General features: G+C 40.1%; 3 protein-coding genes and 1 pseudogene across 3 annotated transcripts; 2 read left to right on the top strand and 2 right to left on the bottom strand.

The window, feature by feature from the left end:
- Nucleotides 1-35,886: 35,886 nt before the first annotated feature.
- On the top strand, nucleotides 35,887-39,195 carry LOC142609993 (non-structural maintenance of chromosomes element 4 homolog A-like). Its single transcript, XM_075781714.1, has 7 exons — nucleotides 35,887-36,204; nucleotides 36,332-36,412; nucleotides 37,095-37,347; nucleotides 37,443-37,533; nucleotides 38,221-38,437; nucleotides 38,522-38,613; nucleotides 38,780-39,195. Exons 1-7 carry the CDS (start codon nucleotides 36,039-36,041, stop codon nucleotides 39,056-39,058), a joined length of 1,179 nt encoding a protein of 392 aa, XP_075637829.1. The 5' UTR covers nucleotides 35,887-36,038; the 3' UTR covers nucleotides 39,059-39,195.
- A 3,060-nt stretch (nucleotides 39,196-42,255) lies between these two features.
- LOC142609485 (enoyl-[acyl-carrier-protein] reductase [NADH] 1, chloroplastic-like) lies at nucleotides 42,256-48,633 on the bottom strand. The gene is made up of 13 exons (XM_075781077.1): nucleotides 48,460-48,633; nucleotides 47,447-47,764; nucleotides 46,416-46,525; nucleotides 46,266-46,321; nucleotides 46,078-46,162; nucleotides 45,942-45,989; nucleotides 45,127-45,201; nucleotides 44,914-45,025; nucleotides 44,243-44,294; nucleotides 44,110-44,161; nucleotides 43,944-44,001; nucleotides 42,933-43,031; nucleotides 42,256-42,627 (listed from the first exon to the last, which is right to left on the bottom strand). Exons 2-13 carry the CDS (start codon nucleotides 47,721-47,723, stop codon nucleotides 42,476-42,478), a joined length of 1,176 nt encoding a protein of 391 aa, XP_075637192.1. The 5' UTR covers nucleotides 47,724-47,764; nucleotides 48,460-48,633; the 3' UTR covers nucleotides 42,256-42,475.
- Nucleotides 48,634-49,751: 1,118 nt separating this feature from the next.
- On the bottom strand, nucleotides 49,752-55,062 carry LOC142609444 (cyclin-L1-1-like; annotated as a pseudogene).
- Nucleotides 55,063-67,255: 12,193 nt separating this feature from the next.
- On the top strand, nucleotides 67,256-68,316 carry LOC142608959 (uncharacterized). The gene is made up of 2 exons (XM_075780609.1): nucleotides 67,256-67,585; nucleotides 67,693-68,316. The coding sequence occupies exons 1-2, from the start codon at nucleotides 67,256-67,258 to the stop codon at nucleotides 68,314-68,316; spliced, it is 954 nt and encodes a 317-aa protein (XP_075636724.1).
- Nucleotides 68,317-72,089: the final 3,773 nt, after the last annotated feature.

Below are 72,089 nucleotides of genomic sequence, written 5' to 3'. Positions count from 1 at the left end.
TTCTTAGACGAGTGGGCCTTGGCCTTTCTCTCTTGCTTTATCCTTTTTAAAGGAAAGCATTGGACGAGAAGGCCTTGGCATTTTTTTTTTTTTTTTTTTTTTTTTTCTTTACCTTATCCTTATTTAAAGGAAAGTTTTGGACGAGAAGGCCTTAGCCTTTTTTCCTTTTACCTTATCCTTATTTAAAGGAAAGTTTTGGACGAGAAGGCCTTAGCATTTTTTTTCTTTGCCTTATCCTTATTTAAAGGAAAGTTTTGGACGAGAAGGCCTTAGCCTTTTTTCCTTTTACCTTATCCTTATTTAAAGGAAAGTTTTGGACGAGAAGGCCTTAGCATTTTTTTTCTTTGCCTTATCCTTATTTAAAGGAAATCTTTGGACGAGAAGGCCTTAGCATTTTTTTTTTCTTTGCCTTATCCTTATTTAAAGGAAAGTTTTGGACGAGAAGGCCTTAGCCTTTTTTCCTTTTACCTTATCCTTATTTAAAGGAAAGTTTTGGACGAGAAGGCCTTAGCATTTTTTTTCTTTGCCTTATCCTTATTTAAAGGAAATCTTTGGACGAGAAGGCCTTAGCATTTTTTTTTTTTACCTTATCCTTATTTAAAGGAAAGTTTTGGACGAGAAGGCCTTAGCATTTTTTTTCTTTGCCTTATCCTTATTTAAAGGAAATCTTTGGACGAGAAGGCCTTAGCATTTTTTTTTTCTTTGCCTTATCCTTATTTAAAGGAAAGTTTTGGACGAGAAGGCCTTAGCCTTTTTTCCTTTTACCTTATCCTTATTTAAAGGAAAGTTTTGGACGAGAAGGCCTTAGCATTTTTTTTCTTTGCCTTATCCTTATTTAAAGGAAATCTTTGGACGAGAAGGCCTTAGCATTTTTTTTTTCTTTGCCTTATCCTTTCTCTCGTCTACCCGAACTTTCTTCGGACGAGGTCCTTGGTCCTGGTAGCGATGGTGGCCCCCTTCCGAGCGCTCTGCCCTTTTTCTTTTCTTGGCTATGATGGCATCTTCAGCATTCATAAAATTCTGGGCCGAATGGACAAGCTCGGCCATAGTCTGTGGTTCCTGCTCGTAGAGCTTATGGATAAACAAGTCAGAATTGACCCCATTGTGGAAAGCGGCTAGCAATAGCTTGTCATCCATCTCGTCCACCGTTAAGGCTTCTCTGTTAAAACGGGTGATAAAAGATCGCAAACTCTCATTGTCCCCTTGCTCTATGGTCAGCAGGCTAGAGGAGGAACGCTTGTGACGCTGTCCTCCAATGAAGTTGTTGACAAACAGCTTACTCAGTTCTTCAAATGATCCCACTGAGTTTGGGGGAATCTTGCTGAACCACACTCGTGCTGATCCCTTGAGTGTGGTGGGAAAAGCTCTGCACATGATCTCGTCTGGGACCCTCTGCAGATGCATGGTCGTCTTGAAAGTTGCAATGTGATCGCAGGGGTCGCGATTTCCATCGTACGAGTCTAGAGAAGGCATTTTGAACTTCGGGGGTAGAGGGTGACCGCTGATGGAGGCTGTGAAAGGGGAGTCTGTTCGGTGGACCATATCATCTACTGGGTTTGTTCGCCTCATGTTTTCCCTCATTTCATCCATGGCTTTTCTCATCTGGTCCATTTCTTTTTCTAAGTGCGGCACCCTTCTTGAAGCGGTACCCCTTGTTTGATCTTCAGACTCTACATTCTCCCCTCCTCCTTCCTGACTTGGGGCCCTTCCCTCCATGTGTACTTGACGCTGCCTCCTGAAGTTGATCTCCTTATTCAATTCCTGGTTCTGACGCGTCAGTTCTGCCATAGCAGCCGCCATGGATTGTATGTGTTGCATAGAAGGCGGTTGCACTACAGGTACTGATCTACTCTCCTGGTGGCCTGGGCTGGTAGCCCTTGATCTTGTTCGAACCATTCAACCTTTTGTCTGGGATAGAACAACAAGTTTATTCGTTCCCACAGACGGCGCCAACTGATGATGCCAAGAAAATCAGTAGGTTGGATGCTTCGGACTTGAAGGGACTACTGGTTCAGGGTTTCCCCCTTTAACCATTAGTCTTTCCAGAGTTATGCCTTGACTTTCATAATGAAGCTCTGAGTTCTCTGGAATCTGTCCGAGGAGAAGCTCGCCCTTGGCTACACCCTCGGACCCTCGGCGCATGGACCGATTCGCAGTACTAACAGATTCTTAGCTTAAGAGCAGGTTGGCCCTCCTTGCTACAGCCCAAAGGCCCATATGCCCACTTGGGTCTTTTTACTCCCCACAATAGCCCCTCAAAACTCTATTTTTCAGCATCCGAGGAGAAAAATAGGGTTTTGATCCAACGAGAACTTACCCCACACGTTTGGTGAATAAGTGCACGTGTGGAGACCGTTTCGCGTTCCAGAAGATGCCACTTGGTGGCTTTATTTTAAAAAACGCGCGCATTTATTACCGTAAGTTACACCTTGTCCCCCACGTTCAACGGTGAGATGAGCATCCAACAGCCCTTGTTACTCCATGAAAATTTGGGCGGGACAAATGTAATTTCGAGGCCGCTTCCCGCACGTCGTGACGCTTCGGGAACTTGTGCCTTCATTTATTTCTTCAGAGGCTAATCCCATCAAAACATCAGTAATCACCTTTTGTCTGCACAAATCCGTGGAAATTCATACAACTTCAAATTTGTAAGTGATTGCTCCTTTTTCTTAACCCACTCTCCTCGGATCCTGTCCTCGGCTCCCCTTCTAACTGTTCCCCCTCTTAGAACTTAGTCTTTCGTTCCTTTCTGATGGGAAAGTTTATGTGTCTAGTTGATACCGCCGCTGGGATGGAAGGTTTTAGGGCCAAGTATCGCATTCCCAGTGACGTAGGTTTAAAATATTGCCCGGCGGAAGCCGTGGCCGGTTCTAGGAAAACTGGAGAGGTCATCATCCCAATGGTCGCCTTCGTAGAAGGTGGGATGACCCTCCTAATGAAACCCGTAACCAGGGAGTACCTCCGCAACCACCGGTTGTGTCCCGATCAGTGCGCTCCCAACGTTTTTAGAGTTTTGGGTAGCGTCGACGCTCTAAACGAGCAAATGGGTCTCAACCTTACCTGGCACGACGTTGTTTTCATGTACGAGTGCCATAAACTTACCAATGTAGGTTATTACATCAAATCCCGTTCCAGCGTAGTTAGGTTAATCTCCTGTTTGCCTAAGTCTAATAAAGGCATGAAGGATGACTACCTCATCGTCTCAGGCAACTGGCACGACAGCCCCCATTGCCCAGTTGAGTGGGGAGATCCAGGTGTGACACCTTAGGATTTAACTTCCCACCCTATAACTTCCTCTATCATTTAGGAATGTACATTTGCATTTACTTGAGCGTCTAACTTTGATTTATTACATGTTCTACGAATCTGACCATGTTTGTTTATTTGGATGTCTTTCTTTGCAGATAAGAAAAACGTGCGCCCCCGCTTAAGCCACTGCAACGTTGCAGATTTGAATCGAGTGCTACGCTCCGAAGTGTTCGTCAGCGAAGACTTACAACTTAGGGCGTCTCATTTGATTCTAGGGTACAAACCTATCTCCTCGGACTTCCAGGAGATCGAGAACGCAATAATTGCGGGTGACCGGAGCCGAAGAAGGATTCACGTAGCCAGGCCGCACTTCTTAGCCGACCACGACCTTCCCGACGACCCCAACACCATTCTATACAGCCGTCCTATTGCGGCGATCCCCCTCTCAACACACTCCCAAGCAATTGCTATCCCGGAGGAGCAGGTGTCCTCTTCACACACACTAGACGACGAAATAGATAACTTTCAGCTCGAGGACGTTGAAAGACCCCGAGGAAACCAATTTGTCGTACTTTCTGACGAGGAAGAAGAGCTAACCGAGGCCTCCGGAATTGCAGGGTTCATTGTTGCCCACCCCGAAGACAACTCCGAGGAGGACATGGCCAGACTTCACGGCCTTCTGACCAAGAGAGGCGAAAAAGTCGCCCAGAAGAAGGCAGGAGGGTCCCAAGCTCTTCCATCCTTGCCACCTCCCCCTCCTCCAACTGAACCCAAGCTTCCAGTTAAGGATCCGAAAAAGAAAAGAAAGGGGGAGGCCGAGGAAACTGCTGGCGAAAAATAAAAAAGGCCACGACAAAAGCCGCAGCCAGCTCAGCAGGAGAAGCTAGACAAAGGCAAAGGTAGGGCTCGTTCAATCGAGAATGGGGAGATCAGAGATGTGGCCGAAGTGCGCCGAGCACCGGCCACCTGGTCTCCTGACCTAAGACTGGACGGTGCACCAATTTCTTGCTAGTCTAGTATCAGGGCAATCCAACAAGGCCACGCCCACCACCTGGCCGATGCGTTGGAGCGCCCTCTTCTGCTGCCCAAGGACATGGAAACCTTGGAGAGAATGAGCCAACCTTAACTATTCCTGTCTTTAAAAAGGGAATTAGCCCTGGTAAGTTTAATTTTTTATGAATATTCCCTTCTTCATAATACTGGATTATTAATGAGTGTCCTGCTATATCTAATTCTCTAACACTTTATGTAGGCCGTTCAAGAAGTATTTGTAGCCGAGAAGTTTATAGAGGACTCTCGGAAGAAGGCCAGACTAGAGCTTGACATTCGAATGGAGACTGAGAAGTCCCTAGGCCAAGCCCTCGCAGAAAATGAGAAACTCGTCTCTCAGGTGGCTGATCTCAAAAGAGAAAAAGACGGTGTCGAGGCCAGCCTGAAGACTATGAAGACTCAAATAGAAGGGCAGCGCAAGCTTCTCCGTGAAAAAGATGACGAGCTGGCCCAAGCCCAAAGGGAGCGCTCGGATTTGGAGAAGGAGCTTGCGCGAATGAAGGAGGAAGCTGGTGCATTCAAATGCTCTCTAGAGGCTGCCAAGCAGGCGAGTTATGAGGAAGGGGTAGCTGCAACAGAGGAGCAGCTGACAGAGGCTTTCGCGGCCTTGTGTCGGGAGTACTGTCAGCAAGTCTGGGGGGAAGCTCTAAATGTAGCAGGGGTTCCTTCAGCCTCGGAGCTGAGGAAGTCCGAGAACGTTTGGCTTCCCCTGGACATACAGGAGATAGAAGAGACTCCTGCTGCTGCTCCTGCCCCTGAGACAACTCCTCCTGCTCTTCCTCCTATGGTCCCAAAGCTCGTTCCAGATCCTACAGAACCTTCAAGTTCCAATAAAGAGAAGGAAGGGGGTGGGGATGCCGAGAAGGGCTTGAGCCAGAGTGCGGAGCCCATTGTCCCTCCAACAACTACAGCAAACAAAGGGAAGCAAGTTCTGTCTCCCTTTGAGTTGGAGCTAAGAAACACCGAGGCAACCAGCACTTCTCAGCAAGACCCCCCTCCAAGAGCTTAGGACCAAGCCTAGGACTTCTCTTTCTTTGTACTCAAAACTTAGCATGTAATGTATGTCCGAATAATCAATGAAAGACAATTTTGTTTGATTTTCACTCATGTTGTATTTGTTTTACTTGTCGTAAAAGTTCTCATTAGTACATAGTTAAAGGAAGGTCAGAACAAACAAATCTAACTCCAGGGACTGCACAATTATAACCTCCACACAGCCATGTGCATATTTTCTTCGCAAAGTAGAATACTTAAGAACCTGACAGAGAGTAACTTAGTTTGGATATTAAACAATGCCTTAGTTAAACAATGCCTTAGTTAAACAATGCCTTGTAATCTGTGGTATTGCTTTTAGTAGGATGTAAGGTCCGAGGACCATTCCTTACAAAAATTTGCTTAACACCTAAAGACATAGAACTTAAGATCCGAATTAATGAATGGTAAGATACTGATTTCCACAAAACGTGTAATAGGAATAAAAACAGTGACAAGATATTAAGAATAGTAACTTTAACTGTTAATTTTCCCAAAGTAGGAGGTCCGAGGACCCGGCATACCTAAGGTTCTGTTTAACAAATGACAAGATATCAATTTCCACAAGGTTTGTGGTCCGAGGACAACACTTAACCAAGTTTCTGTTTGACTCTTACGAATAGTAACTTCAAATGTTAATTTTCCCAAAGTAGGAGGTCTGAGGACCCGGCATAACTAAGGTTCTGTTTAACAAATGATAAGATATCAATTTCCACAAGGTTTGTGGTCCGAGGACTACACTTAACCAAGTTTCTGTTTGACTCTTACGAATAGTAACTTCAAATGTTAATTTTCCCAAAGTAGGAGGTCTGAGGACCCGACATAACTAAGGTTCTGTTCAACAAATGACCAGATATCAATTTCCACAAGGTTTGTGGTCCGAGGACTACACTTAACCTAGTTTCTATTTGACTCTTACGAATAGTAACTTCAAATGTTAATTTTCCCAAAGTAGGAGGTCCGAGGACCCGACATAACTAAGGTTCTGTTTAACAAATAACCAGATATCAATTTCCACAAGGTTTGTGGTCCGAGGACTACACTTAACCAAGTTTCTGTTTGACTCTTACGAATAGTAACTTCAAATGTTAATTTTCCCAAAGTAGGAGGTCCGAGGACCCGGCATAACTAAGGTTCTGTTTAACAAATGACAAGATATCAATTTTCACAAGGTTTGTGGTCCGAGGACTACACTTAACCAAGTTTCTGTTTGACTCTTACGAATAGTAACTTCAAATGTTAATTTTCCCAAAGTAGGAGGTCCGAGGACCCGACATAACTAAGGTTCTGTTCAACAAATGACCAGATATCAATTTCCACAAGGTTTGTGGTCCGAGGACTACACTTAACCTAGTTTCTGTTTGACTCTTACGAATAGTAACTTCAAATGTTAATTTTTCCAAAGTAGGAGGTCCGAGGACCCGACATAACTAAGGTTCTGTTTAACAAATGACAAGATATCAATTTCCACAAGGTTTGTGGTCCGAGGACTACACTTAACCAAGTTTCTGTTTGACTCTTAAGAATAGTAACTGCAAGCCCCAGAGGTACTTATAACTTTGAAATGTTAACTAACAAAAGCACATTTTATTAATAATAATACCTTCTAAGGTTATTTACATTCCATGGGCGTGGTACAATTCTTTCATCTAGGTCAGCTAGCCGATATGACCCTATGCCAGCTATTGAAATAATGCGATAGGGGCCTTCCCAATTTGGTCCTAGCTTACCCCAAGCTGGGTTCTGAGAAGTGCCCACAACTTTTCTTAGTACAAGATCACCAGGTGCAAGTGGCCTTAGCTTCACGTGGGCATCATATCCCCGTTTTAGCTTCTGTTGATAATAAGCCATTTGGACCATAGCTGCCTCACGTCGTTCCTCAAGTAAATCAAGACCTTTCTCCAAGAGTCCATTGTTATTCTCCGAGCTAAAAGAACTCGTCTTCAGGGTGGGAAAACCAGATTCCAGAGGTATAACCGCCTCGGCTCCATAATTCATAGAGAACGGTGTTTCTCCCGTGAACCTGCGCGGTGTAGTCCGATACGTCCACATAACATGTGGGAGTTCTTCTACCCATCTGCCTTTCGCATCGTCCAACCTTTTCTTGAGCCCACTAACTATGACCTTGTTAACGGCCTCGGCTTGCCCATTTCCCTGAGGATAAGCTGGGGTGGAGTATCTATTTATGATGCCCATATCACCACAATATTTCCTAAAAGCCTTACTATCAAATTGAACGCCATTGTCTGATATAAGTGTATGTGGTATTCTGAACCTAGTGACGATATTTTTCCAAACAAACTTTTTGGAATCAACATCTCTGATATTTGCTAAGGGCTCAGCCTCGACCCATTTAGTGAAGTAGTCCGTCCCTACGAGCAGCCATCTTTTGTTACCTGCTGCTCTCGGAAATGGCCCCACTATGTCCAATCCCCATTGTGCGAAAGGCCAAGGACTGGAGAGAGGATTAAGAACCCCTCCAGGTTGATGAATATTAGGGGCGAACCTCTGGCATTGATCACATTTTCTGGCATAGTCCTGAGCCTCCCTCTGCATATTAGGCCACCAATGACCCTGAGTCAGGGCTCTATGGGCTAAGGACCTTCCCCTAGTGTGGCTTCCACAAATCCCTTCATGCAATTCTTCCAAAAGCGTTTCCGTTGATTCCGGGTGTACACACAACAAGTACGGTCCCGAGAAGGATCGTTTGTACAGTTTCTGATCCTCGGACAACCAGAAACGTGGAGCCTTTCGACGTACCTTATCCACTTCAGACTTGTCCTTAGGAAGGATGTCGTTCTTAAGAAAAGATACGACCGGGTCCATCCAACTAGGTCCAGGCCTTATTAGATGGATGCGAGCCGCATTGACAGCGGTAAGAGTTGGCTCTAGCAAATCCTCCACAAGGATAATCCTAGGCAAACCCTGAGCCGAAGACGTTGCTAACGTAGCCAAAGAATCGGCATGGGTGTTTCAACTCCTAGAAATGTGAGCTAAGACGAAGGAGTCAAATTTAGCCTGCTGACGCTTGACCTGAGCCAAATATTCCTGCATTCTTGGGTCCCTAGCCTCCATGGTCCCCGTGACCTGGCCGACCACTAACTGAGAGTCCGAGAACGCATGGACTTCCTTTCCACCCATCCTATGTACCATGTTCATGCCCACCAAGACTGCTTCGTACTCGGCTTCATTATTAGTAGCCGAGAATGACAACCTTAGAGATTTTTCGAAGACAATTCCCTCAGGGGATATCAGGACCAGTCCGACACCAGACTCTCTCTGATTAGCTGCCCCATCCACATACATTTTCCAAGTTGAAGGCACTGCGGGTGTGATCACACCAACTGATTTTTCATCCATGTGTGCCTCTTTCAGAGTTTCTTCTAGCAATGGTTCGGTAAACTCCGCCACTAAGTCAGCGAGGACCTGGCCCTTGACCGAGGTGCGGGGCTTGTATTTAACATCAAAGGCTCCCAAAATGGTTCCCCATTTTGCCACCCTGCCAGAGTAATCGGCACTGCATAACACCGCCTTAAGAGGCAATTAGGTCAGAACCACCACAGTGTGAGACTGGAAATAATGAGGAAGCTTGCGCGTGGCGTGAACTATGGCCAGAAGCGCTTTCTCCAAGAGCATATAGCGCACCTCGGCCTCATTCAAAGACTTACTAACGTAGTAGACCGGTCTTTGCACCCCACTTTCGTCCCTTATGAGGACCAGGCTGACCGCGTGGACAGCCACTGCCAGATAAGCAAACAAAACCTTGTCCGCCTCGGGGCGAGATAGAATGGGTGGCCGAGAAAGATATTGCTTAAGCTGTTGGAAAGCTAACACGCAATCCTCGGTCCATTGAAACCCTTTCCACTTGTTCAACAACTGGAAGAAAGGACGACACCGGTCAGCTGACCGAGATATAAATCTGTTCAATGCGGCAATCATTTCGGTCAATTTTTGGATCTCTTTTGGGTTCCGAGGCGACTGCAAATCCTAAATAGCCTTGACCTGCGCTAGGTTCACCTCTATGCCTCTGTGAGTAATCATATACCCCAGGAACTTTTCAGATCCCACGCCAAAAGAGCACTTTGAGGCGTTAAGGTGCAACTTGTACTTTCTTAGCACCTGGAAGGTGTCAGCTAGATCTTTGATGTGTGAAGGTATTGTTTTGCTCTTCACCACCATATCATCTACATATACCTCAATGGTCTTCCCTAGTTGCTGTTCAAACATTCTGGTCATCATTCTTTGGTAGGTAGCCCCAGCATTCTTCAACCCAAACGGCATGACCTTATAGTGGTAGTTCCCTGTTGGAGTAATGAAGGCAATCTTCTCTTGATCCTCCAATGCTAATGGAATCTGATGGTAACCCTGGAAGGCATCCAAAAAACTCATCCGAGGATGTCCGACAGTGGCATTCACCAGTTGATCAATACGCGGCATTGGGAACGAATCCTTGGGGCAGGCTTTGTTCAAATCTGTGAAGTCCACACATACTCTCCACGTTCCATTCTTCTTTTTAACCACAACCGTATGCGCCAACCATTCGGGGTAGAAAACTTCTTTAATAGCCCCAGCCCTCTTGAGTTTGAGCACCTCCTCCTTGACGGCCTTGGAATGCTCTTTGGAAGAACGCTGAGGTGGCTGTCTTCTCGGAACAATAGCAGGGTTGACGTTTAAATGATGACAAATGAAGCTCGGGTCCACGCCGGGAGCCTCATAAGGGTCCCACGCAAAAATATCAATATTGTCCTTGAGGAATTCCAATAACTCCATCTTCTCCTGGTGTGGCAAACGTATGCTAACTTGGAAGAACCTCTCTAGGTCATCCGCTATCAAAAACTTCTCTAACTCCTCACAAACAGCCTCCTCTCCTGTCAGCGCTCCAGGTGCATCCGGAGCTGTTAATTGCTATGACTCTTGGATGGGCAAAGCTGATGAATCGGCTTCTATCTGATGAAGCACTGCGGCCGATATACATTGCCTGGCCACTGATTGACTGCCGAGGATTTTCTCAACATATTCCCCAGAGGGGAATTTAACCTTAACATGCAAGGTAGAGGAGACGGCTCCCAGAGCGTGCAGCCACGGCCTGGCAAGGATGGCTGTATATAGGGAGTACGCGTCAACCACAATGAAATCCACCTCAACCGTTTCTGAACCAGATTGAACGGGTAGGCGAATCTGTCCCTTCGGCACAACGGCTCTTCCTTCAAAACTTATGAGTGGTGAATCATAAGGAGTGAGATCCTCCAACTCCAACCTTAGCCCCTTAAATAAATCAGGGTACATGATATCTGCACCGCTGCCCTGATCAATCATCACCCTCCTTACATCATAATTCTCTATCCTAAGAGTAACTACAAGAGCATCGTCATGGGGTTGGATAGTCCCCAACTTATCCTCCTCGAAAAATCCCAAGACGGGTAAATTCAGCTTCAACCTCTTCGGCCTGCAGCCTGACTCCTCGGCCTGAGGATGTGAAACTGCCATCACCCTGGTGGGACCCGAGCCCCCGGATTGACTGCCCTGCCGATTGGGTTGACACAAGTGCTGCTTCAGTTTTCCTTCACTGACAAGTTGCTCTAAGTGGTTCTAAAGGGTCCGACAGTTCTCGGTAGTGTGGCCCACATCCTGATGGTACTGGCAAAAGAGGTTCTGATTCCTCTTCGCAGGGTCTCCTGCCATCTTACTAGGCCACTTGAAGAAGGGCTCCTTACGAACTTTCTCCAGCAATTGGTGTACTGGTTCTCGGAACACAGTGTTCACGGCCTGAGATGCTGCCGAGCCAGATCGACCGATGTAATCTATCCTCAGCTTGTTGTTGTGGTATCTATCCGACCTGAAATCCCTTCTCTCCTGCAGGATAACCTTCTCCTTACCCTTTCCTTGCTGCTGGTCTTCCTCTACTCTTTTGTACTCGTCAATACGATCCATGAGGCGACGTACGCTACGGACGGGCTTTTTGGTCAAAGACTTTCTCAAGTCGTGATCAGTAGGAAGACCTACCTTAAAGGTATTGAGCGCCACCTCATCAAAGTCACCATCTATTTCATTAAACATTTCCCAGTACCGGTCGGAATATGCTTTCAACGTCTCCCCTTCCCTCATGGTCATGGATAGCAGCGAGTCCAATGGCCGAGGTACTCTGCTACACGTAATGAACCGCGAAGTAAATGCTCTAGTGAGCTCCCCAAACGAACCTATAGACCCCGATTTAAGGCCGTTGAACCACCTCATAGCAACAGGTCCCAAGCTAGAGGGGAAAACTTTACACATCAGAGTCTCGTTATGAGAGTGCACCTCCATCCTCTGGTTAAAGTGACTCACGTGCTCCACCGGATCAATCCGGCCATTGTAGATGGTGAAGGTAGGCTGGGTGAATCTCCTAAGAAGCTTCCCTTTCTCAATCCTCCGTGAAAATGGAGATTTGGAGAGTTGGTGCAACGCCCGACTCATAGCATCGTTCCCTAAGCCCCTAGAAGGAAGCTTCTTGCGTCTGCGAGCTGGCTGGTCGTCCTCCTCACAAGAGGACATTGCGCTGGGGGGTGAGCATGACCTTGAGCTGTAACTACCTCCCCGGACTTCCTCTGAAGAAGGATTAGATGAGGACGGTGAAGACTTACGTCTGGCGCGGCGCAACTTTCTTTTCAAACGACCAATCTCCTTCTGCATGGCTTTAGCACCATCCTCGTGGGTGGTGCTACCCCCGCCCTGAGTATGGCTAGCCCTGGGGTATTCTGTATGGACACTTCCCTCACGATCCCTTTGACGCTCAAGACGCTTGAAATGATCCTCCGGTTGTGATCCCTATGATTTTGCATGGTGAGAACCTAGGCCTGCCATCGTATCCCAGCTCCTTTTTTACTAGATCCCCACAGACGACGCCAATTGTAAGTGCACAATTGCACCTGGACCCAAAGACAATCACGGGCTCAGGCCCAATGAGCCTTAAACAATGAAATTTGTAGAGTGTGGGCTTGAAATCTAGATTAGAAGTACTGAGAACTTGATAACAGGCTAAAAGTTACAAACACTTGTAAATAATAAACGATAATTGCAAATAGACCTCCTCGGACGTGAGCCGAGGACTACTTCTGTATTATTTCTCTTTCTTTCTTAAAGGTTACAATTCTTCTTCTTTTTCTTTGTTTCTTGGACCCCCCCCCCTTTCTTTGGCGTTCATCCCCCTTAAATACTTCTTTTCCTGATGCTTTATCCACGTGTTGCTCCAACCCCCTCCCTCCTAGATATTTCTTTTCTTAGTGCCTTTGAATAGTGACCAGAAGTTTCAGTTCTACTGTTCAGGGGTCACTTCCCCATTAATGCGGCCAGGGAGGTAGGTGCAGAGTCTTTAATGTGGAGGTGGCAGCCTTTGCTTTGGGTATTTTTTCTAACACCGGTGTACCTCGAAGGTTCAGGGTTTCCCCCTTTAACCATTAGTCTTTCCAGAGTTGTGCCTTGACTTTCATAATGAAGCTCTGAGTTCTCTAGAATCTGTCCGAGGAGAAGCTCGCCCTTGGCTGCATCCTCGGACCCTCGGCGCATGGACCGATTCGCAGTACTAACAGATTCTTAGCTTAAGAGCAGGTCGGCCCTCCTTGCTACAGCCCAAAGGCCCATATGCCCACTTGGGTCTTTTTACTCCCCACGCCAACGTTGATGGTTTCTTTTTTTTTTTTGGCTTGAAGTTGCAAACAAAAAAAATTAAACCAACGTTGATGGGTTTTTTTTTTTTTTTGCTTGAAGTTGCAAAAAAAAAGGAAACCAACATTGATGGTTTTTTTTTTTTTTTTTTTGCTTGAAGTTGCAAAAAAATAGGAAACCAACAATGATGGAGCTTAAAGGAAATCAAGGTTGATGGATTTTATTTTTCTTTTCATTTATTTGGACGGTTTGATGGGTATTTAAATATCTATCTATACTATTATTTAAGGAGCTTCCCCTGTTTGGATTCCTCAATTTTGATGCCCAAAATATCCTCAAATTTACCAGTTTGTAAAGCTTAAATAGTAGGGTTAGACATGTAAATTTTCAATTTAAAAAGTCCTAAATTTTAGATAAATTTGAAAAAAAATTACCTACAAAATAGGAACACTCCTACTAACCCACTTATTCTAACACACGTTTCTAATATTATATTCTTAAAAAAACTTCACGTTGAGTAAAAAAAAAACAACTAAATAGTAAAATTTTTAATATTTTACTCTTAGAAAAAACCTCACATTCAGTAAAAAAAAAAAAAAAACTAATGAAATACCCTTATTTTTTTTTTTAAAACGAATGAAAAACCCTTAATTTAATAAACTTATCTTTATCTCTAAATCATAAGAAATGGTTTAAAATCTTAAATTGAAAAAAATTGAAAACAAAAAACCTAATGAAAAAAGCCACGTTGTATCAAAAAAATTATCTACCACGTTTCTATTTTGAAAAAAAAAATCCTACGTTTTGTAAAAAAAAAACCCAAACCGACCCTTTTTTTTCAAATTCAAAAAAAAAAAAAAAAAACCTTAACACGTTTGAATTTCACTCCCACATTTTACTTCTAACAAATTGCTTAAATTCCACTCTCCCATGTTTTACTCCTAAGAAACTGCTTTACTATCAGATTTAAAAAATTTAACTCCTCTTTAACTTCTTTTGCTTATCCAGTTTTTATTTTATTTTATTTAAGTTTCATGTTATATCCTCCTTCCTTTTCATCTTCTTCTTCTTTTGGAAATATATAAATAAATAAATAAATAAAACCGAATACAATATTACTGCACTGGAATAACAAAAGACTTGATTACTTGACTTCCAAGATTATCCGGATAAGTATATAAGCAAATATTCTTCTTTTACTTATCCTTTTTTTTTAGTTTTCTATTTCTTACATTCAATTGCTGCTTTAAAATATTGTATTTGTTTTGCTCCCAACGTGTCTTCTTTTGACTTCCATTCATTGTTATCCAATTTTTAATGCCCCGGGTTGCAACCATTGTCATATAGAATCTAAGGTGAGTAGGATTGCTTTTTATGTATGCTGTAATAAATTTATTTTAGAATTTTTTCGAACAAAAATTTAAATGGATTTAATCTCAATTGCAAGCCAGGCAAGTCCACGTGTGGTGCTGTTAGCAAACCGTGGAACCCAATATGCAGAGCATTCCTCAAAATCCCATTAATTCTTTGATTTCGTAAGAAAATCAATGGAACTTAATGGATGGTTGTGCCACTCGATCATTCCTTTGCTTGCACAATTTATTTGGATTTATTTCGGATTGAACATTTGCATCTTTAGCCTCTACTCTACAACACCATTTTGTGCTTTGTGTGAGCCCATTGGTCTTACCATTTTTTATGATAATGCTAAATCGAAACATATATATGTACTTCAGCTCCTTTAAGCACCATGTCCAAAATTATATCTGAGTTAATGTGATTCAATAAAAATAGTAGCTAGAGAACAAAATTTATGACAACTTTATTTTGAGACTATGAACATAATAACAGGGACATTATATTTTGCATCCATAACCATATAGTATAAAACCCGAAAAACATACTATACTAGGTGCAACGACAACTTAATCCCGCAATTAATATTCCTCAGCATAGAGTGAATCCCAACCACTATGATCAAGCGAGAAATATTCTCATTATTAATGCTATCATGGTAACTCTTACCAAACAAGAATAATTTGCCGCTTTTCCTTTAGCCTCTAAGTAATAATAGTAAGAACTCAGCATAGAGGATACTATCAAACTTAGTCTAGTGTATACCATTGTCTAGAATCATGTGCAGCCACATTTCATCCCTTTAACAGGCTTATTGTGTAGTGTCATGATACAAAACACCCTCCGCATGGAATGCAAAGCTCGAGGCTAAGACAAAGTGTTTGATCAAACTACTATAAACCAAGAAATTCAATCTTGTAGTACCATGAAATAAATACTCTCCGCATAGAATGCTAAGCTCGAAGTAAAGACAAAGTATATATTTCATACTACTATGAACCAACAATGGAGGCTGTGAAATCCAACCCTTGTATCTCTCTCCCACTAGAAATTTTAAAACAAGTGGATTGTTTTGAAATCATTGTGATCTAATCACAATTTTAACCCTACACATCAAATGTGTTAAATCGTTTAAATTCAATGTGATGTAACTAAGTCACATCACAATAGCGTAACGAACATTCGCGCAATCACAAAGAAGTTTAACCTTGTAATCCGTGAAGTAAATACCCTCCGCATGGAATGCAAGACTCGAAGTCAAGACAAGGTATCTATTCACATTACAATAAACTTTAACAAAAGGGTCATTTCAACACTCCCACTCGTTATTTGGGTTTTTCTTAAATAATTGTGATCCCTCACAACTAATAACCTTACACTTGTTGAATACTCTAATCTCATTAGAATCACTAACTAAAATGGAAGTCCTAAACTATTTAGGATTCCTTAAACCCTAATGGATCAAAAATTAGTTATAAAGAACTCTATCTTTAATTTACTAGATAAAGTATTCTAATCTCATTAGAAACTATATAACTTTAATTAGAATTTTAATCTCATTAAAAACCTCTAATTAAAATAAATTAAGGACTTCTAATCATAAAACAATTTAAGATTAAGAGTTCTATTTAACTAACATCTTTGATCTCATTAGATCTTTTAGTTAGATAATGATTAATAAATATCCTTAACTTTTAAGGACTATAAAATTAATCATATAGCTTTGCTTTTTATCAAAGTTTTGACATTTAGTCAAAAACAAGTGAAAATTCAAAATTCAGTGCCTTCAATCGATCGAAAGGAATTCTTGATTGATCAATACTCGTAAAACTGAATTTTTTCAGAATTTTCAGGAAACTGTTTTTGGCATCTTCATTGTCCTTCCATCAAAAACACTTTTAATTTTATCAACGAAGATTTACAGATCAAACTTTAAGGTTTTCAAGATCATTATCAAGAACCCTAATAATGCTAGAAAACTTTGAAAACATAATCCTAATCTTATTAGGAATAAATTTCATAATCCTATCATTAATATATATAAATATATATAATGTAATAAAAACTCTTATTACATATAAAAATCCATATTGTATTATATATAATATAATATACAAATTAATATATGTAATATATAATTATTACATTATATATATAATATAAAACTCACGGCCATCAAGAACCATATGAAGGAAAAATTCTAGTTTTGCATCTCATGCAAAACCCACAGCGGAAGCAACAAACAAGGATCTATTTCATTCATGATTGATAACGTGCACTATGTAAATTTCAGAATTTAAGAACAAGATAGCGTACCTTGGTGTGGAGAAATTCAAAACAAAGATTAGAAGCACTTGGGAACACTTTTAATCTTCACTCCAATTCCACTTTACGCCCAAGATGTGTGGTTTCTCAATCAGTTTTTCAAATGGAGAATGAAAGTGTGTCTCACACTCTCTCACACACCGTTTCTTTTTCTTTTCTAATCTCTTCTAATAAAAATTCTGTATATTTCTCCCTTTATAACTAAATGATTATCTAATTGGGCTGGCCTATTGGGCCTTTCCAATTGGGCTTTAGTGTGTGGCTTGGAGTGGGACCAAAAGGGATCAATAAGACACTAGCTCCAATGGGCCTTGGGCTTTTCCGTCAACTCTTGACAAGTCCAAAGTTACCATTAATTATATTTAATACCACTATATAAATATAATTGCACTCTAGGCCTTATTAATAAATTATATCCCAAGACTTTATTATACACGTAACCCCTTCATAAAATATTCGTAGTAACACAAAGTCATAAATGTAGACTGCCACTTTGTAAATTACCACATCTTATCCTTGAGTACCCGGTTTAATTCTTTAAAGTTATTCATTATATATTTATAAAATCCAATTTCATAAATATATACTTTAGTAATTTCTTACTAAAGTGGTTAGGCCTAACTCTCTGAATAACTAAAACCATTAAACTTATCTCAAGGGAATATTTTATATCTCTATTAAGAGACTATGAATTCCATCTTGAGAATATATGTTCCATCAACACTAAATGTGGCTGCCCAACATACTGAGGTTTTGACCGTCACTTCAGGTCTCACTCCTAATATATCAAAGCAACCTACACTTCATGATCAGGTCCATTATTCTCTCAGGATTAAGAGTTCATGCAAATAGAAGTCGTGAGATTTATTATTCATTTGACAGTCATTAGGAGAATAATAAATCTCACAGCGGTCCTGTTCAATATGTCTTAACTCTTAAAACATATCAACATATCAACTAGAAGTCTCCACTTCCATGATCAAGACAAATCATCTTAGTTGACACGTTATAATCTTCGCAGATGAAATGCCCAATTTCATCACTGACTACGAACTATAAATTCTGAGTTTACAAAGAACTTGTGATTTACATCTTCTGTGACTTTTCACATAAATCACATACAATGCATCTCATGGACTATATGATAATGTCCCATATTCATGTTACCATTATTTTAGATAATAATAAAATAACTTTATCAATTACAATATTAAGTCATACATCATGTCATACATAATGTCATACATAGCATCATACAATAGGATTTAAGGGCACTAATCCTAACAATCTCCCACTTGCCCTAAAGACTATTGTGCACTAATCTAACTCTCATTCCCTCCAAATGTGACTCAAAAGTCCTTTGAGGTAAGGCTTTGGTAAAAGGATCTGCTAGATTATTTGCACTTTCAATCTTTGCTACCACAACATCTCCACGAGCAACAATGTCTCGAATGATGTGGTACTTCCTCTCAATGTGCTTTCCTTTCTTGTGATTCCTTGGATCTTTGGATTGTGCAACCGCTCCACTATTGTCGCAAAACAATGTGATGGGAAGTTGCTCCATTCTTACAACACCAAGATCAGAAAGGAATTTCTTGAACCAAACAGCCTCCTTTGCTGCTTCACAAGCAGCAACGTACTCGGCTTCCATGGTGGAGTCCGCAATACAAGATTGCTTAACACTCCTCCAACTTATGGCTCCACCTCCCAAGGTGAAAACACATCCTGAAGTGGATTTTCTGAAATCTAGATCTGACTGAAAGTCTGAATCTGTATAACCAATGAGAATCAAATCCTCACTATGGTAAACAAGCATATAATCTCTCGTTCTTCTAAGATACTTGAGAATATACTTTACAGCTTGCCAATGTTTTGGTCCTGAATTTGATTGATATCGGCTGACCATGCCAACTGAATAACAAATATCTAGTCTAGTACAAAGCATGGCATACATGAGACTTCCCACTGCAGAAGCATAAGGAACTTGTCTCATCATATTTTCTTCCTCTTGAGTCTTAGGCCTTTGGTCATCAGACAAAGGAACTCCATGTCTAAAAGGAAGCAATCCTTTCTTGGAGTTTTGCATGCTAAACCGTTCTAGAACCTTATCTATATATCTAGCTTGTGATAAGCCTAACATCTTATTCTTGCGATCTCGCCAAAGCTTGATCCCTAGAATAAAGTTAGCCTCACCCAAGTCCTTCATATCAAATTGGCTTGACAACCAAACTTTAACCGATGACATTACCCCTACATCATTCCCAATGAGTAGGATATCATCAACATAAAGCACTAGGAACATTACTACTTTGTCTCGATGTCTTTTGTACACACATGGTTCCTCAAGATTTTGTTCAAAACCAAATGACTTGATTGCTTGATCAAATCTGATGTTCCATGACCTAGATGCTTGTTTAAGTCCATAAATGGACCTATTCAACTTGCATACCATATGGTCTTGGTTCTTTGCTATGAAACCTTCTGGTTGCAACATGTATATTTCTTCTTCAAGATTGCCATTGAGAAATGCAGTCTTAACATCCATTTGTCAAATCTCATAATCATAATGAGTAGCAATGGATAAGAGAATTTTGATAGATTTAAGCATGGCTACTGGCGAAAAAGTTTCATCATAATCAATACCTTCTTTTTGTGTATACCCTTTCGCCACTAGTCTTGCTTTAAAGGTTTCAACCTTTCCATCAATCCCTCTCTTCCTCTTGTAAACCCATTTGCAACCAACAGGTTTAATGCCGTTAGGTGCCTTTACAAGATCCCATACATGATTGGAATCCATAGAATCCAATTCAGATCTCATAGCTTGGACCCAATGATGTGCATCTATATCATTCATTGCTTCATCATAAGTGTAAGGATCCGATTCAGCCTCTTCTGAGATAGTCTCATAAGTTTCTCCCAAACCTATGAATCTTATAGGAGGCCGAATAATTCTCCCACTACGACGAGGCACCTGTGTACTAGACATCTCATGAGTAGTATCTTGTGGTGTATCTAATACAGTCACATCATCCCTAGTTTCATCCATTGGTTGTTCAACTACAGGTTCATTCATTTCAGCCAAGACAACTCTACTTCTCGGAGTAAAATTATTCATATATTCATTTTCCAAGAATTTGGCATTTGTGCTAACAAACACTTTATTATCCTTATGACTATAGAATAAACCTCCAACTGTTCCTTTGGATACCCTACAAAAAATACCACTTCTGTTTTAGACTGTAACTTGTCAGACTTTCCTTTCAACACATGTGCTGGACAACCCCAAATGTGGAGATGTCTCATACTAGGCTTACGCCCATTCCACAACTCTACAGGTGTTTTAGGAATAGACTTCGAAGGTACTAAATTCAGAAGATACATTGCAGTATTTAAGGCATATCCCCAAAAAGAAATTGGTACAGTCGAATAACGCAACATGGACCTAACCATATCTAAAAGAGTCCTATTCCTTCTTTCTGCTACACCATTTTGTTGTGGAGTTCCAGGTGCAGTCAATTGGGATATAATCCTATTTTCAGTCAAGTAATCCTTAAAATCACCAAGAAGGTATTCGCCACCTCGATCAGATCGAATGGCCTTTATGTGTTTACCCAATTGATTCTCAACTTCAGCCCTAAACTCTTTGAACTTTTCAAAGGCTTCAGACTTCCGTTTCATTAGGTACACATAACCAAATCTAGAGTAATCATCAGTGAAAGTAATGAAATACTCATAGTCACCTCTTGCTTGAATTGACATAGGACCACATACATCTGAATGTACTAGTTCTAGCAAATCTTGGGCTTTTCTACCCTTTGCATTAAAAGGTCGTTTGGTCATCTTACCTTCCAAACAAGATTCGCAAACTGGAAAACCATCAAAGTCCATGGGCTGTAAAAGTCCATCTTTGATTAGTCTTTGAATCCTACTTGAATTAATATGACCTAAACGCAAGTGCCATAGATATGCATCACTAGTAGAAGGAAACTTTCTCTTTAATGATTTCACATGAGAGCTACTATCTAATTCAGAATTGTATAATTCATGCTTATCAAGAGTTAAAATATAAAGACCATCCACAATATTGCCAGAACAGATAAACACTTTATCCTTCTTTATTACAACATTGTCTTTCAGGATAATACAATATCCATGTTTACCTAAGTAAGTTGCAGAAATTAAATTCCTACGAACATTAGGTACATACAAACAGTCTTCCAATATTAAAACTCTAGACTTAAAACACAAATTAAACACTCCAACAGCTTCAACCGGAATCTTGCTCCCATCAGCCAAAGTAAGAAATAGTTCTCCCTCATTCAACTTTCTGGTCTCCTGGAACCCCTGCAAAGAATTGCAGATATGATTAGTACAACCTGAATCCACACACCAGGAATCTGTTGGATTCTGTACCGAACATATTTCAAGAAGAAATGAACTTTTCATACCTTTATTCTTGGCAGCCTTGAATGTTGGACAATTCCTCTTCCAATGCCCTTTCTCACCACAATGGAAACACTTTCCTTTGGTTTTCTTTCCTTTGTTGGCAACCCCTAAGGCAATTTGTTTACCATCTTTCTTAGTGAAGTCCTTCTTCTTCTTCTTCTTACCCTTGCCTTTCGACTTAGGTTGAGAAGTAAAAGCTTCACCCACATTGGCTTCAATACTAGAAGTACCAAGGATGCCTTCCACCGCCACTAACTCATTCATTAATTTAGACAAAGAATAAATCTTTTTGTTCATATTATAATTGAGTCTGAATTCCTTGAATGATTCTGGTAGTGACTGGAGTATCATATCCACTTGGGATTCTCCATCAATGTCGGCACCGCTCACCAAACATCTCCTTCAGACTATGCATTATGTCCGAAGCAAGTTCTACATCCTGCATTTGATGTTGTAGAACATTTGAGATAGATGCTAGGATGTAGCACTTAGCCATCTCATTAGATTTCTGCCAACGATCATATCGTTGTTTTTCCTCAAGAGGAGCATCTAATGAAGGAAAGGTGGGACATGGTTAAGTAAGCACATATTTGTGCTCTTCAGCAGTAAGAACAATGTCCAAATTTCTTTTCCAATCAACATAGTTGGATCCAGTCAGTTTGTTTTGGTTAAGAATAGAAACAAGTGGGCTAAATGATGCCATGACAAAATCTGAAAATAATAAACATGAATATAATAAGTAAATTGGACATTATCAATTTAGCATAAAAGCATATAATATGGAACCTTAATAAAACCATAAAATAAAATATGCAACGACAACCCAATCTCATATTCAATATCCCTCAGCATAGAGTGAACATAAAATACTATGATTGATTAAGAACTATTCTCATTATTAGTGCTATCATGATAACTCTTATCAAACACTAATAATATGTCGTTTTACATTTAGCCTCTAAGTAATAATAGTTAGAACTCAGCCTAGAGGATACTATAATACTTAGTCTAGTGTATACCATTGTCTAGAATTATGTGTAACCACATTTCATCCCTTTAACAGGCTTATTTTGTAGTACCATGATAAAACACCCTCCGCATGGAATGCAAAACTCGAAGCTAAGACAATGTGTTTATCAAACCACTATAAACCAGGAAATTCAATTTTGTAGGACCATGAAATAAATACTCTCCGCATGGAATGCTAAGCTCGAGGCAAAGACAAAGTATATATTTCACACTACTATGAACCAACAATGGAGGCCGTGAGATCCAACCCTTGAATCTCTCTCCCACTAGATATTTTAAAATAAAGGTTTTTAAGATCAAAAACTATAATAATGCTAGACACGTGAACAAATATAATCCTAATCTCATTAGGAATAAATTTCATTAAACTAGCATTAATATATATAAATATATATAACGTAATAAAAATCTTTATTATATATAAAAATCTATATTATTTTATATATAATATAATATACAAATTAATATATATAATATATATTTAATTACATTACGTTATATATATGTATTAAATATATTATAATATATATATATATATATATAGTTGTCAGAAGATGTGAATCCACACGGATTCACTTTCTTCAAAACAATGCATGAAATAACGTCCATGAAATAACAATCCACATGCAATCCATATGCAATCCACACAGAAAAACAATCCACATGCAATCCACACGGACAAACCATGCAATAACAATCCATGAAATAACGTCCAAGCCATGCAAACCATGCATGATATCCAAGCAGTGCATTGACGAATCACAAATATGGTAGTTACAAAGCAGTTATTTGAACAATCAATAACCACCATAAAAACAATGCAATCCGTGTGGATTCATGGCAATCTATCAATGGCCATCACGAAGACACGGTACAATATTCAATCTCACTTGCAATATATATTACAAACTAAGTTTTCCATTAATGGTTATTGAATCAATGACCAATCCGTGCACATGTAAAACAATATATCACATATATTTATCAATGCACACAAGATTTATGGAACAATATCTCTATGCAGAAATATGAAAAACACAAAGATAACAGTTTTCTTAAATTCTAAAATTCAATCACACGCTATACAATCATGATATGAAAACCTGGCTCTGATACCAATTGAAGGAAAAATTCTGGTTTTGCATCTCATGCAAAACCCACAGCGGAAGCAACAAACAAGGATCTATTTCATTCATGATTGATAACGTGCACTATGTAAATTTCAGAATTTAAGAACAAGATAGCATACCTTGGTGTGGAGAAATTCAAAACAAAGATTAGAAGCACTTGGGAACACTTTTAATCTTCACTCCAATTCCACTTTACGCCCAAGATGTGTGGTCTCTCAATCAGTTTTTCAAAGGGAGAATGAAAGTGTGTCTCACACTCTCTCACACACCGTTTCTTTTTCTTTTCTAATCTCTTCTAATAAAAATTCTGTATGTTTCTCCCTTTATAACTAACTGATTATCTAATTGGGCTGGCCTATTGGGCCTTTCCAATTGGGCTTTAGTGTGTGGCTTGGAGTGGGACCAAAAGGGATCAATAAGACACTAGCTCCAATGGGCCTTGGGCTTTTCCGTCAACTCTTGACAAGTCCAAAGTTACCATTAATTATATTTAATACCACTATATAAATATAATTGCACTCTAGGCCTTATTAATAAATTATATCCCAATACTTTATTATACACGTAACCCCTTCATAAAATATTCGTAGTAACACAAAGTCATAAATGTAGACTGCCACTTTGTAAATTACCACATCTTATCCTTGAGTACCCGGTTTAATTCTTTAAAGTTATTCATTATATATTTATGAAATCCAATTTCATAAATATATACTTTAGTAATTTCTTACTAAAGTGGTTAGGCCTAACTCTCTGAATAACTGAAACCATTAAACTTATCTCAAGGGAATATTTTATATCTCTATTAAGAGACTATGAATTCCATCTTGAGAATATATATTCCATCAACACTAAATGTGGCTACCCAACATACTGAGGTTTTGACCGTCACTTCAGGTCTCACTCCTAATATATCAAAGCAACCTACACTTCATGATCAGGTCCATTATTCTCTCAGGATTAAGAGTTCATGCAAATAGAAGTCGTGAGTTATTATTCATTTGATAGTCATTAGGAGAATAATAAATCTCACAGCGGTCCTGTTCAATATGTCTTAACTCTTAAAACATATCAACATATCAACTAGAAGTCTCCACTTCCATGATCAAAACAAATCATCTTAGTTGACACGTTATAGTCTTCGCAGATGAAATGCCCAATTTCATCACCGACTACGAACTATAAATTCTGAGTTTACAAAGAACTTGTGATTTACATCTTCTGTGACTTTTCACATAAATCACATACAATGCATCTCATGGACTATATGATAATGTCTCATATTCATGTTACCATTATTTTAGATAATAATAAAATAACTTTATCAATTACAATATTAAGTCATACATCATGTCATACATAATGTCATACATAGCATCATACAATAGGATTTAAAGGCACTAATCCTAACACCATAATATAAGGATTCTATATGCAAATGGACTCCTTTATATATGCATGCAAGTTGGCAACCAAAGCTCCCATTCCAAGCCAAAAAGTGCAACAACGTCCTTGGTGTGCATGTGTCATCAAATCCGTATAGACTATTAATATGGAATTGTCAAACATGCAAAACATGCAAGCCATACGGTAAAGACCAAACGGTGCAATCATTTATTGTCCAAGCGGTGCAATGAGCATTACAGTTACTTTAACAATGAATAACTGTATCCAAGCAACGACAAAGACACGGCACCGTTAACAAGATCTGGCACTATTCAATTCCACTTGCAATATATATATACGGATTCCATGAAAATTAAAAACCATGACACAACACCATAACTTGATGCAGAAAATTGAAAAAACAAAGATAATGGTTTTCATAAATTCTAAAATTCAATCACATATTATACAATCATGAGATGAAAACCTGGCTCTGATACCAATTGTAGGAAAAAACTGGTTATATATCTCATACAAAACACATAGCGGAAGCAATAAATAAGGATCTATTTCATTCATGATTGATAACGTGCACTATGTAAATTTCAGAATTTAAGAACAAGATAGCGTACCTTGGTGTAGAGAAATTCAAAACAAATATTAGAAGCACTTAGGAACACTTTTAATCTTCACTCCAATTCCACTTTACGCCCAAGACGTGTGGTCTCTCAATCAGTTTTCAAAGGGAGAATAAAAGTGTGTCTCACTCTCACATACACACCTATTTCTTATTTTCACTTATAAAAATTTTGTATGTTTCTCCCTTTATAACTAACTGATTATCTAATTGGGCTGGCCTATTGGGCCTTTCCAATTGGGCTTTAGTGTGTGGCTTGGAGTGGGACCAAAAGGGACCAATAAGACACTAGCTCCAATGGGCCTTGGGCTTTTCCGTCAACTCTTGACAAGTCCAAAGTTACCATTAATTATATTTAATATCACTATATAAATATAATTGCACTCTAGGCCTTATTAATAAATTATATCCCAAGACTTTATTATACATGCAACCCCTTCATTAAAATATTCGTAGTAATACAAAGTCATGAATATAGACTGCCACTTTGAAGATTACTACATCTTAATCCTTGAGTACCCAGTTTAATCCTTTATGTTATTCATCGTATATTGATGAAATTCAATTTCATAAATATATACTTTAGTAACTCCTTACTCATACCTGAAGGTGGTGCAGAACATCCAGCTGTCTGGACGACCTCCTAAGACAAGGGGGTAGACGAGCAGGCCATTACGTTCACAGACAAGGACGCAGGACGACTTCACCACCCACACGATGACGCGATAGTCATCACCCTACTCATTGCTGACTACATGACCAGGAGGGTGTTGATAGACAATGGCAGTTCTGCGGACATTTTATATTACCCCGCCTTCCAACAAATGAGGCTAGGACGAGATCAGCTTCAACCAGCAAATTCGCCATTGGTGGGATTCGGAGGAATGAAGGTGTAACCAGTGAGCACCATCACATTACCAGTGGTCGTTGGAACATATCCAAAGAAGATAACCAAGGAGGTAAATTTCCTTGTTGTTGATTGTGCATCATCATATAATGTAATTATTGGAAGACCAACTCTGAATAGCTAGAAGGCGGTAACCTCTACCTACCACTTGTCCATCAAATTCCCGACCGAGCACGGAGTGGGCCAAGTACAAGGAGATCAATTGGCTGCCAGAGAGTGCTACTTAGCCATGCTGGCGATGGACGAGCATATACAGGCAATGAGTATAGATGGGAGAGGGATCGCAGCAGAACCCACTGAGGTGTTAGAAGACGTCCCTTTGGACGAGAACCATCCTGAGAAGTTCACTAAAATTAGGGCGAGCATGGAAGAAGAGGCAAAGCATGCTTTGGTCCAGTTTTTGAAGAAAAGTCTCGATGTCTTTGCATGGAGTCATGAAGATATGCCTAGTATTGATCCAAGTGTTATTACTCACAGCCTAAATGTGTGTCCCTATTCCAAACCAGTGCGTCAGAAGAAAAGGATTTTTGCTCCTGAGCGAGACAATGCCATCAAGGAAGAAGTCCAGAAGTTGGTTTCCGCGGAGTTCATTCGAGAAGTTTATTATCCAGATTGGTTGGTGAACGTAGTCACGGTGAAGAAAGCTAACGGCAAGTGGCGGATGTGCGTGGACTTCACTGACTTAAACAAAGCTTGCCCCAAGGATAGTTACCCATTGCCACGCATTGACCAGCTGGTGGACTCAACAGCAGGTCACAGGGTGCTGAGCTTCATGGACGCCTTCTCAGGCTACAACCAGATAAAGATGGACGAAGCGGATCAAGAAAAGACCTCATTCATTACAAGTCAAGGGTTGTATTGCTACAAAGTAATGCGCTTCAGTTTGAAGAACGCAGGGGCAACTTACCAAAGACTGGTTAACCACATGTTTCGTCCTCAAATCGGGCGAAATGTGGAGGTTTATGTAGACAATATACTGGAAAAGAGCCTGGACGAGGGAAATCATCTGGATGACCTTCAAGAGACTTTTAATACACTTCGGCGGTATAACATGAAATTAAATCCAAGCAAGTGTGCTTTCGGAGTGTCGTTGGGGAAGTTTTTGGGGTTCATGATTTCGCATAGAGGAATTGAAGTAAATCCGGACAAAATCCAGGCGATACTGAATATGGAACCACCGAAAAATATCAAGGAAGTCCAATCTTTTACCGAACAAGTTGCCGTCCTTAACAGGTTTGTGTCGAAAGTCACTGACAAGTGTTTGCCATTCTTTAAAGTCCTCAGGAAGGCATTTGAGTGGACAGACGAATGTCAAAAGGCCTTCCAAGACTTGAAGACATATCTCATGACAGCGCCGTTGCTGAGTCCGTCTGTACCGGGAGAAGAGTTGTATTTGTACTTGGCGGTGTCCCCACACGCAGTAAGCTCGGCGTTGGTCAGAGAAGAAGGGAGAATCCAGAAACTGATTTATTACACAAGTCGTGCGATGAGAGGAGCAGAAGGACGATACCCGATGATGGAAAAGCTAGCTTTTGCCTTGATTACGGCTTCTAGGAAGCTGAGGCATTATTTCCAAGCTCATATTATCAACATCCTAACAATCATCCCATAAAGAAAGTAATGAACAAGTTGGAAGCCGCTGGACGATTAATACAGTGGGCTGTGGAACTTAGCGAGTTTGACATCAGATACCTCCCAAGGAGTGCGATAAAGGCGCAGGCATTAGTCGATTTCATCGCAGAGTTCACCCCCAACAAGGATGACCTAGACAAAGACAAAGGAGTTGAAAGGTGGGTTATTAATGTAGACGGATCATCCACACTATATGCATGAGGGATTGGAGTCATACTAAAGTCCCCAGAGGGTGACAAGCTGGAGTACGCGGCCCGTCTACAGTATCAAACCACCAACAACGAGGCTGAGTACGAAGCTCTACTCAAAGGATTGGAATTGGCTAAGTCCTTAGGGGCGGAGTCGATAATAGTCAAAGGAGATTCTCAGCTAGTCATCAACCAAGTAAATGGAATGTGTGATACCAAGGAAGATCAGATGAAGAAATACCTCAGGAAAGTGAAACGGCTTGCACGAAAGTTTTCAGTAGTAAGTTTTATTCAACTCCCCAGGGAGGAAAATATGGAAGCAGATGCCTTGGCGAAAGCAGCTTCGGCAGGAGGAGTTACGGACGAGTACGACAACGTCCAATATATGCCGAGCATAGACTTTCCAGACATACAGCAGATAGGAGGGGGAGAAAATTGGATGAGTCCAATAGTAATCTATCTTAAAAACAGAAGGCTTCCAGAAGACAAGGACGAAGCTAGGAAATTGAGGGTCAGGGCAGCCAAATATGTCCTCATAAACGAAGTGCTGTACAAGTGAGGTTTTTCCCAACCTTACCTAAGATGCTTGGCTCTGGACGAGTCAAACTATGTTTTGAGGGAAGTTCATGAAGGAGCATGTGGAAATCATTCAGGAGCGAGATCACTAGTCCATAAGATCGTCCGTGCAGGCTACTATTGGCCTACAATGCAGGCAGATGTTAAGGTCTATGTTAAGGTATGTGACCAGTGTCAACGCTATAGCAATGTCCCTAGACAGCCGTCAGAGTAGCAGACCCCAATGATGGCCCCATGGCCCTTTGCATAGTGGGGACTGGATATCCTAGGCCCCTTCCCCATGGGAACCAGACAAATGAAGTTTTTGGGGGTAGGGATCGATTACTTTACCAAGTGGGTAGAAGTCGAACCTCTTGCAACAATCACTCAGCAAAATGTTAAAAAATTTGTTTGGAAGAATATTCTATGTAGGTTCAGAGTACCCAGGGTACTAGTATCGGATAACAGACATCAGTTTGACAACGCACCCATTTTGGAATCAAGAATCACTATTCCTCACCCTCCCATCCACAAGCGAATGGACAAGCAGAAGTAGCGAACCGATCCCTACTAAAAATCATCAAGACTCGGCTCGAGGGGGCAAAAGGGATATGACCAGGCGAGTTACCAAGTGTTCTTTGGGCCTACAGGACAACTGTACAAACTCCGACAAGAGAGACCCCCTTTAAGCTAGCCTATGGAAGTGAAGCCGTCATACCGGCAGAAGTTCATATGGCTAATCATCGAGTGATGAAGTATCAGGAGAGAGCAAATAGGGAACAACTTCGTCTTGACCTTGATCTTATTGACGAGGTAAGAATGGATGCGGAGCAGAGGACAACAAGATACAAGAATCTTATGGCTAGGCAGCATGATGCCATGGTGAAACCCAGACGATTCAATGTTGGGGACCTTGTTCTCAAAAAAGTCTCCTTAGCAACTAGAAATCCAGCTCATGGAAAATTGGGACCCAATTGGGAAGGACCCTACAGGGTAATCAACTGCAAGAGGCAGGGGTCATACTACCTGGAGGCCCTAGACGGACGAAAGTTAGAGCACCCTTGGAACGTGGAACACCTGAGGAGGTACTATCAGTGATGAACTTAGATGAAATAATCCAAGGACGAGGTTGATACTATGGACAGCTACAACCATGATCTATGTGTTTACTTATACCTACTGTTGTGTTCTTATTACTACTATAGTGTGTATTAAGAATAAAAAGTGCACTAGTTCTTAAACTCTTGCACCGTCTACAGACCAGTTTGTAAAAGACGAGGTTATGTGTTTTCTTAAATATTTTAATAAGGCACCAGCTTCTAAGCGTGTCATATCTGTGGACAATGTTCATGCAATAATATGGTTTGGATTTCTAATATATTTAATCTAGTTTCCATAATGATACCCATAAGGGGGGCAAAAGCCTAAGACGAATGAAAATCTCTGGACGCAGGGATGTAACGTTCATAAGCTCTCCTCAAAATGAGGATAAAGCAAAAAGAAAAAGCTAAGGCATACCCGTCTAAGAAGTAGATAGACAGGAAAAAGGCATGCGTTAAAGCATAAAGTCCCAAAGACGAAGCATCTAGCCAAGACGCCTCAATGTCCTAGGACGAGTAAAACATTGTAAGCGTCTTGCAAGGAGACAAGTGATAATTGCCCAACAGACGAGGTAAAAGACTGGCAAAGTCATCATTGTCGTCCAAAGATGAGCTACACTTGTAAAGATTTGACTGGCTAACAAAAACGTCCATGCTTAGGTGGGTCGTCCAAAAAGAAATATATATATATCATATGGACGACCATTCAACACTTAGAACACAGACTGTTTAAAAGCCAATAACATTAATGGTGATAATAGTAGATAAACTCGTCCATACAATAAATAATGCATAAAAGTAAATATTCATTAGTCTAAAGAGGGTAGACGACCACCGTCCAAAAACCCTTATAAAATAAGCCTTAAAAGGCAATTTTTGATAAACTTATCCAGAACACTCTGGACGAGATAATTGTACTCAAATACATCTTAATAAGGGTCCAAAAAACAATGGACCAAACTATAAAAAAATAAATAAATAAAAAATAAAAATAGAACAACAATAGCAATAGTTAAAAACTTTCGTCTTCAAGAGGGGGGGGGCATCAACATTGGGGTCGTCCTGAGATGGCTTTGTGGTGGCATCATCCTCAATATTAACATCGTCTGAGCCTGTTTGGAGGAGAGAGCTTGTAGCAGCGCCAAGGTTGAGTTTAATAGTGTTAAAGTCAACTCCAGGAAAGTTTTCTATAACATCCATTCTAAAATCTTTAAACCCTGCTGCATAGTTCGTGTCCAGCAGGTCGGTAAACTCCTTGGACGCCTTGAACTCCTCCACTGCATCGTCCTTAGCCCTCTTGAGAAGGAGATTCAACTCGTCGTTCTTCTTTTAAAGAAAGTCAAGACGATCGTCCTTCTTAGCAGCATCAGATTTCAGCTCCCCCACTAAAGCATTCAACCCCTTAACCTCGTCCTTGGCCTTATTCGCCACCTTGGCCCAAGTTCTGCTGTCGTTTTTAATCTCCTCTATTCTTTTTTCAAGAAGGATCCTTGTCTTGTCCATCTCCGTGGCCTGCCTGGACGCAGCTATGAACTTCGACATTGCCTACATAGAAGACAAGAAGGTTCAAGAGATAAAAATGACAATAGATAACATTGCTAAAGTAAGACGAGACAAAGGTGCTCACCTTAAAAAGATCGTGGATACCGAAATGCTCAAACTCCTTCAAAGACATGTCGTAGCACGCAGCCACATCCTCACCTGTTACAGCCTCTTGAAATCGTTCCCAGGCCAAATCCTCATTCTCCAATAAGTTCATAGAAATCTTTTGAGGAGGCTCGGACGAAGCAGGAGCATGGATTTTGGACAGAGAGACGCCAACGGGTGTAGATGAGTCAACATCGATGACTGTGATGGATGGCAAGGAGGAAGGAGGGTCAGACTTAGCAGTTTCGGGCCTGGACGACCCATGCTTGGTCTTCTTCCCCCAACGACTGGGTAAGCTTCCTAAGTCCAAATTTTTGGACAAGCTTTTCCTCTTGTCTCCAACAGCAGGACGAGGCTGAGGTTGAACTTCATGTCTGGTCGTCTCATCGATCACTTCCTTCCCCTTGTTTACTTTCATGGTTGCCATTCGTGACAAACACATGTACATATATATAAAATAATAAAAAAATTTCAAAATTTCAAGAAAACCACTCACGTCTACGAACAGTCTGCTCGTGTGCAAGGGCTTCAGCGGATGGATCAGGCCCAAGTCCCCACTTGTGCAAGCGTCGAAGCGTCACCAACGAGTGAAAATTCCTCTCGGGGTGTAGACGAGTTCTGTGGACATGGTCACGGTGAAACTTGCTTAAAGAAGGACGTCTAACAGCTGAGAAAAGAGAGGAAAATTAAGGTTAGACAACTGTCTAAAGATGAAATATAACAAAACAAATAAAAAAAAATGGGGAATGCATATCTTCTTGACGAAGGTTCCCTAATTCTCTAGTGTAAGGGGCAAATGCATCTCTACCAACCTCGATAGGATGCCCCGCCCAGAAACCAAAGACAAAGAAAAATTATGTCTTCCAGTTTCTGTCAGACGAAGGCAAAGACTTAATCAACCTACAGTCATTGCCCCTAGCTGTGAACTGATAAAAACCTAAAGATTGACTTATGGTTTATAATAGTACAGAAACTCATCCACGGTGATAAGACGGTTCCCATCAAATACCTCCCTCCATAAGACCTGCATAGAGACAATAAGTCTCCACGCGTTGGGGTTAAATTGACAAACTCTCAAACCCAGCCTAGTGAGTAATTCTCTAGCGAAGGCATTTAAAGGTAATCTAAGCCCCCTAGCAAATAAGCTTCGTACATACCTATTCCAAAATGGGGTTGGCAACACCATTCCCCTCGAACGGCTAAACTAGGATTCAGATCGTCTGGGATTTGGAACCAACTCCTAAGGGCGTCTAACCTCTTCTCATCCATCTTAGAAGGGATTTCTATAGCACAACTATACACTGTTTCTTCTTCGTCCAAAGGGGGGGACGGCGAGACGCTCGTCGAGGTATCAGCTCCAGAGGCTGCCCTCGTCCTAAGATTTTCCTGTAAGGTTTCAACAGGAATTCCAGGAACACCAGAGGTATATTCCTCCGTTGTGTGGCCACTACTACTACTACTATCGTTACTGGAAGTGCTATAACTAGAAGAGTCATGATACTCGTCTATGGCCTTGTCTACACTGTCGCTAGACGAACAGGTAGCCATTTCAGACGTCCTAAAGCTTAAAAAGGAAACCCTGAGAGTGAGAGTAAAGGGAATACCTGGCTCTAGAATAAAGATACTAAGGTCGCAGAGAATACTCCTAGATGAGGCGACGGACGAGAAGTGTCAAAATAGAAAATCTGAAAAAATGAGAGGGGCACGAGAGGGAAACCACTATTTATAGGTAGAGAAGTCTCGGTATTCACAACGACGAGACCAATGAGAAAGCGACACGTGGCATCTACCTCGAGGAGGTAAGTCGACATGACCAATCACCTATGAAAGCGTGACATGTGGTACGTTGTCTGAAAAACAAATAAAATAGAAAATAATGATAATAAATGATATTGGAAAACTCGTCCTAAAGTCTGGTGATGTGCTGCATGACCCTTGGACGAAGGGGCAACTGATGAGGAATGAAGAAATATTATACTCCAGACCGTCCATGGTCATCCACACCAGCAGTCGTCCAGAAGAAAGCACCAGGACGAGGCTAACGTCTATGGTCGTCCATAGACGAAAACACACCTGTAACACTCGTCCTAGGAAAGCTATCAACCCCGCCCTGAAGGGGTTCGTCCACAAGAGGACCCCTGGACGAGCCCATTACACTTTGGAATTCCTGAGTACATGTCACCACTCCGTAACATACGCATAACTTCCGGTGACCATTATATGAGAAAATATAACTCCTAAACGGTTGTGAAAGTTATCCTTGAACCCTCGCACCTCCTCAAATCCAGAGGAGGTTACAAGCCCAATAACTGTTCCTAGGACACTATATAAACACCCATTCAGACCAGAAAAAGGTACGCAAGATATTTCCCAAAAAGTTGGAACTCCGAAAATAGAGAGACAAAAACTAACTTTGTCATCGGAGGGTTTTTGGCCGACAACCCCGGTCACCTTTGATCGCTTTTCTTTCTTTTTCAGGGCATCGAAGGAGCAAACAGTCTTGTCAATTCCGAAGCATCCAGCCTACTGATTTTCTTCACATCATCATATTTCACACGTGTAATGAGGCTAATGTGTGTGTGTGTGTGTGTGTGTGTGTGTGTGTGTATATATTCTTCCACTACCAAAAACGGGGTCTATAGCCGCGTTTCAAAAACGCGGCTTTAGGCTATAGCCGCGTTTTCTAGAGCCGCGTTTACAACCCCGGCCTAAGCGGCACAGCAACAGCCCCTGCAAGTCTGTAGCCGCGTTTTTATAACCGCGGCTATAGATCAGACCTATAGCCACGTTTTTAACCGTGGCTATAGATCAGACCTATAGCCACGTTTCCAAAAAATGTGGCCATAGTCTGAGACCTATAGCCGCGTTTTTAAAAAACGCGGCTACAAACCCGTTTTGAGCTGCGTTTAAACCGCGGCTATAGGTCTTTTTTAAATAATAAAAAAAATTTACTGGGGTTTTTTTTCCCCCAAAAAATTCAAAAATTCAGCTTTTTTTAAAAACAAAAAAAAATTTCTGGGTTTTTTTTTTCCCAAAAAATTCAAAATCAAGCACAAACCCAAAAAGTTTAAAATCAAACACACTTAGAAAATTCAAAATCAAACACAATATATTGACAATACAAATACAACGTGCTCCAAAATATAACAATACAAACCCATGAATCTCCTCTCATTCAACAAAACCTACCCAAATTTAACACTAAATCCATTCAAAGAACACAAAAACTCAAGAACACAAACCCATTTAAACATAAGCACAATATCGCAACATAATAGCAAAAATAACTTCTAGCAAAAGTATAATACCCATAAAAAAATTAGAGAATTTTTACCTCAAATAGTAGAGATGAGTGAGCCTTTAGCTTTTCTTATGAAGTTTTCCAGTGACCCTTGCTTGAAAAATGAAGTATATGGTGGTGTGGAGTGTACCGGTGAGAGGAGTGTGTGCGTTGTGTTGAAAGAAAAAAATAAGGAAAGAAACAAAAAAAGAAAAGAAGAAGTAGCAGCAAACAAACAAAGGAAAAAAAAAGAGCTGTGTTGGAAAAAAAAAAAAAAGAGAGAGAGAAAGAAAGAAGAGCTGGGCGTGACTTGCAGAGAAGAAAGAAAGAAAGAAACCCAAGAAAGCAGACAACAATGACCAAAGAAAGAAAAGATAAGAGTGGGGGTAGGTGGGAAAGTGGGGTTCTGGGTTTTTTTATTGGTGTTACCTATAGCCGCGTTTTCAAAAACGCGGCTATAGCCCCTCCCTTATATAAAAAAAATAATTTATTTAGATGCACAGGTCATTCTTTTAAAAAATATATATTATTTCACTGGACCTATAGCCGCGTTTTAAAAAACGCGGCTATAACCCTCCCTTATAAAAAAATTTGTTCTATTGTACATAGCACCCTTATAAAAAATACTTTTGTCTGGACCTATAGCCGCGTTTTTCAAAACGCGGCTATAGTCCGAACGTAAAACGCAGCTCATGGCACTAGAAACGCAGCTTTAGACCTAATCTATGGCCGCGTTTAACAAAACGCAACTATAGGTTGGGTCTGAAGCCACGTTTCTAGGAAACACGGCTATAGGTCAGGTATAGCCGCGTTTCTTTATAAACGCGGCTAAAAAACACAGCTATAGCTCGCGTTTTTTGTAGTGTTCTTTAAAGAGGAAGTGGATGATTATAAAATTTTGTTTTTTGTTCTTTAAAAAAAAAAAAAAAAAAAAAAAAAGTTGTCTACGCGCGTGTGGTAGTATTATTATGAAAAAATTAAAAAAAAAAAAAAAAAAAAAAAGGTGTCGTTTTATTTATTTATTATCTCTCTCCAAAATTTTTGGGGAACAGGGAGAAGACGAAAAGTTAGTTACATTGGTACCCGTTCTCCAAATTCCTCTGACGAGGTCGATTCTTTCGTTTCGGTTTTTTACACATTTACCCCTCCACTTTTAAATCAAATTCTTCATCTCCAAGTAAAGCTCCTCAAAATCAAATCCAAGGCGTCCATTTATTAAGATCACTCCGCCCCATAACCATAGCGCGGTTCCAAAAGTTTATTTAAGATACGAGGAGGGAAAGCCTGAAAGAGACCCTTTAAATTCTCAAATCTAGGGTTTTTGTTTTCCTTTGTTTTTCATTATTAGTAGAATTCTAAATTCCATGGTTTTACTTTTACCAGTATTGAATGAATAAGAATAATACCACATAAACAATTTTGCCTGGAATTTGAAATCCCTGAAAACAATGGCTAGGAAGCGAGAATTGGGTAGTACTAGTGGAAGTAATAGTAGTAATCATGGTGAAAGAGTTTGTGAAGAGTTAGGGCCCTGTAATTCTGAATCTCGAGGAGACGTGGCTGAGCGTCGATTTCTTCGCTCTCAATACCTTGCTGTCAAGGCCCTCATTAGTGGTATTTTTTTTGTTGATAAAAAAAAATTAATTTAATGGTTTTTGGCTTCTTTAGCAATTGGGTTTCATTGTTTGGCTTTTTTAGCAAATGGGTTTCATTGATTCTAGTATTTTAATGGTTTGTGCAGAAGAAAGAGATGATATAACAAGAGCAGATTCTGACAAGTTTGACTCAATCTTTCACCAAGTCCAGACCTTGCATGATTCCGGTATTTTTTTTTTTTTTTTTTTTGTTCTTCTCCTTTGTTATTTATGTTTTCTAAATGCTAGTGTGTTTCCTTAATTGTCTGGTGCAGTTTTTTTTTTTTTTATAAAATGTCTGGTGCAGTTTTTGTTTTTGTTTATTAAAAGTCGTAAATTTTGTTCCTTGTTTTTTAGCATTGCACACAACACATTACAATAATGTTTTTTTTTCCAATAATTGATGGAGGTGCTTTGAGTGAATTCAAATGCTCCTACATTGATTTCTTTAGATTTTGGTCTCAGCAATGATGGGCTATTATTACAATAATTATCACTTAAATTTTCCCATTTGAGTTTTTTTTTTTTTTCATTAAAAGTTGTAATATTTGTTTCTTTTCTTAACATTGCACACAACACAACACAGGGCATGCATATTCTTTCATTTTTTATAATTGGTGGAGGGAATGACATGAATGCATTCAAATAATCCTACATTATCTTCTATAAATTTTGTAACAATGATGAGCTATTATTGCAATTATTATCTTCTAAGTTTCCTATTTAAGGGTTTTTTTTTTTTTTTTTTAAATTTGGAGCTGAACCATTCTATTTTGTTCATTTTTATTGCTCATATGTTATTTACTTACAATTTAGAATGTTAACTTGAGAGTTGATATTCTTTTTGTTTTGGTGTGGACTGTATTTCAGTACAACAACCAAGAGAACAAGTTGCTGATGCAGAGGCTCTTTCAGACATTGCAAGTACATTGCTAACCTGTGTTAGGGCACATAACAGTGAAGGTATTACACCTTCAGATTTTGTCACATGTCTTCTCAAACAGTTTGGACAGCAAAGTGGACCAAGCACTAGTACAGAGAATGCTGGGAATGCTATATTTTGGAATGATATTGGTCTTGCAGTGTCACATGTTTTCAGGAGATGTTCAGGATACAGCACCATGTAATTGACATAGAATTACTTCTTTTTCATGTATTATTAGTTTTAAAATCCTTCAAATGATTCCCTAATTAATTCATCAATTTTTCTTTCTTCAGGATTGGGCCTATGAACACTGAACTTAAGCAGCGTAAGACGCCTGTTCAAAGAAAACGTATGAGACACACAGAAAGTGCTCAGCCTGAACAGGTATGCATGCTTCATCCTAATGTTGTGATACCAATCAAATGACCAACAATAAAATAAAAAAAGCTGTAACATAGGGAGTCAGAATGAAATTAAGCATTTTATTTTATTGAGAATGGGAGAAAAAATCCATTCTGCTTATCAAATAGAATAAAGGAAAATCTTTTTCTGTTGTAACTGTTCATTTCGAAGCGTTTGAAACGTTTCCCTGTCTACTTTCAAGAATATATATGGAACATATATGTTATCTTTACAAGTTTTTTATGCCAAATCTTGAGACTACTAGGGCCCTGTCTAGTAACAGTATTTAAGTTTGCTGTTCAATTTTCATGGAAATACGTGTTTGAGTGTTATGGAAATACATGTCAAAAGTGTTATTGTTATTTAAACACTGAAAACTATTGTTTAAAAGCAGGTACCAAATAGCCCCCTAATTATTGACTGTAATGCGTCTTGTGTCTATGGTGTGAATTTGTTTCTTTTCCCTTCAAACTCTGGCAGTTAACTTCCCTGTAAAATGTGCAGTTTAATTACATATATGTTCCATATAACATTTATATGTTATCTACACTAGGTTTTTATGCCAAATCTTAAGGCTACTAATCAGTGACTGTAATGTGTCTATGGTGTGAATTTTTTTCTTTTTTCACCTTTGAACTCTGGCAGCTAACTTCACTGTAAAATGTGCAGTTTGAAGATGCTGGTGCAGAAGAGAGAATAGATACTGACCGAAATATGTTAACTATGTTTAATATCTTGAAGAAGAATAGAAGTGTCAGGCTTGAAAATCTAGTATTGAACAGAAACTCTTTTGCACAGACAGTGGAGAATTTATTTGCCCTATCATTTCTGGTTAAAGATGGTCGTGCTGAAATAAATGTGGATGAGAAAAACTGTCATATTGTTTGTAAGATCTTTAATGCCTTTTTGCAGTTTAATTTCTTCTGTTTTGTATTCATTCTCTTTCCCCATTTTTTTTTCTTTATATCAGCACCAAAGAATGCTCCTTCTGCAACGGCTGTTGCCTCTGGGGCTGCTGCTTATAGCCACTTTGTGTTCAGATTAGACTTTGAGGACTGGAAGGTATTTTGACAAGGAAGCATAGTTTATATATTTTCCTTTGATATTATGTTCTTTCTTTTTTTTTACTGCGTTTATACATGTGACAATATTTTATAGATCTCAATTGCTAGTGTTATTGCTTGCTATAATTGTTTTATTCAAACCATTTTTCATGTGGAATTTGCAGTTGATGACATGTTCCGTAGGGGTTGGGGAAGAGCTGATGCCACAAAGGAAGCAATTAAAAACATCAAGCAATTCTGAAGTAGATCCACTATCTGGAGAATCTCAAGCAGCAGTGTCTACAACACATATTAGGAAGTTGTGTAGAAATCGTGGCCTGGTTTTACAAGAAGAGTCTGTTGCCGAGAGTGAACAGTCTCTGTCAGCTGATGAAGACTCAGTTCAGTGTGAAATTATTGAAGAAAAAATTGTGGCAATTCAAAAGATGCTCGAGCAAACATGAAATTGGTTGGATGTACAGTTTACAGTAGCATTATAATTTTTTCTAGCTGAAAGCCTGAAGTTAGGATTTGCATATAAGTTATAGTCGTTTAGCTCTCTATATCCTACATATTCTATACTATTCTTTAAGAGGATTCCTCACTTTCATCTCCACTTTTTACATGTCCTATAATACCCACAGTCACCTTATGAAGTCTTAAAAAGCCTAAATAACAGTATCAAACAAGTAAAATTAGAACTTTATGTTTGTATGTTGTGGTTAGAACATAGAGGATGTACAACTTTCCACATTTGATCATTGCTTTTGTTCGTCGATGACCTTAAAGAAAGGTATGAAAAAATGACTAAACATTGATAGAAGAAACTAACTTCTACTGCTTTTGCCACCTATTGGTCCATTAGGGCCTTAAATTTCACTTCATTTTTGTGGTAAAATCTGAGTTCTCGAAAGATACCTTAGTCGAAACTGATTTTGTCACTGTATTTGGTGGGAAGTTGGCCTAATTTTTCAGGTTTTTTATTTTTTATTTTATGTGCATTATTGTGGTGAATTATTGTGGTGAATTGATTCCTTCATTCCAATTGATATCTACTGTTAATAAAATTAACTTAAATGAATGGTTTTTCTGGTTCCAATTGATGCTTGAGTCCGCTACATTGGGTGGTTTTGGGTTCTGAATTTGAAGGAAGGAATTCTCTCTATTTTTTCTTATTTTCATTGCGAGTAATTTTGGTGTTGCCACCTTTCATATATATTTTAATTTCAGGTGAAATGTGAGATAAGATTTGATTTTACATCATTTTTGTCTTCCCATCTCTTCGTTTTAAAACTTAATCTTATGCAACTAAAATGCATGTTAAGGAATCTCTCAGATGACTTATTTTCACTAATAAAATGAATTCAACTGGAAATTATAGACAAGACAATAGAGTAGTCGTAAGAGTCTCCTTCTCTTTCTTTCATCAAAGTTCTTGCCCTGTTATAGACATGGAGGGGTATTGGAACTTTTATGGCCCAAAATGGTCAATGCCCACTTTGGAAAGTTCTTGGGATGAGCCTTTTTGTCACATCAAAATCATGGGCCTAGTTAATCAGATTCTTATAATTTGAAAAGATTTTTGTATTATGGTTTGAAGACTTTGTCCGTCTTTTTTGCTTGACAGTAAATTGTAAAAGCTCTCTTTCCCTCTTCTATCACTTTTTTTTTTTTAAATGGATTTCCCTCCTTTATCATCACTGCTTGCTGTAACACTATTATCTACTTCCATATTGTACTTTAATTCTTCTATCTCAAAGCTATCTTTGGCTGAACTCTTGTTTTTTTTATAGATATCTTTGGCTGAACTTATTTCTTCATTTCTTTTGTGTATGAATCAAAACTTCAACTTAAGCAAAATAATAAAGTACTGGATCTAAAGTAGCAGTACAAAACACTAGCCACTAAAGCTTTGAACAAATGTACAATGAATTCTATTTGTACACCAATCACTAAAATAGTTGGTAGTGCTGATGCCTAACACAGAAAATAAACACTAAAATAGCTTTAAAATCATTATCTAATGTGTGAGTGTGTTTATTTTTTTGTCCTAGATCTCACCCTACTTTTAACTATTTTCTATGATTCAAGTATGCATAAATCTCACCAAATAAAGGTGTGAAACTTGAATTAGGATGAATGTAAAGTTTTGAGTTAAAGGTAAGAAAAAAAAATCTTTGACCACGTATTTCATATTGGAATGAATGTAAGATTTTGAATTAAAATGGGGGAAAATAAACACTAAAATATCTTTAAAATCATTATCCAATGTGTGTGTTTATTTTTTTGTCCTAGATCTCACCCTACTTTTAACTATTTCTATGATTCAAGTATGCATAAATCTCACTAAATAAAGGTGTGAAACTCGAATTAGGATGAATGTAAAGTTTTGAGTTAAAGGGAAGAAAAAAAAAATCTTTGACCATGTATTTCATATTGGAATGAATGTAAGATTTTGAATTAAAATGGGAGAAAATCTCTAAACATGTGTCTGTGCGACGAGGCTAGTAATCTTCTTTTTCTGATTTCAATTATAGAAATTCACAATCTCCTTTATCTTTTCTTTTCTATTTTTTCATGTACAAATACATGATGTGGTATTAGCCTTATTCTTTGCAAAATCAAAGTTACACTTTGGGAGCCATGATTTCGTTTTAACCCTATTCCTTGCAAAATCAAAGTTACATTTTGGGAGACAACAGGCGGCAATAAGGAATCAGTGTCTCTACCAAATGTGGGAAGCATTAAACAAATTGAAGCCAACAATTGTTATTTTATTTTTATTTTTATAAGAAAGCTTTATTGATATGAAAAAGAAAAATATGGTAATAGCACCCAGTACACAGGCAGTGTACTAGTAGTGCAGCAAAATTAAAGAAAATTACAGCAATCAATAAAGTTTAAAATACTTGTAAAAGAATGGCAGCCGCCAACCGCTCATATAATGAATTCAGAAAAGCCCTCTTTACCAACCACTCATATAATGAATTCAGAAAAGCCCTCTTTACCACCACCATCGTAGGTCGTTCAATGTCCTGTAGTTCCTTTCCTTCCAAATGATCCACATTAAGCCATCATTGTGATCAATTACCATTTATCATCAGTTGCATTGCTGCAGACTCTCAAAATTATTTGATTTTTTTTGGGGGGGGGGGGAGGATAAATTGTTAAAACAAATAGGAGATGGGGGTTTCAAACTCCGCTCTCCTTATTAAAAAGACTAGACTATGCCACTAAATTACAAAACTCTTGACAATTTTGTGAAGGTTTTAGTTGGTGTCAATGCTGTGAATTTATAATGTTGTTTATAGTTGCCATCTCATTCTTATTCTTTTCTCTTAATTGTAGGTCAATCTAAAACCATTATAGTTGTTACAGCATTCTGGTGCGAAATTATTCATGATATAACTATTAGACAACTACATTTATGTTTATGCATGAAGACGTAATGGTTGTTACCACCATTAATGCATTTTTTTCACATCGATTATCATGTCCAAGAGGTTTAAAAGTTAAAACTGCTCAACAATTATGGAGTGAAAGACTAGTCATCGGTCTAAATATATAATTCTTGAGAACCAAACACCTGTTATTGAGTGACACAGAAAGCAGACTTAAGGCCCAGAGCATCAAAGCCATCAAGTTCAGTTAAGAATCATGCTATCTTCCAAAGCGAGGAAAAATCATGCTATCTTCTTATTAATATGGAAATGCGAAATAATCCATTTGCTAATGATACAAGAAGATATGAAATGTGAGAAAACAATTATTTCTTTTGCTTGATCAAAATTTTCAATAGAATCCACTTACACAATCCATGCTAATCTTAACCTCTAACCTTGGCTTTGCTAAAAATATAAAATAAAATAAACCCTCTAGCTCTAGTTACCTTTTGGAATGTCTAGGTTCTCAAATATTGGGCTGTCAACTCCCACTCCCATTGCATTCAGACCATTGTCAACATACACAACAGCACCAGTGATAGCTGAAGCTAAGGGTGATGCCAGGAAGGCAGCAGCATTCCCAACCTCCTCTGTTCCATTTATAATTCCAGCTCAGTAACAGTATGAAAAATGCCAAAAAGAAAATACAAAACATAAATTATTCAAAAGGGGCTGTATCTGCTTGTGTTGTAAAAGCATTTTCAAGCCTCTGTTGTTTATTGGAGAAATATCACAAGAAGCTATAGTGATCGTGACCAATTGACCATAAACGAGGATATTATTTTAAAAAAATTTGCAATTTTATTGAATTTCTGTCTTGTTCCACAGAAAGTAGGCAGTATTATTTTGAAAGTAACCAAATCTAGAAAAAACTGTGGAAAAACTTATGACTCACCTGCAGATAATTCTTTCTGTAGGGGTGCATTTGCTGATGAGTAATCTATCATCATATCAATAAAACCAATTGCTTTTGCAGCACGACTTCTTAATGGCCCTGAAATTTATATTAGTTTGGAAAACATGTGAGGAAATAGATACTATCTAAAGACAAAATTAAGTTAGGAATTACATCATTTGATTTTTCCTTCTATCGAATTCAAAGGTAACCTCAACACTAAAAAATGAATCTAAGACAACAACAGGGCCAGGGTACAAAACTGAGAACACATAATATTATGGAAAATGTAAAATCAATTTAAACTGCATGGTGAGATGGAAGCTCTATTTCAAAGGGATGGGTTTGTACTTTTTAAATACAAAGTAGAGATAAAAAAAAAAAAATGAATGCATTTAAACTTATGCTAAAATTACCAACAGGACTACTGCAAGTGATGCTAAGTAAGATTCAAGCCCAATAAGATATTGCTGGGTGGACTCTTTCAGTATGTTTTTACGACAACTAACATTCAGTTTGGCACCATTGATGAACCAATTATGGTAAAATCATACTGATGGTTATTTTCATTAATTGCCCGACACAAGGACATTTATTCATCCACTTGGTCTGGGATTTTGGGCAAATTAATGGAAACATGTTTAAGTATTGGGATTTTAGTGTTCTGTGATTGATTGCTAGATAAACAGCAGTGAAGATTGGGACTAAATTAATCTCTATATCTTATCAGTAAAACACATCATCCATATAATTAGGGAAGAGACCAGGAATGATAGATGATGTCTTCTTGGAGGGATCTACATACAGATCATTAAATCATATCAACTTTTAATTGGACTATAGAGAAGAAGGATACAGCCATCCCTATAGGCCTCATTTCAGATGGAACACCCATAGCATGTACATGGCAGAATGTGGCACCAGGACATAAACCAGTCAATGAGATTACAAGAGAATTATTCTCCTATTTTAGGTGAGGCTATGATTCTCAATATAAAGTAAATAAAATACCAGCAGATATTGTGTTGACCCTGATTTTGTGTTTTCTTCCAGCTTCAAAAGCTAGCACCTGTGTCAAGCCCAAAAGTTTATAGATGTTATGCTAACTATCATGAACATTTGAAAAACAGATATACATGAAATAAGAATAAAATGAATAAATAAACATATGACTTACTTGCGTGTCACTCTCCAGAGCAGCCTTTGCTGAACTCATACCTCCACCATATCTGCATGTAGAACAGTCAAAATGAAGAAATTGTTCTTAGGTGAACCACACAACAATGTTCACAGTGCTGAAGGAAACATACCCTGGAATGATCCTTTCAGAAGCAATGTATGTTAGAGAAATTGAAGCACCACCTGTAATGTTAAGTCCAACCAATTAGGGGAAAATTTCAGAGGTTTTCTTACTGGTTTTAAAATCCTACATTGGTTAGAAAAATAATAATGAGATGAAGTAATTCCTGTTGAGAGTATTAATCTCACACTGGTAAGAAACGGTGGTGTGATAGTCCCTATAGATAAAGTGGTTAGTTTTTGAGTGTGAGAGAGTTAGAAGACAAAACTTTATCTAGTATGTTTCCCTGAGAGGCTGTGATTCCCACAAAGTAGTCACAATTCATGCAAAGTATAACATACCTAAAACCCTTGAGTTCTCCCAAACAAAGCCTAAACACATATCACTTTAAGAACTTGTTTGAAACATCAAAATCACTTAACCTAGGACATGATCGAACCCTAAAGATCCAGAAACACCTAAAAACCTAGCACTCGTAATCCAAGACCACTCAAAACATCAAGATTACCCTAACCCTAAACCGGGTTCCTTACATTAGGGTGCATATTGTAAGGATTCAGACTTATGGGGAAAATTAGGGATAAGGAAAAAAATTGTGATGGGAAGAGGAGGGCGGGAAGGGAAGAACATAAAGATAAAAATCAAAGAAAAGCAATAGAAGAAATTAAGTGAGAAATGTGCCTGGATTCATTATTGGAACAAAGTGCTTGAGTAAAGAAACAAAGGAGTAACTAGATGCAGAGATAGCTGCAAGATATCCATTCCTTGATGTCTCCAAAAGAGGTTTGCTGACCTGCGAATGAAAAAAAAAAAAAAAAAAAAAAAAAAACACTAGTTAAGTGCCTTAAGATCTAGAAAGAACAGTGTAAAAGGATAAACTGATGAACACAACACCTCTGGCCCATTGGCAAGTGAGTGCACAAGGATGTCAATGCTTCCAAAGTCCTGTTTCACAGATTCAACAACTTCCTGCAAAACATTAGAACCAAATTGGTTACCAGTGGTCAGTTGGGTCAGTTATCCCATTTATGTCTTTGCCAGTAAAGAGACCTGTAGCTCCTTACAAGAGGAGCATGCATTATAAGTTTTTTACATTCAAAGTTTGCAATTGACCATGAATTTCAATGTTCACCAAAATATGGCTTCAAACAGTTTGTGAAACAAATGCAGCTTAATCATTAGTAGGTTGAGTTAGATTAAATCCTTTTGCTATACATTTGAAAAGAAATTTGACAGGTGACATGACAGATAAGACATAGTACAAACTTATAATCATATTAAATCCATCTACTTATTAGTTGAACTTTTAGTCAACTTATTAACATTCATTTTTATCAATGTGAACCATTGTATGATTTAAGTTCAATACTTGATTAATTCTGCTGTTCTCTCCAAGGAAGAAAACTAAGCACTTGTAATTTAATCAAGTCAGAGGCATTATTGCAATTTGGTTTGACTGATACTAATGTGCACACCAAGTGAAGACAAAATACTGAGATAATTTTATTCTATGTTGTGTTTAGAAAATCATGTACAGACATGCGAACTCATAGACCGATGGTTTACTTCGGAGAACGGTTCATCACATGTTATGCCCAGGTCAATCAGATGTAATAAATTAGTGATGTTTACTGAGTGGAGTTAAAAAAGTCTTTTATTCAATAATGACCACTTAAATTAAATAGTGATGTATTCACAATAAATGATACCTGAACTGTCCAATTTGAGGATCCAGCATAGCGTTTGTTTGCTTTTACCTGCCCAAAACCACAACTAAGAATATCACCAAGAATACAATTGGACTTTATATCAATTATTCCAGAAATATATGGAGCTTTTCATTACATCGTCAGGAACATCTTCAGGATTGTCATAAACAGCGTCCAATGGATACACTTTAGTAATTTCCATTAGAGAACCATCTGGTAATCTGAAAAATCAAATTTCAATTAGAAATTAACAGAGGCTTGGAGATGGTACCGCAATTATTAATTGATTACCCATAATGCAGGAAACAGAACATCATATCTTACTTGCGTGACTCATCAAATTTCCCACGCCGTAAACTAGATTCAAAAATATTCAGTGCCTACATAAAACAAAAGCTCGCATTAAAAATTGTACACTTTTGTCATTACTTGAGACTCTAGAATCATAAGATCAAGTTAGATCAATTTACATACCGGAACCCATGTACCAACAAGAATTTCAGCACCACCAGCAGCAAGAGATTTTGCTATTGCCCATCCATATCCATTATCATCAGCTATGCCAGCAATAAATGCTCTCTTACCTGCTAACACAATGTCCCCGTGTTAAATACAGCAGCATATATGTTATGTTCATACAATTTGGACAAGTACATCTTTGGCTTGACCTTGACACTGGTGGTCATCCTAAAACATTTCTCTTCAAGGCTCAAAGCAAGACAATGACAAAAACCTTCATGTAACACATCCCACCATTTTTCACTCCGAACCTCAAATTTGGGCTTTGTGTCATTGTTACCAGAGAACTGATTTTGTGCTTTGATTCAATTTCATGGTTCAGGTTTCTCCAACATTTATACATGTGACTTATATATATGGCAAGATTCTTTGCAAAGCCAAAAAAAGGTAATTAACTACAACTACAAGCAAAAAAATTGAAGCAGCCAAGCAGGTGTTAAAACACCACCCTTTTTCTGCCACTTAACAGCATGGCAACTTAACAGGCTATGTAAGTTTACTACGATGCTCATTTTACATGCAATATCTCAATATTTTTGTTATGCTTATGTGTGTTCAGTTGAGATACATATCAGAACCCAGGATATGAAACTAAATAGGCTTTTGTTGAGCTTTCATTGAGGTAATTGTCTTTTCAAGTCAATGATCATGCGACACAAAAAAAAAGAGAAACCCCATCTATATTTTGCTTTAAAATGCTTGGTGAAATACCATCTTACAAGCAAAACATATAATCTTCCCAGTCAAAACCTCATCTGCAGTTGTAAACCTGGCCTTTACTTGCAGTATCAATACCATGCAACAAGGAAAAAGGTGGAGGAAGATAGTATGTGAAGCTATTCATTTCATATTTCTTATATATATTTTGTGTGTCATATATAGAAACCAGTGAAGAGGGTGCTAAGCAACTACAATATTTATGAAAGAAAAAAACAAATGATAATAAAGGCATCTTAGAATGAAAGGGGAAAAAATAGTTGTCTGACCTCTCAAATCAACAGGCAAGCCAGGCAGAGGCTTGTACTCTGCAGCACCAGACACTGCTCTTGTAACAACCTTTTGAAATTTTACATTTCCTGATGTGAAGCTCTGGAAGAATGGCTGCCTTGATGAGATGTGGGAAGAGCTGGTAAGCCTTGTCCAAGATGCCTCTTTATGCTCAGCACTGAAATTTGCAGTGCTTGTCATAACTCTATTGCGGGAAGAAGATAAGCAAGAATTGATTGTTGTCATGAGCATGCCAGGGGTTGAAGTAGCCGCCATTTTCAATCACTTTTAAGACCTCCAAAAGTCAAAACAAAATTCTGCAGTATTGAAAACATTTATAGGTAATCATCAATGTAGTAAGAATGTTCATGGTATGATTTACCGTATCATGATAATATTTGAGTATCTACAATGCCAAAACACATAATCTACCACACAGAATATAAGAAAAAAGAAAATCATGCCTACTTTTTTCAGAAGCTCCTACATATAAACAAGTCAATAAATTAAGTTAAAAACAGATATCACTCAGCTCAAAGCAAACCGGAATACACATAATAATATCTCAATTTACCAATGAACTACACGCCAAAATAAAAGTAGCAGAATGAAGAAAACTGAACTATGGGCTAAATATGATCTATGAAAAATTCATCAGCATTACCAAGTATTAAGGTTCAAGCATGACCAAGAATTCTGCAAGTGCAGCCATGGTATATAAAACTATTTGAAAAGCAACAAATATTTAGAGCATTATATCCAAGATTACCCACAAAATGAACACAGATGTCAACAGAGATTCTCTTCTTTCAAAAAAAGAAAAAAGTGATCAATTTTAATTCTGGGAAAGACTCAAATATTAAATAAACCCACGATTGAGGAGCCTACAGGCTACACCCAATCACATCTATGTAACAAAGAGAAAATAACAAGTCATTCAGACATAAGTTTTAGACTCAACATTCACTGAGAAACCTGTACATTCATTCACATAGAAAAGCTCAGAACTCACCTTAGGTGTGATGTTTGGGATACAAAAGATTTCAGCTGGGATTAGAAGTTGAGAGAGAATGAGTGGTTTTTGTGTGTATATTATATTTATTTATGTGTTTGTGCGTTAAAGCTTCGATGAAACCAATGCTGTATTGTTTGATGTTTGTTGGTGACTGGTGGGAACTTTGGAAATGTCGTGTAATAGATCAGAGTGGTTCATGAGTTGTTGGTTTTGGCGCTCTTCAAATGACATTTATACCCCTGCTTGCTCGATATAAACCTACAGCATGCTCCACATTTTTAAATTAATGTGTTTTATGGTTTAGAAATTAGAATACAGTGTCCAGTTAACAGATCATTTGTGAAAAAAAAAATTTGTTACTTTAATAAGTCAATGCTTTTAGAGTATCCGTTAACTTTTTCTGTATTAAAGAAATAATTGATTGTCACTCTTTTTATACCATTAGATAAAACAAATAAAATCTCAATCCCATTGTGGAGAGTATCCTATAAGATAGAACAAATGTTAAAGATAATTCACGATGGAGTTCAGCTTTTTATTTTAGTGTAAAGTATAATTTACACGTGTTTTGATTATTTCATTTAGTCTGCAAAAATCGTCAATTACTATATTTAAATCCCTAAATTTTGGATTAAGATGTAATTGTCAACATTTTATCCCAATTACCCTTTTTCAAACGTGTGGAACATATGAGCAATTTTATGGAGGAAAGTTCCTTATTCCCAAAAACCTCTTTTTATATATGAGTTTTTTTTCTCTCTCTTTCTCTCTCTCCTTTACTTGAATTGCTTTAATTGAATCCTTTCTTTCAATAAGTGGCTGTGTTATTGCGTTCAAAATAAAATTAAATGAATAATCCTAAATTTTTAATACTTGGTTTAACTTGGCTCATTTGCTGTCCTAGTATCACCTCTAGGAATCCAAAATCTTATTTAGGCTTCCAGGTCCCATGCCTAAGTTAATTAAAATAATGAATTACATTCTTTTATGTTGATTAGGCATGGAGGCTTCCATTTGTAGAATAAGAAACTTTTGAAATTTCCATCACATATCTATCCTTTCATCATGTCTTCCTACTACATATCTCAGGCTCCCCATTGTAGTACTTCAGTCAATGCTCAATAGCATTGATTTCCTGCTGCACAGTGGGCCAGGACTCATGACAGTTGTGAGAAATTGGTGCGCATATTTGCCAGAAAGATTTGGAAGTATAGCTCAGATACGTATAACATCTAATCAAGGGATGGATTCAGAACTCTACAATAAGATAGCAATGAAATGAAAATATGTTTGACTGCTATAACATAACTCTTACTGATTACTATATAATAAACACCATTCAGCATACACAACTAATAGAACTCCGCCCAAAAAATCTCTAAAACAAGTAGCATTGGTGTGGAAAAATGGGATGAGGAAGTTTTCACATTATCATGTAGTCTGATGTTCATAGCCACTTTAAGTTGTTCACATAGCAGCAACGCACGGTCCATCATCCAGCATGTATTTCTAGGGATGTAAACATGACAAAGATAACATGGATTCACAGATGTAAAGCATTCAAAGACAGACCCCCCAAGGCTAGCACCTACTAAGCAGTACCTGCTACCAGTTGCCACATGTCCTGTGAAGAGGCAAGCTCCTACAACATAATACAATAACGCAGCAAGCTATTTCAGGCAGCCAGGAGATGAGCAAAGCCCTATAAGAGAATTCTGTCTACATTACTGAGGGCTGAGTACAAGATCCAGATCAACCATTGGGAATAGCCCACAGATCAGTCATCAAAATTAAGGTTGTACAATTCAAGTCAAAAAAGTTCTTGTCTGTAGAGAGACGATTTAAGTATAAGATTGATGTCTATGCAATCCTTCCCCCTTGAAGAATAAGAGGAACTGTGGTAGTCACGATCTGAAAATAAAGAGGTTCAGATAACAGAACTACGGTTAAACAAGAAACCATATTGATTATGCAATACCAAAGGAAAACAAAATGTATACCTCGTGATGAGGGATGTCTTGATTTCTCTGAATGTCCTGGGCATTCACAATAACAAGAGAAAGATCATATCGCTAGATAATCAGAGAACAATTAGAAAAGAAGATCACACCACGGCACACCCATAAAACAAACAGGGACGTAGCTACATCTGTGGTTGGCCCCTCCAAAATTTTTAAAATTTCTTTTATAGTAAATATAATTATCAAAAACTTTAAAGATTTAGCCTATAAAATAGGAGTTGGCACCTGCAAATAGTTGAGTTAGTCCAACAGTGCTCTTGGAAAAATGAAGGAATTTGTCAGTTGGTCTATTAATTATAGAGACAAGGTAATTTTCATTTTCTTTGTTTCATTTTTTTAATGTAAAATTTGCACTTGTATCAATTAAATTTTTCTATCATCCATGTCTTTGAAGACTTAAGTGATTACATTGAATTCTTTTATTCGCTTTGGTAGACAATTTTTGTAATTCTTATTGAAAATGAAAATTTTACAAATTTCACTATGGAGATGGTAAAAGATTAAATTTATTCTATGAAAGATTGTCATTGAGCATAAATTTTTTATAGGAGATACTGAGTTCTTTTTGTTGATATTTTTCTACAAGTCTAATATCAAACATTCAGAGTAGACAACTTTTCTCATTAGAGTTATATACATCAAAGTTGATAATGTTGTATACAATTATTTATGAATTATGACTTACTCTAGCATTAAAGTTTATATATCTATACACATACATGTGTGTAGGAGTTTATCTTGACTAATATATTAGTACCACAATTCGGCCCCCCTCAAACAAAAAATCCTAGCTACGCCCCTAAAAACAAATATTAACAATAGCATCAGGCTTGTGAACAAAATTCGTTGTAAACATACCTAAATCTTTTCCTCTATCCTTGGAACGGTGACACCAATCCCTAACTCTATCTCTGTCCCTCTCTGTTTCCTCTTGATCACATACATGGTCAAAATCCCTGCTCCTATCACAATCCCAGGCCTTTATTCTGCCCTCCTTCTCTCTGTCCCTTTCCCTCTCCTCTCTCTCCCTGTTTCTTTCCCTACTTGTGTCTGTTCTGTAGTCAGAATTTGATTTTGGCAGGGCCTCTTCTCTGGCCTCTCCCTCAACAGACATGCTCTTTAATTCATCATCACTTTTCTTAGACTCCTTCAGCTTGTCAAGGGGTGCTTTCACCAATACATCCTCGGATCCACCAGATTCAGTGTTAACAGAGGCTGAAGCTGACTTGATATTAGCTGTAGGGCTAGTCTGAGGAATTTCCTATTGATCAGCAATGAAATAAAAATCCCACCATGCTAAAGTGATTCAACTCTCCCTAGTCAGCAGAAGTTCTTATAGAACTGCAATAAAATAAAAATTCCACCAAGCTAATGTGATTCAACTCTGCTAGGGGAGATCATATTTTAAATATGTGGCATTATGAGGTTGACCAAATTTTCTGCAGTCCCCACAATTGCCATCCTTTCTCTAAACAGAGCATTCAAGTGCTGCTGTTCCATCACCAAAATTTGGGTGGTCCAACAACCCACCTCTATAGCAAGAATCTCTGGAAAAAGGGCAGCAGCATTTAACAAACATAATGCAATACTTGCTGAGGAATTGGCAATTGCGAACACTGCAGAAAGGGTATTAGCAGAGGCTTTATGTTTCCAATGAAACTTAAAATTGTACATGAATAAAATAGAAGTACCTTCAGAACTGGCTAAGATTGTGAATCCCTCATCTGGTTAGAAAACGTAGAAGAGTCTCCATCCTTACAGACAGGGATATATTTTGCCTTGGGGAGGCTGTACAGCTCAGCCAGAACTATGCATACTTCATCAATCCCAGACTTGTCTGCATCAAATACCTTCCACCATGGTGGATTCCAGGGAAGGGGTACTTGGAACCGACGAGCAGCAGCATAGACAACCCCACAAGCCACAACCTCACTCTTGTATCGAACACACAAAGTTGAGCGCAAACTGCTCAAATTTGAATGTTAAAATAAAATTAAACAACAAGACAGATTACTAATGGAAGTGTAAGCCACAGTGAAAGACACGGAACAACTGCAACAATCAGCAGACACAAATCACGACAAAAAAAATTGGGTGCTTTGGAGTTTGACCCATTATTCTGAAGCATAGAAGAATGCAATTGTGTTTTACATACTACATGTGACTACCAACTAAACAAATAACTGTCAAGATGTCTTCTGCATCAAATTATATGCATGGCCAGGGCAACATAAAAAAAAAGGCAATTTATAGATTCAAGGAGCTAAAGGCATTAAAAAGAGGCCTAAATATAATATGGGTCTAAAAAGCAAGAAAAGCATAATCATAAAAAAAAAAAACAGAATATGGCCCTAAATAAGGCTGATTGGAGAAGGATTTATGTAGCCCACCAAAAATAAAAGCACTATACATTGTCCAAAGAGTATTTAGTGTACACTCAAACATACTAGTCGAATTATGAACACTTCCTACAATAATATAATACTATACAATGTAGATTCTGTATGATACTAAAGACATCTATGAATACTGTCTTCTACTTTTTTTGTTGATAGTTATGAATACTATCCATATACATATGTGAATGAAATGACACAATTTTTTATAAGTAAGACTTAACTGAAGAATACAAATTTTAGATGCAAAGTTTCCTTGTTAAATGTATAACCAAATAATAAGAAAAGAGAGTGCATAACTTTTGTCCATGAGTAGTTAATTTGCAAAAAGTACCTATCATTTGCTAGATTGCAAACTTCCTGCCTCAGTTCTGTAGGTGTTTCAAGAATGGCAAGGTAGTTAGATATGAATTTATGAGGATGTTCAACATCACAAACAAATCCCATCTCTTTCAATATATGTCTTTCTGTTCTGCTCAAGACAGTCTTGAGGTCATGATACTTCTGTTAGAAAAGAAATAGGAAAAACAAGGAAACCATGAGAATTTACTGCTTTTTTTTTGGAGAAAAATAGGACTATATAAGTGCAAAGACAACTGAAGTGCTAAAATTAACCACCGATTCAGATAAAGCCATTATACTTGGTGGTTGCCAAAAAGAAAAAGAAGAACAAGTAATGAAAAATTCAACTCTTGTGCCAAAGAAGAAAATGATAAAAAAATAAATAAATAAATAAATAAAGTAATTCCATGGAAAAGAAGGTGGGTGCTTAACCTGCGAACCAATCTCCAATGCTCTACAGGTAAGTTCTCCATCCTACATTCCATTCTGTGGAAAACAATAAGGACTTGTCTTGCTTTCATTGGGCTTTCCTCGAGCTTTGATGCAAGCCACACGCAGCTCGCAGCAACTTTCTGCAAAAAATTATCATATCCCAAAAAATTAATATATCCAAGTTAGTAACACAACTATTTATTCATTTGTTGCCAAGAAAATGTAAGAATAAAAATACATTCTGGAAAACAAGGACCTTAATTCAATGAAGCTCAAGGCAACTGTTGGACTTGGTAGAGGTGAATTACCAATACAAAACTAGTGCTAAATTATCAATTATCCCAAAAGCTTAAACTAATAGAAAACGATGTATTTAATCATCTAACCATAATTCTAACACCCCCTCATGTATAATCTCAAACTCTCCCTTAAGAAGTGAGGCCCCATACATGGGATTTTTAACATTTTTAATGAGAAGTGGAGTGAAGGTAGGGTTCAAACTCATGACCATCTTCATTGATACCCTGATAAATCACCAATTGTCCCAAAAACTTCAACTACTAGGAAATGGTGAATTTAACCATAATTCTAACAACTAGAACATCATGGATACATTTCAAAGAACCCCTTTTCTTTCCTACATTTATTCTCTATGTAAAGAGAGAATGATAAGAGACAAAACTTAACCTTAACATTGAAGCAGGCAAACGATTTCTTGCAATAGAAACGATGGAATAGAACCTACCCGGTCGCCACAACCTGAGGTCTATAAGTACAAAGATTAAGGTAACATATGAACCAACAATATTAAGAAAAGTAAACACTTTCATAAACCCAACATATAAAGAAATCAAAAAAACAGGATACAGTTTAAGCAAGATGCTACTTTTTTGGATAAGATCACAGCCATAGATTCGTAAGGTAGTTTCAGTTGCTTCGTCAATGCCATCTTTCCTAGAAGGTGAGTTCTTTAGTTGCTCATCGGTTAAGTAGAAATTATCAATCGCCGTGTACATCATTCTAAAACCAAATAACTCAACAACATAGCAAATAAAAAAATTTAGTATAACATACCCATCAATTTTTTTTTTTTAAGTCACAAACTTGAAACTGCGTATAAACATGAATGAAGCATTTAGATTGAGGAAATTTGGAGGTTACCTTAATTATTGTATGGGTGCCGAACCTTGAGGGTCTCTAGATCCTATCACAGTTGAACTCGCTGGAGGGTGGCCGGTCTGGCCTTGGGGGGTGTACCGGTGGTATTGTGGTAAATGGTGATGCAGACTGCAGAGATCATTGGGGGTTTAATTTGGTTTTTGTTTTGGGTTGAAGCGAGTTTGGGTCAACAAAATGTTCAACCCAACTATATGCAGTTAGCTCATTACCAAATTTTTTGATAATTGAATAAAATATTTTAGATTCAATCCCTAGTAACACCAAAAACTAGAGGCCGCAAAATCAATTCAAACTCACTCACTTAAACAAGTACCAAACCCACCCAATTAATATTAATGTTTATTAGGCTTTAACTGGGTACCCAATTAAACTCAACTAGTCGCTAACCTGGAAGAGTCGAACAAAAGTTGTAAAATTCACTTCTAAAGTTACAACTTAGGAGAGAAAAAAAAAGTACAAAGACCAATAGTGATAACTCCAACACCAATAATGTTATATATAGTCTCAACCTTCAGATGAATAAAATGACTTTGTTAGAGAGTAAAGACAAATAAATGTATCGAATATTAAGTAAGGGTTGCTTTAGTCATCTGACTTAAATAGCTATAGTAGAATTATTATAAAAATAAAATAAAAAAATCCTTTGAACACTTTTAAGCCAATAAATAAAACAAACCCTCATTACGCACACAAATGAGAGAAATTTGGAAAGAATAGATTTTGAAATATCTAAATGTAAAAAAAGAATAAAAAATACTAGTTGAAAGGCAAAAGATAATTTATTGAGTAAAAATGAAAAATTGATCATATATATCATAAAAAAAACAAATAAGTAATTTATAATTCTTAAACCACCCTAATTCAAATAGTAATGCAATGTGCTAACTTTGGCAATCATGCGTTGAATTGTGATGCCCTCATTATCTATCTTCTCTTTTCCTTCCCCCATTGCTCATTTGTCTTATCAATTCAAGGTTTTAAAAAACTAAACATTTAAGAAAAGCAATTTTGTATAATTTAAAAGTTACCAATTAACAATTCAACTTTGTTTTAAACTTTAACTTTACTAAAGCTGTTAGTAATCCAAATCCCGAAACCAATAATTCAATTTTTTTTTTTTTTTTAATAAAGCGTAATGCAAAGCATACAAACTGAATTTGGAAATTATCACAAAAATTTAACCATAAAACTAAATATATAAGATATAAAACCTAAAATAAAAAGAAAATAGTGGTGACGTGAAAAATTGTGGGAGCTTCAGAAACTTCAGTTTTATATATATATATATATATATATATATATATATATATATATATATATATATATATATATATATATATTATGATCTAAGTATCATTTCTACAAATCATCCAACTCTAAAATACCCAAAAACCACTAAAAATGACCAAAATACCCCTAAAACCTAAAAAAAAATCAAAATACTCCGTAAACCTAAAAATTACCAAAATACCCCCCGAAACCTAAAAAATTACTGAAATACCTCCAAAACCTAAAATTTGACCAAAATACCCCTAAACCTAAAAAATGACCAAAATATTGAATCCTAAAAATTGACCAAAATACCCACCTAAACCTAAAAATGACAAAAATACACCTAAAACCTAGAAAAAGACCAAAATACCCCCCTAAACCTAAAAAATACCAAAATACCCCCGAAACATAAAAACTGACCGAAATACCCCCAAAACCTAAAAATTGGCCAAAATACCCCTAAACCTAAAAAATAACTAAAATTCCCTTAAACTAAAATACTACCTGAATCTAAAGAATGAATGAAATGCCCCCGAAACCTAAAAATCACCAAAAAAAAACCCTAAAACCTAAAGATTAACCAAAATACCTGTTAAACCTAAAAAATGACCAAAATACCCTCTAAACCTAAAAATTACCAAAATATCCCCCCCTAAATCTAAAAAATGACTGAGATACCCCATAAACTTAAAAATTACCAAATTACCCCTTAAACCTAAAAATTGACCAAAATACCCCACCTAAACCAAAAAAATGATCGAAATACCCTTGAAACCTAAAAATTAACCAAAATACCCCCGAAACCTAAATATGACCAAAATAACCCCTAAACCAATAAAATGACCAAAAATATCCCTGAAAATTTAAAAATGACCAAAATACCCCGAAACTTATAAAATGAAAAAAGTGCCCCTTAAACATGTAAGACGATAAAATACACCCTGATAAGGAGTTGTGAAAAACGATTAACTCTAGACCGTCCATGGTCGTCCATGTCAAGGGTCGTCCATAGGAAAGCACATGGACGACCCACAATACTTGGGAAAATTCCAAGTATTAATTCCCTTACTCAAGTGACCATGGGTTATGGTTCCAAGGCCCGAGTAATACCTGGGTTCACCACTATGCCTTCCAATCAGGAGTTTAACCGTCAACAGCAATTACAGAATGATGGAATATAACTCCCGTGGCGGTTGTGGAAGTTGCCCTTAACCCTCTGATCTCCTAAAATACAGGGTAAGTTGTGAATCTAATAATTGTTTCTGAAGCATACTATATAAACGGCCATTCAGACAAGACAAAGGGACATTTTTACAATTCCTGAAAAGTTGGAACTCCAAAATTTAAGAGAGAAAACTAACTTTGGCATCGGAAGGTTCTTGGCCGGCAACCCCGGTCACCTTTGATCGTCGTTCTTTCTTTTTCTGATCATCAAGACAGTCACTAGACCTTTGAAATCTGAAGCATCTAGCCTACTGATTTTCTTCGCATCATCACACCCTAAACCTAAAAAATGACCAAAATAACCCTTAAACCTATAAAATGACAAAAATACCATTGAAAACCTAAAACCTAAAAAATTAGTGACATTCCCCAGAAACCAACAAAATGACTAAAATACTCTTAAAACCTTTAATTTAACGAAAATACCCTCGAAACATCCAAAATACCCCAAACTCCTATTTTGGTAATTTTAGAATCTTCGAGTGTATTTTGTTCATCTTATAGGATTAGTGGTATTTTAGTCATCTAAGATATTTTGAGGGGTATTTTGGTCGTTTTATAGGTTTAGAGTTATCTTGATCATTTTAGAGGTTTCAGGGTATTTTTGGTAATTTTAGAGGTTTCGAGTTATTTTGTGGTCATTTTAGAGGTTTTGGGTTTATTTGGGTCCCTTTAAAGGTTTAGGGGTATTTTCATCATTTTATAGGTTTAAGGGTATTTTGGTCATATTTTAAGTTTTAGGGATTTTTGGTCATTTTTTTAGGTTTAGAGGGTATTTTGGTCATTTTTAGGTTTCAGGGGTATTTTGTTCATTTTTAGGTTTCGAGAGTATTTCATTCATTTTTTTAGGTTTAGGTGGTATTTTGGTTAATTTTTAGGTTTTGGGGGTGTTTTGGTCTTTTTTAGGTTTCAAAGGGTATTTTAGTCATTTTCTTAGGTTTAGGGGGTATTTTGGTCATTTTTAGGTTTAAGGAGTATTTTGATAAGTTTTTTTAGGTTTGTGGGTATTTTGGTCATTTTTAGGTTTCAAAAATATTTCGATCAATTTTAGGTTTAGCAGATATTTTAGTCAATTTTTATGTTTCGGGGGTATTTTGGTTATTTTTTAGATTTTAGGGGTATTTTGGTTAGTTTTAAGGTTTCGGGGGGTATTTTGGTCAATTTTACATTTCAGGGGTATTTTTGTCAATTTTTAGGTTTAGGGGGGTATTTTGGTAATTTTAAGGCTTCGACGGTATTTTGGTCATTTTTTTTAGTTTTTGGGGTATTTCAGTCATTTTTTAGTTTTAAAGGGTATTTTGGTCATTTTTTAGGTTTCGGGATATTTCGGTCCTTTTATATTTCGGGGGTATTTCGTTCAATTTTTAGGTTTTAGGGATATTTCAGTCATTTTTATGTTTCAGGGTATTTTTGTCATTTTTTAGGTTTAGGGGGGTATTTTAGTCATTTTTGTAGGTTTAGGGGGTATTTTGGTTATTTTTTAGGTTTCAAGAGTATTTTTTTTTATCAGTTTTTAGTTTTCAGAGGTATTTTGGTCAATTTTTAGGTTTCAGGGATATTTCAGTCATTTTAATGTTTTGGGGGTATTTTGGTTATTTTTTAGATTTCAGGAGTATTTTGATCAATTTTTAGGTTTAGCAGGTATTTTAGTCAATTTTTATATTTCGGGGTTATTTTGGTAATTTTTTTAGGTTTCATGGGTATTTTAGTCATTTTTTTAGGTTTAGGGGGTATTTTGATAATTTTTAGGTTTCGGGGGTATTTTGGTCTTTTTTTTAGTTATGGGGATATTTTAGTCATTTTTAGGTTTCAAGAGTATTTTGGTCAATTTTTAGGTTTCGGGAATATTTTTGGTCATTTTTTTTCGGGAGTATTTTGGTTATTTTTAAGTTTAGGGGGTATTTTGGTAAGTTTAAAGGATTATATGAGTACTTTGGTCATTTTCAAGTTATAGTGGCATTTTGGTAATTTGGTTATTGGGTAATTGGGTGAGTTGGGGTTTACCCATAATAATTGGGTTGGGTTTAGGTTAGAAGTAATTGGTTAAATGGGCAATAAATGGGTAAATGGGTTTCATGTACCCAACCCAATTATGCCCACCCAAACTCACCCATTTAATACCCATACCAAAAACCGATTGGTGTCTTATCCTATGATTCACATCTTCTTCAATCTCTCAATCTTTATAAATTATTGATCTAAGATATTGAAAACTCTCGCTCTTTAGTATCTCTTGGCCATCGAGTTACCACCCATTCATCTCTATTTCTACTTTGACTAAACTTACATTCAATGTACTCTATTTAATTATACTTAATTCAAAACCTTTAGATTCTAGGGCGTCTTGCCAAATTTCTAACTTGACATTTGATGGGGTATAAAAAATACAACTCCAATAATCGTCCATGGGGGTCGTCCAGGGCAAGACCAAGCAATCGAAGGCTGTAAGAACCTCGTCCAAGAACCTCGTCCATATAGAAAGATGTTTGGATGAGGTTATGCGTGGTCAAATTTCACAAGAACCCCGCCATGTCGTCCAGGGTCATCATGAACCTCGTCCATAGAAAAGGTTGTCCATAAAGGAAGGACCCCCTTTAAAATGCGAGATACGCTCAGCAGGAAGTCCTCAGGACGAGGACCCCTGGAAGAACCCCGGACACTTGGGAAAATTCCTGAGCGTGTAGTACAACTCCTTATTACACGCATAACTTTCAATAACAGTTAGGTGAGAAGTTTGTAACTCCCAAACAATTGTGGAAGTTATCTCTGAACCCTCACACCTCCTCAAATCCAGGGGAGGTTACAAGTTTGATAACTGTTCATAGGACACTATATATACATTCATTCAGACAAAACAAAGGTACATTTTTTTTTTTTTTACTTCTCCAAAAGAGTTGGAACTCCAAAAATATAGAGAGAAAACTAACTTTGCCATCAGAGGGTTCTTGGCCGGTGACCCTGGTCACCTTTGATCGCTTTTCTTTCTTTTTCAGGCCATCGAGAGAGCAAGTAGATTATTCAAGTCTGAAGCATCCAGCCTACTGATTTTCTTCACATCATTAGTTGGCGCCGTTTGTGAGAAAAGTTTCTGTTCTTTTCGTTTGATTATCTGTTCTGTTTTCAACGATTAGTCTTTCCTAGACAAAAGGCTGAATGGTTCGAACAAGATCAAGGGCTACCAGCCCAGGTCACTAGGAGAGTAGGAATGCTTCTAGTAATCCCCTCCACGATCTCTAGTCAGCGCCTGTCATGCAACCGCCTTCTGTTCAATATATACAATCCATGGCTGCCGCTATGGCAGAATTGACCCGTCAGAATCAGGAGTTGAACAGGGAGATCAACCTGAAGAGGCAGCGCCACGATAGGCACACGGAAGGACGAGCCCAGGGCCAAGAGGGTGGAGGAGAAAATGTTGAGTCTGAAAATCAGACAAGGGGTACTGCTTCAAGAAGGGTGCCACACTTGGAAAGGGAGATGGACCAGATGAGAAAAGCCATGGATGAGATGAACGAGAACATGAGGCAGGCGAACCCAGTGGATGATTTAGTTTACCGAACGGATTCCCCTTTCACGACTTCCATCAACAGTCACCCCCTACCTCCGAAATTCAAAATGTCTTCCTTGGATTCGTATGATGGAAATCGTGACCCGTGTGATCACATTGCTACTTTCAAGATGACCATGCACCTTCAAGGGGTCCCGGACGAGATTATGTGCAGAGCTTTCCCTACCACACTTAAAGGACCAGTGCGGGTGTGGTTCAGCAAAATACCCCCAAACTCAGTGGGATCATTTGAAGAGTTGAGTAAGTTGTTTGTCAATAATTTCATTGGAGGACAACGCCACAAGCGTTCCTCTTCTAGTTTGCTAACTATAGAGTAAGGGAAAAATGAGAGTTTGTGGTCCTTCATTACCCGGTATAATAGGGAAGCCTTGACGGTAGACGAAATGGATGACAAGTTGTTATTGGCCGCTTTCCATAATGGGATCAATTCTGACTTGTTCATCCATAAGCTCTACGAGCAAGAACCACAGACTATGGCCGAACTCGTCCATTCGGCCCTAGATTTCATGAATGCTGAGGACGCTATCATAGCCAAGAAGAGAAAGAGAGCAGAGCGATCGGAAGTAGGCCACCAGCGTTACTCAGATCAGGGCCCTCGTCCAAAGAAGGCTCGTGTAGATAAGAGAAAAGACAAGGATGGTAAGAAGGTAAGTTCCTCAACAAGAAGTCAGCAATACACACCCCTGAGTATGCCGCTAGAGTAGGTTCTTATGCAGATCAAGGATGATCCGTCCTTGAAATGGCCAGATAAGATGAAAGGAGATCCTAACAAGCGCAATAGGAACAAGTATTGCCGCTTTCATAAAGACCACGGGCATGACACAGACGAGTGCTTTGATTTGAAGCAGCAGATAGAGAATCTCATTAGACAAGGAAAGTTAAGGAATTTCCTTGGACGAGACTAGAGAGATGAGAAACTGAAGGCTAAGGTGGAGGAGTCATTACGACCCTCACTAGGAGAGATAAGAGTAATTATCGGAGGAACCTCAACAGTGCAGTCATCCAAGTCGAGGAAGACATACCTAAAAGTGGTACAGAATGTCCAGCTATCTAGACGACCTCCCAGGACGAGGGAAGCAGATGAGCAGGCCATTACATTTACAGACGAGGACGCGGGACGACTTCACCACCCACACGATGACGCGATAGTCATCACCCTACTCATTGCTGACTACATGACCAGGAGGGTGCTGATAGACAATGGCAGTTCTGCGGATATTTTGTATTATCCCGCCTTCCAGCAAATTAGGCTAGGACGAAATCAGCTTTGACCAATGAATTCGCCGTTGGTGGAATTCGGAGGAATGAAAGTGCAACCAGTGGGCACCATCACATTACCAGTGGTGGTTGGAGCGTATTCACGACAGATAACCAAAGAGGTAAATTTCCATGTTGTTGATTGTGCATTATCATATAATGCTATTATTGGAAGATCGACTCTAAATACTTGGAAGGTGGTAACCTCTACCTACCACTTGTCCATCAAATTCTCAACCGAACACGGAATAGGCCAAGTGCAAGGAGACCAGTTGGCACCAGAGAGTGCTACCAAGTCCAGAAGTTGATTATTGCGGAGTTCATCCGAGAAGTTTAAGATCCAGATTGGTTGGCGAACGTAGTCATGGTAAAGAAAGCCAATGGAAAGTGGCAGATGTGCGTAGACTTTACTGACTTAAACAAAGCTTGCCCTAAGGATAGTTACCCATTACCACGCAATGACCAGCTGATGGACTCAACGGCAGGTCACAGGTTGCTGAACTTCATGGACGCCTTCTCAGGCTACAACCAGATAAAGATGGACGAGGCGGATTAAGAAAAGACTTCATTCATTACAAGCCAAGAGTTGTTTTGCTACAAAGTAATGCCCTTCTATTTGAAGAACACAGGGGCAACTTACTAAAGACTGGTTAACCACATGTTTCGTTCTCAAATCGGGTGAAATGTGGAGGTTTATGTAGATGATATGCTTGTAAAGAGCCTATACGAGGGAAATCATCTGGACAACGTTCAAGAGACTTTTGATACACTTCGGCGGTATAACATGAAGTTAAATCCAAGCAAGCGTGTTTTCGGAGTTTCATCGGGGAAGTTTTTGGGGTTCATGGTTTCGCACAGAGGAATTGAAGCAAATCCGGATAAAATCCAGGCGATACTGAATATGAAACCACTGAAAAATATCAAAGAAGTCCAGTCTCTTACCAGACGAGTTGCCGCCCTTAACAGGTTTGTGTCGAAAGCTACTGACAAGTGTTTGCCATTCTTTAAAGTCCTCAAAAAGGCATTTAAGTGGACGGACGAGTGTCAAAAGGCCTTCCAAGACTTGAAGACATACCTCATGACAGCGCCATTGCTGAGTCCATCTGTACTTGGAGAAGAGCTGTATTTGTATTTGGCGGTGTCCCCACACGCAGTAAGTTCGGCATTAGTCAAAGAAGAAGGGAGAATCCAGAAACCAGTTTATTACACAAGCCGTGCGATGAGAGGAGCGGAAGGACGATACTCGATGATGGAGAAGCTAGCTTTTGCCTTAATTACGGCTTCCAGGAAGCTGGGGCATTATTTCCAAGCTCATACTATCAACGTCTTAACAGATCATCATATAAAGAAGGTGTACGGGCCCTACCCCCCTGTCAAGCCCAATCACCCTAAGGCCCGAAAGGACTAACTCTTGCAGAAGCCTCACACTGACCACACGTAGTAACGCGCGTGCCGTCCAAGAGGTTCGATCTAGGAGTGCTCAAAGCAGCCTGTGACGTGCCCGGCCGAGCACAAACTTACCTACGGGGTCGGTCCCAACGCCACTATCATTTTCTCCTTCTCGCCACCAAACATCCACTTAGATGAAACGGTGTTGGACCTCCCTTCCATTACCTAGGGAATGCCCCTGCCGAGCATCAAACCCAGCGGTGGAGCCAGTTCCAATGCCACTCATTTTCTCCCATTCCCAACTAAACCCCCACTTAGGGGTAATTGTATTGGACCCCTCCCTTCACCCATTAGGAGAATAATCATGATCGTTCCACTAAGTTTGGCTATAAATAGACAAAGAAGAATCAGTCAAGGTGGTTGGCAATTTCAGAGAGAAAAGACTAGAGAGCGATATCAATTTTCCCGTGGAAGAGAGGGGAGAGATAGTGAGAAACAAGGGAAGGGGGTCCATTATACGGGCCTACCGAGCACAACACCACCCGTGGTAGGAAATCCAGAAGCCCACTATACAAATAGATTGTGAGCCCAATTCCCTTCGAGGCCCAGCAGCCCTATTTTGGGACACACAATTGGCGCCGTCTGTAGGAATCTCCTACGCAGCTGTGGTGCTATCTTGGCACGCTCGTAGGGATGTCTGGAAGTGGACAGAGAAGCCAGGCGGAGAGCGGCACTAGAGGGACGTCGCGGGGGTCCACATGGCAGGAAAGGAGGCAAAAAAGGCAGGAGGATAGAAGGCACGAGGAAGTAGAAGAGTCTGGGCCCGGGGAAGGGTCGTACCAAACCCTCCAGACAATGTCTGACGCCTCAGGCCGCAGTCGCCTTGACAGAAGAGACCGGGAGCTTGAACGGAGGGACCAAGAGCTCGAGCGCCTGCATAGGGCGATTAGGGATTTAGAGTTGCAAGCACGGGGCCAACGAGGGAGAAAGGACCATGGAGTATGAAGGGAAAGGTCAGTAAGTGTGGGGAATCGCCGTGAGGCCGGATCTCATCAATTCGGGTCTCATAGGCACCGCGACCGCTCGCGAGAGTGTGCGGACCGCAAATCAACTTCCCTCGATGTGGAGCGACCACGTAACGTGGCAATGGATACTATGAGCCGAGCACTGTGCCAAGCTGCCCGGTCACCGTTCTCTAGAGATATTGAAAGCGCACCTATGACGAGCCAGTTCGCGCGGCCACCGTTTAATTTCTACACTAGAAGGACAGACCCGGTGGAACATGTAAGTCACTATATTCAGATGATGTCCTTGCACTCTCATAACGATGCATTGATGTGTAAGGTTTTCCCCTCGAGCCTCGGGCCCACTGCATTGAGGTGGTTCAACGGGCTGAAGAAGGGCTCGATCCATAGTTTCTCGGAACTGATCCAGGAGTTCGGAGTACGGTTCATGACGTGTAGCCGGGTTTCGTAGCCCGTGGAAGCGTTGCTATCAATAAAGATGGGGGCTGGAGAGACCCTTCACAACTACGTCAGTCGGTACTAGGAGCTGTACAATGAGATCGGCGGGGGCAACGAAAAGATCGCGGCTAGCACCTTTCAGATTGGCCTACCCAAAGAGTCTGGGCTGAGAGAATCGTTAACCTTAAAGCCTCCCAAGGATATGAGGCAGTTGATGAGGCGTATCGAGAAGTATAAGCGCTTAGAGGACGATCGACTACAGTCCAAGAGGAAGGAGCCGATAATCAGTTATCCTCAGAACAACGGCTTCAACCCCAGACACAGGAAGGATTTGAGGATTCAAAAGCCCGGCCCTGCGGTTGGGGGGGTCAACGTGACATTCAAGGAGCCTGTACACCGCATCATTGATAGAATAAAAAATGAGCCATATTTTAGGCGACCGAACAGGATGGCAGGCGACCCGTCAAGGAGAAACCAGAACTTGTATTGTTCCTATCACAGGGATAGAGGGCACACCACCGAGCAGTGTAGAGTGTTGAAAGATCACCTGGAACAGTTGGTGAAGGCGGGGCATTTAAAAGAGTTTCTAGTGGAGACTGGGAGTCAGGAAACCGGACAGGCTGAGCAGCTACGTTGAAACCCTCTCCCTCCCCCTTTGGGAGTGATAGAGGTCATCCACGCCGCTCCAAGGGCAGTTATAACACCCACAGCTAAGGGGGTGTTAATTGTGGTGTCAGCAGAAGGAAGCACGAGCGAACAACCCTCGGGGAAGAGGCCGAGGTACAGTAGACAACCTATCGCGTTCGACGACGACGACCTAGAGGGTACTACCCATCCCCACCACGATGCTCTGATAGTCACGACTCGAATAAGGGGATTTATAGTAAAGAGAATAATGATAGATCAAGGGAGTGGCGTAGACGTGATGTACCCAGACTTATACAGGGGGCTCGGCCTGAAAAAGGGGGACTTGTCCAAGTATGATACACATTTAATGGGATTCGGCGGGCACATGGTGATTCTAGAGGGGCAGATTTCGCTCCCAGTTATCATGGGCGGCCGGGAGGTGGTGGTGACGTTCATAGTGATCGCCTCTTTCTCACCGTACACGGCAATATTCGGAAGGCCGTGGATACACAACATGGGGGCTGTGCCCTCCACCTTGCACGTAAAAGTCAAGTTTCGAACTGATGAGGGGATTACAGTGATAAGGGGCGATCAGCAAGCGGCCAAACAATGTTTGGTAACCACGGCAATCAAACAAACTAAGCAGAAGGAACCAGCCGAGAAGGCGCCCCTATAGCAATTACAGTACCCCCAGGTGGAGAGGACCAGTGCTGCCGAAGATTTAGTAAGCGTAAAGATCTTGCCAGGAAGTGAAAGGAGTTTTCAGATAGGGGCAGGCTTGAGTGATGGGGAAAGGGTGCAGCTACTGTTATTCCTCATACAAAACGTGGATGAGTTTGCATGGAGTCCATATGAGGTACCTGGCGTCGACCCCGAGTTCATAGTTCACAGGCTGAATGTGGATCCTTTGTGCCCCCCTAAGAAATAGAGACCGAGAAGGTCTGCTAAGGAGCACGCGGACGCCATCAGACAGGAAGTTGGGAGGCTGAGAGAAGCAAAGGCCATAAAGGAAACATTCTTTCCGGAATGGCTCTTAAACACGGTGGTCGTGAAGAGGAAGAGCGGCAAGTGGAGGGTTTGTGTTGATTTTACCAATCTGAACCGAGCATGTCTGAAGGATCCGTTTTCGATGCCGAAAATCGACCAATTGGTGGACGCTACATACAGGCACCCGAGGATGAGTTTCCTCGACGCTTTCCAGGGCTATCACCAAATTACCCTGGCTGCCGAGGACCAGGAGAAGACGACATTCTTAATGCCTGACGCTAACTACCACTATACTGTGATGCCGTTCGGTTTGAAGAACGCGGGAGCCACATATCAACGAATGATGACAAGGATGTTTAGGGACAAGGTCGGACGGACGGTGGAAGTATACATTGACGACATGGTGATAAAGAGCAAGCAAGAAGGCAGCACATTGGCGACCTGGAAGAAGTGTTCGAGATACTCCGACGACACCGACTGCGCCTCAACGCCGATAAGTGTGCATTCGGGGTTGAATCCGGCAGATTCCTGGGTTATTTGATTACTAAACGGGGGATAGAGGTCAGCCCCGATCAAATCGAAGCTGTGAAACGTCTCAGACAGCCGGGCAACCCGAAAGAGGTTCAAAAGCTAACCGGTATGCTGGCCGCCCTCAACTGGTTTATTTCCAAGTTCACTAATCGGTGCCGGCCTTTTTACCAACTTCTAAAGAAGTGGAAGGGGTTCCAATGGGATGAGGAATGTGACAGGGCCTTCCAGGATCTGAAGGATTACCTTGGCCGGGCACCGACGTTGTCAGCCCCCGAGCCGAGAGAAGACTTATACATGTACCTCTCCGTGTCCGAGCATGCAGCGAGCGCCGTACTACTAAGGGATAACGGTGCACAGCTCCCGGTTTATTACATCAGCAAAATGCTAGTCGACGCGGAGACCAAGTACTTGCCACTGGAAAAGCTAGTGCTGGCACTCGTACACTCCACCTGAAAGTTGCCCCATTATTTTCAGGCTCACACAGTCCACGTCTTGACTGAGTACCCGCTCCAGTCACTGTTGAGGAGATCTGACTTCACGGGGAGGATAGCCAAGTGGGGGACTCGGCTAGGCTCCTTCGACATCAGATACAAGCCGAGGAACTCGGTGAAGGGACAGTGGCGAATTTTATTGCTGAGTTCACACCGAGAGCTACGAGCATAACCGGCTTGGTAGAAGTCAGGCCATGGAGGGTGTTTGTGGACGGAGTATCCAATACGGCTGGAGCTGGGGCAGGGATCGTGGTCATCACCCCGGAAGAGCTGAAGCTGGAACACTCATTCAGGTTAAGCTTCAGGGCTTCTAACAATGAGGCCGAATACGAAGCTCTGCTTGCAGGACTAAGGGTTGTCATGGATCTGGGAGCAATGGAGGTGGAGGTGTATTCGGACTCCCTCCTCGTGGTAAGTCAAGTCCAGGGGAACTTCGAGGCCAAGGATCCCCGGATGATAGAATACCTGCGGCTAGCAAAGCAGATGATGGGTAACTTTGAGACAGTCAAGATAGAGCGGATAGCCCGGGGGAAAAACCGGTACGCCGATTCCTTGGCAACTCTAGCATCATCAATAGCTAACGAGGTACCTTGGTTGATTAGGGTGGAGTTGTTGCCCGAGCCAAGTATTGCCTCCAGGGCACTGGTTGTACAGGTCACTGAAGCCGAGAGATGCTAGATTGATCCGATCATCGACTTCCTTTCAGAGGATCGAACCCCGGAAGATGAGAAGGTGGCAGCCAGAATACGGTGAACTGCCACTCGGTACTGGTTATCTGCCGATCGAAAGCTATATCGTAGGTCATTCGAAGGGCCATACCTGCAGTGCCTACGCCCCGACCAAGCTAAGGAACTGTTAGCCAAACTACACGAGGGAGTCTGCAGTAGCCAAGTGAAGGGCCGCTCGCTGGTGCACCGAGCAATGACCCAAGGTTTCTGGTGGCCGCAGATGAGGAAGGAAGCCACCGAGTATGCTCAGAGATGTGAACAGTGTCAGGTTCACGCGCTTATGATCTGCCAACCGGCTGGGAACCTGAACCCAAATTGCAGCCCGTGGCCATTCGCTCGCTGGGGGCTGGATATAGTCGGGCCTTTTCCCCGAGCAACGGGCAACCGAAGGTTCGTGCTGGTGGCGGTGGACTACTTCACAAAGTGAGCAGAGGCCGAGGCGCTGGCCAACATCCGAGACGTTGATGTTAAGAGATTTGTATGGAGGAACATTATAACAAGGTTCGGTGTGCCGGAGTCCTTAATATCGAACAACGGCCTACAGTTCGACAGCAGAGCGTTCCGGGAGTTCTGCGAGGGCCTTGGTATCTGGAACCGATACTCCACGCCGGCCTATCCGCAGAGTAATGGCCAGGCGGAAGCAACCAACAAGGCCATCGTGAGCGGCCTGAAGAAAAGATTGGAGGGCGCTAAGGACAGATGGACCGAGGAGTTGCCAAGCGTCCTGTGGGCATACCGAACTACTCCGAGGAGGTCCACCGGAGAAATGTCGTTCTCTCTAACCTACGGGGCGGAGGCGGTCATCCCCGCTGAAGTAAACCTGTGTAACGCCCAAGTTGCGAGATTCGCTTTTAACAAGAACGAGAAGTTGATGGCTAGGGAGTTGAACCTGCTGGAGGAGCACCGAGATATGGCCACCATTCGGCTGGCGGAGTATCAACAGAAGCTTGCCCGGAGGTACAGTAGAGCTGTCAGAAGGAGGGAGTTTACCGCGGGAGATCTGGTACTCCGAAAGGTAGTGGGGAGCACACGAGACGCGAGCACGGGAAAGCTAGCTCCGACCTGGGAGGGGCCCTACCGTGTGGCTGCTATTGCCAAAGCAGGGGCATACTATCTAGAGGATTTGGAGGAAAGACCGCTTCCCCGGCCATGGAATGTTCGCAATCTGAAAAAAATTTATCAGTAACCGGACACCCCCCAAAGATACAAAACTGATGTAACCGGGCACCGCTGCCTGTTTCATATGAAGACCTTGAGTCAGCGTCTCTTTTTTATTTCAAGTTATGATTGCCAGGCAAGGGTTATAAAGCGGATCGCGGGGTTAAAAGCAAATCGTTCACGGCAAGGACAAAAACCTGCCCTCGGTTCAAGCCCTATCACCAAGCAGGTGAAAACCTTACACCATTTTCATCTAAGGACAGAAACTTGCCCTCGGTTCAAGCCCTATCACCGAGCAGGTGAAAACCTTACACTATTTTTATCTAAGGACAAAAACCTGCCCTCGGTTCGAGCCCTATCACCGAACAGGTGAAAATCTTACGTTATTTTCTATTTTAGGATAGAAACCTGCCCTCGGTTTGAGCCCTATCACCGAGCAAGTGAAAACCTTACGCTGTTTTCTATTTAACGACAGAAACCTACCCATGGTCCGAGCCCTATCGCCGAGCAGGCAAAAGCCCTACACTAGCCCTATTGCCGAGTTGATATTTGGTTAATTTGTTTAATTTAAGTTATTCAGTTACGCCGGGCATCCAGTAACATAAGCCCCGACGGCTCCTGGCAATCTAAAGCGAGAGAGTAAGATACGATGGCATTTAACAACAATATAAATGGCATAAATTGAAACAACGATATCTAAAAAACATTAATCATAGATATATGATAGAAAGGGAAATTGTTCTATCGCCACAGCCCGGCGATTTGAGCTCTTCGAACGGCAAAGAAAAAATAATTACGGCAATAAAACAAAAGGAAAAAGCAGGACAAAGAAAGGCCGAATCATCAAACGGCAGGGTCGGTTGGAGGGGGCGAAGGCACAGGCTGCTCGATTCCGCTCACAGTTGTCGGTAGGGCTTGTTCTGGTGCGGTTTTGGCCCCACGCGGATGTGGCTTGACACCTCAGGGTCGGCTGCCTCCATATGAGCATCGATGTCCCGCACAAGGTCGATCATACTCGAAGTCTTCTCCTCATCTGATGCCTCGGTCCGACTCTGAACGGTAGGGGGAGGGGGGACCGGGTAGGGGATATGCTCGATGTTCCACAGCGATGAGTCCGCAGCCACCCCCACCACCTGAAGGGCAGCTAGCCATCCCTCCCCGAAGCCATGGTGCCGAGCTTGGTGAATGATTGGCTCCGTGGAGTTTTCAGCATCCAAGAAGCCGACATTGTACCACTTCTCCTCGCAGGCTTCGAGGGACTCCTTCAGGCTGGCGATCTCATTAGCCTGGGCTAGACTCAAGCTGTCCACCGTCGCTAGCTTGAGCTCGGTCTCCCCGAGCTTCGTCTCCAGGAAGGTCAGCTTCCCTTCAGCGGTTTGCCGAGCTTTCTCTGCGTCCACCGCCTTCCTCTCTAACGCCGCGGCAGCCTCCCCCTTTTCCCTGGCCGTGGCTTCAGCAACAGCCTTCAGCGCCTTCTCCCCCTCCAGGGCCTTGGCAGCATCCTTCAGCCGCCCGGTCACAACACTTGTCATCTGCGCGGCCTGGAGATAGGATAGTAACCAAGTGACGAAATTAGAAAAGAAAAGAGAGAAACACTCGATGCAATGCACATAGTCAAGGGGGATAGAGCGTTACCGCGATAGAGTGCCATAGCAGTCGCGTGGCCAATGTCTCGTCATCGCCCTGCGCATAGTAGTGCACATCCTCGAGCAGCATGAGGCCCTGCGCCAAGCTTTGGGCCACTCAGCCCCCTGCGCCCCTGTCCCATAGCCGGACGCTGAAGGTCGCCGGCAAACACTCGTCACCCAACTAGAAGGTGTGCTGCCAACCAGCCACCTGCCGTGAAGAGGATGCCACGTTCGTCCCTGCCTGCACCGCGGGGGGTGTTGCCGCTGGCCCCTCCGGAATCCTGGAACCACCCGCTGCACGGGGAGGGGTCTTCGGCAAAGCATCACCCGGTATAGGAGGGTTACTCTCGGCAACCCTTTTTCTCTTCCTGCCCTCGCCTCTAGGAGGAGTTGGACTTGTTTCTCTCAGGGACTGGGTTTGAGCCACAGGACCGGTGCCAGAGATGAATCGGGAAAGGGTCATCTCCCTGTGCTTCACCATTCTCTCTGCTTGGGCGGTAGCGGGTTCCTCGGTTACGGGGGTAGCGTCCTCTTGCCGTCCGATCGCTTCGTGCCTTCGTCGACTCTGCGAGACTCGCTCGGTAGAGCTGTCCCTCACCAGCGCGATGTCATCGGCAGTTGTATAGTGCGGGCCGCTTCCTTGAGCCTCGCTTGTGGTAAGCCCGGGGGGGAGGAAGGTCTTATACTGCACGTTGATATACAACAAGAGTGGGGCTATCCACCAAGAGCGCCTGGCCGAAGCTCTGCCAAGTGGTGTACATGGGGTTGACGCCGAGGATCAAATGAGACGCCCTAAGCTGCCCGTCGTCGTGCACGAAGATCTCCGACCTAAGAACGAAGTTGAGTCACGTGCGTGTATAACTTGACTGTCCGGGAAGAACCTTCGGGATTCTACAGTAAGTCAAGAAACAAACCGATAAGCTAAAAGAGAAAAATA

Source organism: Castanea sativa, chromosome 9 (genome assembly GCF_040712315.1).
Source record: "Castanea sativa cultivar Marrone di Chiusa Pesio chromosome 9, ASM4071231v1".
NCBI classification, from domain to species: domain Eukaryota; kingdom Viridiplantae; phylum Streptophyta; class Magnoliopsida; order Fagales; family Fagaceae; genus Castanea; species Castanea sativa.
Note: the sequence above shows the minus strand (reverse complement) of the source record. Positions and strands in the feature narration are given on the sequence as shown.

What these genes read in the sequence shown, in the direction of transcription:
- LOC142609993 (XM_075781714.1), top strand. Translation starts at nt 36,039, where the DNA reads ATGGCTAGGAAGCGAGAATTGGGTAGTACTAGTGGAAGTAATAGTAGT. An exon ending in TGTTCAGGATACAGCACCAT is followed by an intron (nt 37,348 to 37,442) that starts GTAATTGACATA and finishes TTCTTTCTTCAG; the next exon opens with GATTGGGCCTATGAACACTG. An exon ending in TAGACTTTGAGGACTGGAAG is followed by an intron (nt 38,614 to 38,779) that starts GTATTTTGACAA and finishes TGGAATTTGCAG; the next exon opens with TTGATGACATGTTCCGTAGG.
- LOC142609485 (XM_075781077.1), bottom strand. Translation starts at nt 47,723, where the DNA reads ATGGCGGCTACTTCAACCCCTGGCATGCTCATGACAACAATCAATTCT. An exon ending in CCTCAAATTGGACAGTTCAG is followed by an intron (nt 45,202 to 45,941) that starts GTATCATTTATT and finishes AATGTTTTGCAG; the next exon opens with GAAGTTGTTGAATCTGTGAA. An exon ending in TCTGAAAGGATCATTCCAGG is followed by an intron (nt 44,162 to 44,242) that starts GTATGTTTCCTT and finishes TTCTACATGCAG; the next exon opens with ATATGGTGGAGGTATGAGTT.
- LOC142608959 (XM_075780609.1), top strand. Translation starts at nt 67,256, where the DNA reads ATGCTGGCCGCCCTCAACTGGTTTATTTCCAAGTTCACTAATCGGTGC. An exon ending in AAAAGCTAGTGCTGGCACTC is followed by an intron (nt 67,586 to 67,692) that starts GTACACTCCACC and finishes CTTCACGGGGAG; the next exon opens with GATAGCCAAGTGGGGGACTC.